The sequence below is a fragment of the Ovis aries genome, chromosome 11 (genome assembly GCF_016772045.2).
Source record: "Ovis aries strain OAR_USU_Benz2616 breed Rambouillet chromosome 11, ARS-UI_Ramb_v3.0, whole genome shotgun sequence".
NCBI classification, from domain to species: Eukaryota; Metazoa; Chordata; class Mammalia; order Artiodactyla; family Bovidae; genus Ovis; species Ovis aries.
Genome location: NC_056064.1, coordinates 14,144,777 through 14,214,408, shown reverse-complemented (window position 1 = coordinate 14,214,408; position 69,632 = coordinate 14,144,777). Strand labels below are relative to the sequence as shown.

At 47.5% G+C, this 69,632-nt stretch overlaps 4 protein-coding genes and 1 long non-coding RNA gene across 6 annotated transcripts; 1 reads left to right on the top strand and 4 right to left on the bottom strand.

Moving 5' to 3' along the window:
- Positions 1-11,868: 11,868 nt before the first annotated feature.
- Positions 11,869-19,640, bottom strand: CCL16 (C-C motif chemokine ligand 16). Its single transcript, XM_004012451.6, has 3 exons — positions 19,482-19,640; positions 16,294-16,414; positions 11,869-15,854 (listed from the first exon to the last, which is right to left on the bottom strand). Exons 1-3 carry the CDS (start codon positions 19,549-19,551, stop codon positions 15,743-15,745), a joined length of 303 nt encoding a protein of 100 aa, XP_004012500.1. The 5' UTR covers positions 19,552-19,640; the 3' UTR covers positions 11,869-15,742.
- Positions 19,641-20,499: 859 nt separating this feature from the next.
- LOC132657328 (uncharacterized) lies at positions 20,500-40,162 on the top strand. The gene is made up of 2 exons (XR_009595317.1): positions 20,500-20,725; positions 26,839-40,162. It is a non-coding gene; the product is annotated as an uncharacterized LOC132657328 (long non-coding RNA).
- LOC101115044 (C-C motif chemokine 14) lies at positions 22,472-27,052 on the bottom strand. Its single transcript, XM_004012450.5, has 3 exons — positions 26,867-27,052; positions 23,551-23,665; positions 22,472-23,081 (listed from the first exon to the last, which is right to left on the bottom strand). The coding sequence occupies exons 1-3, from the start codon at positions 27,039-27,041 to the stop codon at positions 22,997-22,999; spliced, it is 375 nt and encodes a 124-aa protein (XP_004012499.4). The 5' UTR covers positions 27,042-27,052; the 3' UTR covers positions 22,472-22,996.
- On the bottom strand, positions 37,473-42,582 carry LOC101114790 (C-C motif chemokine 23). 2 transcript variants are annotated; one of them, XM_004012449.6, is made up of 4 exons: positions 42,285-42,582; positions 39,485-39,562; positions 38,541-38,652; positions 37,473-38,118 (listed from the first exon to the last, which is right to left on the bottom strand). In XM_004012449.6, the coding sequence occupies exons 1-4, from the start codon at positions 42,340-42,342 to the stop codon at positions 37,926-37,928; spliced, it is 441 nt and encodes a 146-aa protein (XP_004012498.2). In that variant the 5' UTR covers positions 42,343-42,582; the 3' UTR covers positions 37,473-37,925. The 2 variants fall into 2 exon arrangements, with proteins under 2 accessions (XP_004012498.2, XP_012040695.2); XM_012185305.5 differs by having other exon boundaries at positions 39,485-39,559.
- Positions 42,583-61,091: 18,509 nt separating this feature from the next.
- Positions 61,092-66,527, bottom strand: LOC100101238 (regakine 1-like protein). Its single transcript, NM_001099629.1, is given in 3 exon segments — positions 61,092-61,333; positions 61,570-61,684; positions 66,415-66,527. Coding segments are annotated over 3 exon segments (318 nt in total). The 5' UTR covers positions 66,485-66,527; the 3' UTR covers positions 61,092-61,200.
- Positions 66,528-69,632: the final 3,105 nt, after the last annotated feature.

The following is a 69,632-nucleotide window of genomic DNA, read 5'->3' as shown; positions in this document are numbered from 1 at the left end:
GCCTGAAGGTACAGAAGCCATCAAGTCTGTCCTCTCATCACTGTGGAATTATGTTAGAAGCCAATATCAAAAGATGTCTGAAAATATCCCACATGTTTTCAAGAGCAGTGTGATGTTTACCAAGAGAGATCTTTGACTTAGCCTTTGAAAGCCTCAATAAAGGGTCAATAAAGCCTGAAGAAACACAGAGGGTGACTGCAGAGAAGAAAGCGCTTAAAGGAGAAAGTATTATCAAAATGGAAAATTAATATCAAAGCTACTTAAAAAACCCCGTGTATTTTGAAATTAAATGTCCACTTTTAAATGACGGGTGTGTCTAAGAAGACATGACAAGGAAAATTAGAAAATGTCTGTACATCCTGTTGTGGGCTTCATTTCCCCTCAGAGCGTGCTGTTGGGCAGCTTCTACAGCAGGGTATGACCTAATCTTTGTAGAGCCGGGTGGTAAGCGATGCTCTTGTTTATCTGTGTTGACACCTGCTTCCCAGCAGTGGTGCGGGGATGCCCAGGTTGCACCTGCCTCCCTCCAGCCCAAACCAAGACTCTCTCTCTTTTTTTGGCCATGCCGAATGGCTTGCAGGATCTTAGTTCCCTGATGGGGGTCAAATCAGCGGGTGGGGGCGGGGGGCGGTCCTTGTGATGAAAGCCCAGAATCCTAACTAGGGGTCAGCAGAGAATTCCACCCCCACCTTTTTTTTTTTTTTCCTAAATGAGTGTTTCATTATCTTTCTTTTTTTTTTTTAAATTGAAGTGCAGTTGATTTACAAAGTTGTGTTAATTTGTGCTGAACAGCAAAGTGACTCTGTTATACACATGCATACATTTTAAAATACCCTTTTCCTTTAAGGTTTATTCCAGGAGATTGGGTACAGTTCCCAGTGCTATCCAGTGAAAGGGAAGTCGCTCAGTCGTGTCCGACTCTTTGTGACCCCATGGACTGTAGCCTATCAGGCTCCTCCATCCATGGGATTTTCCAGGCAAGAACGCTGGGGTGGATTGCCATTTCCTTCTCCAGGGGATCTTCCCGACCCAGGAATCGAACCCGGGTCTCCCTCATTGCAGGCAGACGCTTTACCGTCTGAGCCTCCAGGGAAGTCAATCCAGTAGGAACTTGTTTATCTATTCTATTCTTTTTGGCTGTGCTGCAGGGCATGTGGGATCTTAGTTCCCTGACAGGGAACTGAACACTCGCCCCCTGCAGTGGAAATCTTAACCACTGGACCACCAGGGAAGTCCCTGTTTATCTATTCTAAAGGTAATAGTTTGCACCTACTAACCCCAGACTCTCAGCAGAACTCTCCTTTTTTTTTTTTGTCCTGGAAGAAATCCACTCTCTTTCATAATTCTGGTGAAGACATGAAGGAAATGCACTTTGAATCTTCTTTTATTCTTTGTGCAGAGGGCATGGGCGTTTAGAGAGCCCCAGTTTTGCTCTCTGCCCTGCATTAACTCTCCCCTGCGAGGGCTGCAGGAGCTGTGTGATGCACGCTAGCTGCTGGACTCAGGGTAGGGAAGAGGGGATAGAAATAGGAAAATATCCCTAAATATCGTAGCAGGGGGCAAACTGTGGCAGTTTGTCTTCCAGCGGTGCTCTCTTCCCCACTGTTCACTCCCAGAGCGAGGTGTCCTGCATTTGCATGTGTGTAGGTTTGGTACCCTGGGTTAGTCCCTAAAAGGGTCATGCCCCTCTGCAGCCAGGAGCATTTCCCCATCTCCTCCCCATTCCCCAGTTTCCCATTGAAAAGTGCCATGTAGATTACAGTATAGCATATGCTGCTGAAGAAGTAGAGTAGAGCCAGACAGTCTGGTGACGTCAGCTCTCTCTGCAATCCCAGCTGCCCTGTGCCTGGTAGATAGACAGTTCCCAAGAGCATAGCACAGAACTGCTATCTCTGCATTACCGTTCCCCCAGCTCCTTATTAAAACAATTATTGAGGCGCTTCCCTGGTGGCTCAGTGGTGGGGAATCTGCCTGCCAATACAGGAGACACAGGTTCGGTCCCTGGTTCGGGAAGATCCCACATGCTGCAGAGCGGCTAAGCCTGTGCACCATAACGCCTGAGCCTGTGCCCCAGAGCCTGGGAACCACAACTACTGAAGGTCTATAGCCTGTGCTTCGAAACAAGAGAGGCCTCTGCAATGAGAAGCCTGTGCACTGCAACTAGCCCTGCTCATCACAGCTAGAGAAAAGTCTGAGCAGTGACGAAGACCCAGCACAGCCAAAAAATAAAATAAAAAAGTTAAAAGGAATTATTGAGGTGAGGCTTGCATAGAGCTAAGTGTGTACATCTTACAGCTTGATGAATTTTCGCGCAGGGATATACGTGTGTAGTCATCACCCAGACCCAGACAAAGAACATTTTCAGCTCCTCCGAAGTTTCTCTCTTGTTCTCTCTCTTTTTTCGCCATGCCACAGGGCTTGTGGAATCTGAATTCCTTGAACAGGAATCGAACCCTGGCCACTGGTAGTGAAAGTGCAGGGTCCTAACCACTGGACCACCAGGGATTTCCCTCCCTCACATTTTTTTTTTTCAGTGAATCCCCTAAAAGTAACCACTATTTGATATCTATGACTGTTTTTTTTTTTTTAAGATTTTTTGGAAATGGATCATTTTTAAAAAGTCCTTATTGAATTTGTTACAGTGTTGCTCCTGTTTTGGTGTTCTGGCCTCAAGACATGTGGGATCTTAGGTCCCCTGCCAGGGATCAGACCTGCTCCCCCTGCATTGGAAGGTGAAGTCTTAACCACTGCATCATTAGGGAAGTCCCGCTATGATTGTTTTGCTTTCAGTGGTTGGCTGGTAGTGTGTCCCGTCGCATGGATGCACCACAGTGGCTGAGGCTGCACACAAGCGTCTCTGAATTCAGGTTTTCCCCAACCTCTGGTCTGAAAGGAGAAGTGTATGACAAACTGCTCTCCACTTGTTGACCCTGAGGTCCCGCCTTCTACTCTTCTGCCACTCTTGGAGCAGAAGGGGCAGCGTTTCCAGGTTCTCCAGCTGTCTCTACTTTATGCCTTCCTCCTTCCAAGGAGGCACTGGCCCTGCCTTCTTTCTTGAGCTGGGAGAGCAACTGGTTTGCCAAGGAGGAGATCCAGTAAGACAATGCCCGCTGCTGAACCCGTGTGGGACTCCCAGTTGGGGAGGGCGGTTGGAGAGGGAGGAAACGGGCCAAAGGAATAGAAGGAAATCTTGGGGGTGGGGTCTGGACTTCCACAAGGCTGTGGCATTCAGGTTGCACCAAGTTTAATCAGGTCTCCTGAGGGCAGAGAACCTCGAACTGGAGTCTTGGTTTCATACAAGGATGCCCAAGATCAGAGATCATCTTGGTTCCTAGCCTCGTGCAAAGCAGGACAAGCTGGATTGATTCAGAAAAGACTTGGAAAGGCTGGCTGGACTGAGCTGGGGAAGTAGGCTGTGGCTGCTGGATGGGAGGACAGACCTTCACCTGGGAGGCCCCTGTCCCCAGGAGGCCTTAGCTAAAGGCTGGGATGGCCTTCTGGGGGCATCAGAGAGCTTCTGAGCAGGCGACTATTTCTGGACCCCACTGAGGAGCAGGGCACATCCCACTGATACCCCACAGGCAACACTGCAGAGGGTGAAGTTTGTCTGCAGAGGTCAAGATGAGAGCTGGACTGTGGAAGATACGGGCCAGAAGGCCCCTTGCAGACTTTCTGTTTCTAGAAACCCTCATTTAAGTGTCCACGTCAAGCCTGGCCTCTCCAGGAAATTCCCCATAATCCATAAAACTCTCACTTCCTCTTTTCCAAAATTTTCCATCTCTCAGGATGGTGGGAATGGACAGCCCCAGCTGGTGTGTTAGTTTCCTAAAGGTGCTAGTGTGTGAAAGCAATATTCCTGGCTCCTAAATTGAGGTACCAATTAGGAGGATGACAGGCACATGACAAGTGGACATGACCCTGGTGAAGGGCAAGGCTCCTCATCATGACTGCAAGCTCCTTGCCACCGTCTCCTCTTCTCCCAGGCAATCCCACTGCATCTCAGATTATACCATTACACTGTAATCTAGCTACACTGTAATCTATGCCAGAGCAATGCCTCAGCCTTGCCAATTCCTAGACAACCTTTTCCCTTTCTAAGTTAACCCTCCAGGATTAGTTTTGGAGAAAGTGGCTTTTCCCACCTCTGCTTCTGTGTCACCTCCAAGTACAGCCACATCTTTGTCCTTTCAGCAATACGAGGGACCACATTCACTCTGCAGCTGGTCTGGTCTAATTTTTGGAGGTACTAATTTTTGGCTTAAGTGGCAGAAATCTAGCTTAAATGAGCTTACTCAAAAAGGAAAAATCATGGTTCATGGAACTGGAAAGTGCAAGCAGCTTCCGGCTTCAGGTCTGGCTTGATCCAGAGGCTCAAACAATGTCATAGGGAGTTTCTTGCCCCCTACTTTTCACTTCTGCTTTTTCTGCAGATATATAATAGTCGGGATAGTCAGAAATTATGCAGAAATGCCTGGACACAGCTCCCTCTCTTTGAGAGAACCAAGACTTAACTTCAGTCATTAGCTGTGGACATGTTGTGATGGATTAAAGCAAGGGACACGGCACACAATCTCAAGTGCCCATTGAGTCCAGGCGGTAATCTAAAAGAGTGAAATAGGCCAGCTGGAGAATGCAAGCCTCATGCAAAGAGGGGCAATCACTATGTGGGGTGTTGACCCATGGCTACCAGATCTGTTCATTTTCTTGAGTAGACATAGTGTTAAACTTTGTTTCTGTATTTTATTGTCTTGGATCAACTAAAATGATATTTTCAAAGTACATACATCAGCAGGAAAAAGTGTATGACCAGCTTTCTCTGTAATAATATATTTTTAATATAAATGTCAAAAATCGTCCTAATGCTGATTTAATCCAAGAGATAGATCTATTTTCTGTATCAACCTGAGAATTAGGGACAAAAGAGGAAAAACTAAAAACAGTAAAACAAAATTTAAAATGGAAGCATTTAAAAATTATTTAAAACATTTTTAATTGGAGGATAATTGCCTTAGAATGTTGTGTTGGTTTCTGCTATACAACAGTGTGAATCAGCCACAAGTATACATATGTCCCTTCTCTCTTGAACCTCCGCACACCCCCACCCCGTCCCAGCCCTCTAGGCTGTCGCAGAGCTCTGTGTTGAGCTCCCTGTTTTATACAGAAACTTCCCATTAGCTCTCTGCTTGACCTACAGTTATGTATACGCTTCAGTGCAACTCTCTCAACTTGTCCCGCTCTCCCCTTCCCTGGCTATGTCCACAAATCTTTTCTCTGTTTGCGTTTTATTCATTCCCTGCAAACAGGTTCATCAGTACCATTTGTCTAGATTCCACAACATATGATATTTGTTTTTCTCTTTCTAGCTTGGGCTTCCCTGGTGGCTTAGCTGGTAAAGAATCTGCCTGCAATGCGGAGACCTGGGTTCAATCCTTGGGTTGGGAAGAGCCCCTGGAGAAGGGAAAGGCTACCCACTCCAGTATTCTGGCCTGGAGACTTTTATGGACTGTATAGTCCATGGGGTTGCAAGGAGTCGGACACGACTGAGCGACGTTCACTCATTCTAACTTACTTCACTTTGTGTAACAGGCCCTAGGCTCATTCGCTTCAGCTCAACTGACTCACATTTGTTCCTCTGTATGGCTGAGTAGTATAAAACAGAAGCATTTTACTGGCCGATGCAAATCATCTTTAAAAAAACAAAAGCGAGGGCTCCCCACTAAATTTAAATCATCTTCCCATCAAAACAAGAACTACTACAATAACAACAAAACCAAACTGTGAGCTTCCTGCCTGCAGAGGATGGTGGCTAGGATCTTAGTTCAGTTCTTGAAGGTTCAGCTATGAGCAGCTTTCAGGTTTCCTCAAGCAAGTTCTGTCCAGGTGTGTGCACACTAAGCCGCTTCCGTCGTGTTAGACTCTTTGCAACCCCATGCAACCCCACCAGGCTCCTTTGTCCATGGGGATTTTCCAGGCAAGAATACTGGAGTGGGTTGCCATGCCCTCAGGGCTAAAAACTGTGGGCTAAGGTTGTGTAAAGAATTTGGGATTCCCTTTCCCTGATTTTTTTCTCTTTCTGGGGTTCTCCTCACTCTCCAGTGGTCACTTTTGTCTCAGGCTCCTTCCTCTGGTTCATCTGACCAGAAAGACCAGAGGCCCTCTCACCAGAGTTTTAGCCAGCCCCGTGGCATCCCCAGTAGCAACTGCAGCTGACCTCAGGTCAAAGTCACAAAAGTTAGGAACTGTGTGCCTGTTGCTTGCTCCCACTTTCAACATCCCTCCAAAATCCACCTTCTTTTATACAATCTCTCATGCTCACAACTGTATTAAAAAAAAAAAAAAAGATTTTCTGAGTTTGTAGCATCTGTTTGCAGATGGATCTGTTTGTTGGGTATGTCAGATACTAGCCCTCCAGGCTGGAAGTAGAAGATTCTCTAGGGAGACAAGTTTATGTTAAACTGTTCTTTTGGGTGGAGGATGGGGGGGTCCTATCGAATAGTACGGCGCTGTCTTCTGCCCCTCTTACCAGGATCTTCACTCTGCTTTATTCTTCTTACAGAACTTATCACCACTTGACGTTGTGTGTATTTGGGTATTGTCTTTTTCCCCACTAAAATGAAAGTTCTCTGAGAGCAGGATCTTTTACCTGTTCTGCCTCGACGTGAACTGGAAGCCTCAGCTCCCTGTAAAAGGGGAGACAGAAATCTGGGAGAGGTGGGCAACATGAGGGGCCTCTGAGCAGCAGGTCTAATGCACAGGTGGGTCTTCCTGGACATAGCCACGTGTGATAGCCCTTTAAGAATACACAGTGGCTTGTCGTAGTTCAGTCGTATCCAACTGAATAGCTAAGTCGTGTCCAACTCTTTGCGATCCCAGGAACGGCAGCACTCTAGGCTTCTCTGTCCTTTACTATCTCCCGGAGTTTGCTCAAACTCATGTACATCAAGTCAGTGATGCCATCCAACCATCTCATCCTCTGCCGCCCCCTTCTCTTGCCCTCAGTCTTTCCCAGCATTAGGGTCTTTTCCAATGAGTTGGCTCTTTGCATCTGGTGACCGAAGTATTGGAGATTCAGCTTCTGCATCAGTTCTTCCAATGAATATTCAGAGTTGATTTCCTCTTGGATTGAGTGATTTGATCTCCTTGCAGTTCAAGGGACTCTCAAGAGTCTTCTCTAGCACCACAATTCAAAAGTATTAGTTCTTCGGCACTCAGCCTTCTTGATGGTCCAACTTTTTATATCCATACATGACTACTGGAAAACCATAGCTTTGGTGATACGGACGTTTGTCGGTAAAGTGATGTCTCTGCCTTTTAATACGCTGAGTTTGTCATGGCTTTTTCCCCAAGGAGCAAGTGTCTTTTATTTCGTGGCTGCAGTCACTCTCCAGAGTGATTTTGGAACCCAAGAAAATACGTCACAGCAGCTACTCACTATGTGGCTTTTAACCACTGGGTGGCGCTGCCCTCCAATTTTCCTAAGATCAAGTCAGCCTGAAAACCCCTTAACCTCTGGGAACCTTGTTTAAAATACCATCTCCGTGGTGACACGTCCTTGCCCTGACCCCCTGACTGGCAGTCAGAAGGGGTCTCTCACGCTGACTTCTGAACACGAGTGGTACTCCCTTCCTTCCCCTTGCCCCGCTCCTTAGTGTGAATTTCATGAATAGGCATTTCACGAAATGACACCTCCAACCCCTCCCCTGGCACAAGAGATGGGTGGGTCGGCGGTGCGAGCAGAGTAAATTAGAAGTGGTGGTCCCTGCCCTCTAGGCAGCCCTTTCAGCTGGGTTCAAAGACCTGCAATGGAGGTAAAGGACCAGCCTCTCTCCTTGGCATCACTCTTGGGAAAGTTGACCAAATAGCCACTGAAGCTGCTCGTGTTCTGTGGTTAACAAGAAACCCCCACTGTAGGGTCTGGAGCGGAAGGCTCCTTTCTGGGAAGAACGCCAGCAGAAGAGGAAGCTCTGAGTGTGTGTTTAGGGCGAGCACAAAGGGGCCCATGCAATTTCTCAGTCCTACTGTTCACAATCTGGTTGCCTTCCACCCACCAGCTTCTCCTCCTCTGTCATAATCGGAATGTAGGAACCGAGGGCTGTCCTCTCGCCCCACCAGGGAGAACCTGCTGGCCTTGTGCCTTCTCGCTCGGGGAGGGGAGCTCACAAGCTCTGAATCCCAGCTGTGAGGCAGGCCTAGCGCTGCGTCCTCTTAACATGTTAACTGGCGTGATTCTCCTAGTAACCTGTGATTTCTGGTTTCAGTCATTTCACAGCAAAGAGAAGCTGCATCTCCGAGAGGTTGAACACGTCGTACATGAACACGTAAACCTGCTTCAAATGCTCACATCTTTAAAAATCCTCCCTTGAACCTTCTGGCCCTTGACCTAAGTTTGGCTTCCCCTCATAGAAGAGTTCTTGCTGGAGCTGCCTCTGTAGTGTTCTGGGCTCCCCTTCCACAGCCTCTGTTCTCCCCCTACCCCTTTGGTTGGACTTCTATCACTATTTTCCACTGAGACTTACTGACTCATGGATGACCTTCAAAAGGAAAAAAGTGGAAGTGTTAGTCGCTCAGTCGTTTCCGACTCTTTGCGACCCCCTGGACTGTAGCCTGCCAGGCTCCTCTGTCCATGGAATCCTCCAGGCAAGAATACTGGAGTGGGTAGCCATCTTCATCTCCAGGGGATCTTCCCCACCCAGGGATCAAACCGAGGTCTCCTGCATTTCGGGCAGGTTCTTTACCCTCTGAGTCATCAGGGAAGCCCATGACCTTCAAAGGTCAACTCCAAAGACCTTTCCTCTATTCTTCTTTTTTAAAAAATATTTACTGGGCTGTGCTGGGTCTCAGTTGCATCTGAGGGATCCAGTTCCCTGACCTGGGATTGAATCCAGGCTGCCTGCGTTGGGAGTGTGGAGTCTTAGCTCCCGGACACCAGGGAAGCCCCTCTCTGCTCTTCCTTTATCTCTCGGCAGCACTGAGCACATTTGATAACTTTCTCTTGTTTAAATGATTATCTTGGCTTATCAGTTACCACGCCCTCTGGGTTTTCCTGCCATCTCCCTAGCTACTGATCCAGTCCATCTATGTGTCACTCCTGCTCTGGTCTCTAAATGTTTGAACGCCCAAGAGCCCATTGCTCATTACCTGTTCCACGCTCTCCCCAGCTGACTCCATCTGGCCCCAGGGTTTTATATACTCCAGCTTGACCATTCCCTGGCCTTCCAGACTCCCATAGCCAACTTCCTTCTCCACACGGCCTCATGGACGCCTAATTAGCACCTCAAAATAAACACGGGCCAAACAGAACTCTTGATCCCCCACCTCAATTTACTATTTCCCAGACGTCCCCGTTTCTATAAATTGCACCAACAACTCAAGCCCATCTTTCTCAGCATGTCTTTCCAGTTCTGTCCCCCGAGATGTCCCTAATCTCCTCAGCCCCCCACTTCCTTCCTGGTCCAAGTCACCGTCCCCTGTAGCCGGGACTGCTGAGGGGGTCTCCCTCACCCCCCAGGAATCCCTGTCTGTGCAGGTGATTCTTCAAAGGTCAATCAGATGCTCTCCCTCTGCTGCTTAAAAATGTCCTGGACGGCTTTCCACCTCCCTTGAAATGAACTGCACACTCCTTGCCGCGGCTTACAAAGCACTCCCTCCCTGCCCTTGACTTTCTCACGGCTCGTGCTGGTCTCCTCCTCACCTCTGTGCTCCAGCTGGACTGTCCCCAGCCTAGGGCTTTGCCCTGGCTGTGCCCTCTGCCTGGAAAGTTTTATCCATTTGTGTTTTTTTAGGTCTTTGTTGCTGCCCATGGGCTTTCTCTTGTTATAGGGAGCCAGGGTACTCTTCATTGCTTTTGAGCACGGCTTAGTTGCCCTGGACTTCCCTGGTGGCTCAGATGGTAAAGCATCTGTCTACAATGCGGAAGACCCGGGTTCGATCCCTGGGTCGGGAAGATCCCCTGGAGAAGGAAATGGCAGTCCATTCCAGTACTATTGCCTGGAGGACACGACTGAGCGACTTCACTCACTAGTTGCCCTGAGGCATGTGGGATCTTCCCAGACCAGGGATCGAACCCGTGTCACCTGCATTGGCAGGCAGATTGTTAACCGCTGGACTACTGCGGAAGTTCTGCTTGCAAAATTTCCTTCCCCCGGGTGGGCGTGGCTGATTCCTGCCGGTCATTTAGCTCTCAGGGGGCACGTCCCCTCCTCAGTAATGCCTTTCCTCACCACCCACCTAAAGTAGACATTGAGTCACCTCCCTGATCTTGAGAGCTGCCTGGAAATCTTTCCACACCTGCAGTTCTCCAGTCCAGGGGCAATCAAAGCTTCCACAAGTCTTCTGTGAGTCCTCGATGACTTCACAGGCTTTGGTCTCTGGTCCAGGGACGCTGGCCCTGTGTGCCACCTCTGGCTTTCAAAGACCAAACAGTCCCTTTTCTTGGCTCACTCAGAGTGACTTCATCCCTCCCCTTGAAATCTTACCCCAGTCTATCCTTGCCTGGAGAACCCCATGGACAGAAGAGCCTGGTGGCCTCCATGGTGTCACGAAGAGTCAGATGTGACTGAGCGGCTCACACACACACACACACACACACGTACGTGGGCACACACACACAGACATGCACACACATCCATGTCCTGGGGGCATTTCTTGCCTTCACTGGGGTTGCAGACACATTTTCTAAACGTGATTTTTTTCTCTCCAGGAGAGGGGTTCTCGTCCTAGCTGATAGCAGAATAGCGACATTTTACCATCACAGCTGAGAGACAGAGTTGGGATCTGAACCTGGATTTGCCTGAGTGTGGAGACAATGCTTTTATTTTCTTTAATTTAGCTTTTCCCAACCCCCTGCATCTGTGGCCTGGGGGATCTAAAATTTCGATCTGCAAACTCTTAGTTGTGGCACGTGGGATCTAGTACCCCCACCAGGGGTCGAACCTAAGCCCTCTGCATTGAATGGAGAATTAGCTACTGGACCAGCTGGAAAATCCCGAGACAACGCTTTTAAACCAGCACATCGACTGTGTCCCGCAGATCCTCATTCAGGCTGCTGACGACTCTCAGTGGTTGCTTGCACACGGGTGCGCGCACCGTGTTCTTCCCTATAGAGGGGAAACGCTTGCCCTTCTGGCTGGCCTCGAGAGGTTGCCTCGAAGGCTGAATAGCATCTCTTACAGGCCAGCCAGAGCTAGCCGCAGGACATCTGGTCATCTGGTCTGAATTCTCATAGCGCACAGGGGGGATGGCGTGCAGAGGGGATGCACGAGAGGGGATGTGCCGGCCAGGCTCCCAGACGCCAGCTAGAATGCTCCTTGTACTGCCCAGGGCTGCTTCCTCCCTTTCTTCCCTTCCTGACCCACCCACTGGTCCCCTTGCTGTGTGTGGCCTTCATCCCTTTCTACTCTTTTCTCTGACAGATGAGTGGAAAGCCCGCTGTTCCAGGCCTTATTGTCCACCTGCTACCAGTCACCTTGGTTCCACAAGGCTGACAGTCACATAAGCTGGCTAGGCATACATTAATGTGGGTGAATCACTTTGATTGATTAGGCTGATCACGGTTGGGAGACACCTATGGATAAGAATGAGGAGGTCTTTCCTGGGAGTGCCTCTGTGTGCATACATGTTATGTTAAAAGCCAGGCATTTATCTACCTTGAAAAGATTAAGACTAGCCCTTTGATGGACACAGAGGGGGAAGGGGAGGGTGGGATGAACTGGGAGTTCAGGTTTGACATAAATACATGACCATGTATGAAATAGATAGCTAGTGGAAACCTGTGTATCACAGGGAGCTCAGCTTGGTGCTCTGTGGTGATTTAGAGGGTAGGATGGGGTTGGGGTGGGAGGGAGTTTAAAGAGGAAGGGGATATACATATCCATACAGCTGATTCACTTCATTGTACAGCAGAAACTAACATAATGTTGTAAAGCAATTATACTCCAATAAAAAACAAATAAAAAACCCCAACAACAACAGCAACAAAACAGCTGATTGCACCTGAGATAAGTTACTTTTGGTTCGAAACCACTGGGAGTTTCTGGCAAGTTTTGTTATTATGTGCTGGGATGAGAATTTGACTTTGTATACAGATATTTCAATTAGATTTTTGGACTGACATCTCAACTCTGAACTCTTTTGCTAGATTAAAAAAAAAAAAAAAAAGATACATGATGACATTTCCATTCCAGCTTGCCAGAATCCTGGCCCCCGCCTGTGCTTCCTGTTTTCAGCCTCAGCTTGTCCTTCAGGCCTTTGAACTCAAGTTCCCTGATTTTGACCCTGGCGCTGGCTAAGGACTTTGAAACCTCCTGCTTGGCTATGCACACCGATCGTGGTCTGGCTCCTGCGTCAGTCGAAGCCCTGCCACCTCTCCACGTTCACTCTGGCTCCGGCAAGCAAAGCTCCAGCCTGGCTATGTTGTATCTGTCGGAGATTCTGTCATCCCTGGGCTGTGAGCTCGTGGAGGATGTTTGATTACAGTTAGCTTTGATTGCAGGAATTGTGGAGAGAAATCCCTGGACCCAGAAGTAGGAGCTCACAGCCTGGGAGGGACGAGAAGGGAGCACCGACCTCTGTCCGGGACAAAGGGGAGGGTCAGAGTCCGAGGCCCTTACCTGCCCCAAGCTCCAGCCTGGCCAGCGTGGTGATTGACAGGTCAGTACAGGAGTTAAGGTGTTTTTGGCACAAACAACAGAAGCTAAGACCTGCTAACTTGAGCTCGTGTAAAGAAAAGGGGGCACCCAGACACCCGTGGACAGATTAATGAATGAGCAAAACAGGGTAGACACAGACAATGAAATATCATTCAGGCCCAGCAAGGGATGAAATCCTGACAACATGCATACACTTTAGAAACATTGTGCTACGTGAAATAAGATGGTTACCAAAGGTCAAATACTATATGATTCCATTTATAAGAGGTGCCTAGAGGAATCGCGTTCATAGTGACGGAAAGTAGAATAGTGGTTCCTAAGGGCCAGTGGTCATGTATGGATGTGAGAGTTGGACTGTGAAGAAGGCAGAGCGCCGAAGAATTGATGCTTTTGAACTGTGGTGTTGGAGAAGACTCTTGAGAGTCCCTTGGACTGCAAGGAGATCCAACCAGTCCATTCTGAAGGAGATCAGCCCTGAGATTTCTTTGGAGGGAATGATGCTGAAGCTGAAACTCCAGTAGTTTGGCCACCTCATGCAAAGAGTTGACTCATTGGAAAAGACTCTGATGCTGGGAGGGATTTGCGGCAGGAGGAGAAGGGGACGACAGAGGATGAGATGGCTGGATGGCATCACTGACTCGATGGAGTTGAGTCTGAGTGAACTCCGGGAGTTGGTGATGGACAGGGAGGCCTGGAGTGCTGCAATTCATGGGGTCGCAAAATGTCAGACACGACTGAGCGACTGAACTGAACTGAACTGAACTGAACTGAACTGAACTGAAGGTCTGGGGGGAGGGAGGAGGGGGAAGTTATTGTCTATGGGGAAGAGACGTTTCAGTCTGGGGTGAGGAAAAAGTAGTGGTGATGGTTGCATGGCAATGTGCCACTGAATTGTACACTTAAATACGGTAAGAATGTTGGGTACGTGTGGACACACACACACCAGAACTGACCCAAACCAACAAAAAGTTATCGCCGAGGTGCTAAGTGCCGCCATGGTCCTTTAGGAATTCAAACAAACAGACAGAACAAACAGGAATAGCGGGGAGCATGCTGGGGCATCTCATGGAACTGAGGTTAGCCAAACCTCCAAGCCTGGAGGAGGGACAGGGCAGCTCCAGGGCCTTCGGCGGACGAGTGCGTAGACCTCTTCCCTTGGGACAATGCTCCAGGGCTGGTTTCTCAGGGCCGAAGTTCATCTAAGAGAGAGTCTGATTGGTCAGCTGGGTTAGCCTCAGTTGGGGTCGGGAAGCAGGGAGGCAGGATGATGTAGTACCACTCGGGGCCACTGGGGGCAGACTTGGGTCAGTTTAGCAGAATCCAAGTCATTGGAAGACCAGTGTTCCCAATGATCACTTCACCAAATTTCGTTTCTCTATATAGCTTTAGCGGAGAAGGCAATGGCACCCCACTCCAGTACTCTTGCCTGGAAAATCCCATGGACGGAGGAGCCTGGTAGGCTGCAGTCCATGGGGTCGCTAAGAGTCGAACACCACTGAGCGACTTCACTTTCACTTTTCACTTTCATGCATTGGAGAAGGCAATGGCAACCCACTCCAGTGTTCTTGCCTGGGGAATCCCAGGGATGGGGGGAGCCTGGTGGGCTGCCATCTATGGGGTCGCACAGAGTCGGACACGACTGAAGCGACTTAGCAGTATATAGCTTTAGTTGCCTGAATTTGCTTTGCCTTCACAACACCATTTTGGGGGAATGTTGGATTTTGTCTGAGTCCACTCCCTATTGTTGAGCTGGGGACAGAGAGGTAGGGAGGAGGGGAAAAAATAATCCATGTCTGGAAAAAAAATAAAGTGAAAGTGTTGGTCACTCAGTCATGTCCTACTCTTAGCGATCCATGGACGGTCACCTACCAGGCTCCTCTGTCTGTGGAATTCTCCAGACAGGAACACTGGCGTCGAATGCCATTACCTTCTCCAGGGGATCTTCCCTAACCCAGGAATCAAAGCCAGGTCTCCTACCTTGCAGGCATATTCTTTACCATCTGAGGCACCAGGGAAGCCCCCCACCTCTGGCCTCGGTGCCATGTGAAAGCTCCAGTTCCCCAAATGGAGAAATTTCCCCAGGGGAATGTGAGGACCCTGAAAAAACTGAGATTAAGTTTCTGCCATCCCAGCAGAAAGGAGGCAGGGAGTTAGAAGCAAAGTTGGCAATAAAGGAAATTGTGTTTACTGAATGGTTGAGTTTTGGACCCGGACTTTTGCCCCCAGCCTAGCCAAATGCCCTTCCCTGTCCTATAAAGCTTGCAGTGGGAGAGACCTAGGGATTGACACCTCCTCCTTTGTTTCAGCACCATCTGCACCCACATCACCCTGGGGAAGACCCCATATTAGGGAATTCAGCAAAGCCTCAGCAACAGGGACAAAAAAAAATTAGCATTTGACTAGTCCCATAAGAAAAGGTTAGGTTTTTTGTTTTTAATTTTTATTTATTTGGCTGCCTTGGGTCTTAGTTGCGGCATGAGGGGATTTTTAGTTGCAACGTGTGGGATCTAGTCCCCTGACCGGGGATTGAACCTGGGCCCGTGCACTGGGAGCATGGGGTCCTAGCCACTGGACCCCCAGGGAAGTCCCAAACAGTTAGGTTTTAAAAGAAAAGCATCATAGAAGAAAAAAGAGATCTAGAAAAAGGATAAGTGTGGATAGGAGATGCCAAGAGTCCTGTGAGTCTCTTAATGAGCGGGAGGCCAGAGAGAGCCAGAGGTGGTTTGGCTGTTGGGAAGCAGGACGTGATCATTCAGGACGGGCTGGTGCATTGGAGGCAGGTGAGGGTCTGAAGCAGAGCAAGGAGGAGGATGTGAAAGTGCTGTGCTGAGCGTTAAGAACGTGTCCCTCCCCTCCCCCTCAACCTTGGCATTTCCTCCGGAGACTGAGAATATATTCGAAATGCTTTACTTTTTTGAATCTCTGGCCTCTTTCTCTGAAGGTGACTCTTGTCATTCAGACCACAAGGTTGCCCGTGTTTTCACAGGGTTACCCCTTCCCCCCTGCCCCGTCGAACTTGGGCTCCATTGGAGGCCTGACCGCCAGGGCGAGTTGTGGATCTGGGGTTGACCTTCCTCCCATCTGGTGATGTTAACCTAAGCCAACCTCCTGGAAGGCAGCAGAGGAAGTCTGGGATCCTTGATGTACTCTTGGACCCAGTCGTTTTCGGGGTTGGTACAGACCTCTCGTTTCCGCTTGGTGATGAAGCTGTGGGGGCAGAGTTAGACCGTCAGGGGGCCTGGAGAAGTTAGGGGTCCAGTCCACACGCCCCCACTTCTAGCTCACCGGGGGCTTGCCTCACGCCCTGTACCACCTCCCTAGGCCTCCCCCTGTCTGGGTTCCCTCAAAAAACTCCCCTCTGGCCTCTAGACCTCATCACCTCTTCTTTCAGCCCTTCCCCATTCAGCCTAGACCCTCAGGCTCGGGTTCCATCATGGCCACCGTTTCTTGGACCACTTGAACCGGCCACGCGCCTCTGTAAGTGGCAAAGTCTAGAACAAAACCCAGGCCTGTCCCGTGAGAGTCAAAGCCCGGGCCCTTAACTGGGGCTCCCCTGTTCTAGCATGGAGTCTTGGTTCTGTGTACCCCGATCCAGCCTTGGGCTCCCCTTCCCGCTCCCCGTAAATGTCTGCAGAACGGTGCTCACATGATTGCCGGCAGGTGACAGTTGAGGGCCTGTCTGTATCCCACCACCAGTTTTTTCGGCAATACTTTCTCATGATACTTCGGGCAGCAGGTGGGTGGGGGGTTCACCGACTCAGGAATTTCTGAGGGAATGACATTGAAAGCTGAGTTAAGAAGGCGGAGAGGGAGCCCATGGCTGCCCACCTTCATCTCCCATCTCTTGCATTTTGTCCGCTCTTGTGATGGCAAAGCCGTCTGTCAGCAGGGATTGATGGTAGCTTGATGGGTAACAGACAAGTGAAAAAGGTGAATCTTCTGTAGATCTTTCAGCCTCTGGACTGAGCTTCATGAAGTACAAAGGACTGGGGGGTTCACATTTGCTGATGAACCTGACTGGGCAAACATGTATTGAGCTCCTATTACAAGCCAGGCTCCATGGGAGTTAGAACACGTGGAAGATACAGTCACTACTCCTGTGTCCCTTACAGACCAGTCTGAGTGAAAAAGCAAAGTGAAAAGATAAACACTACAATCGAATGTGGTCTGGGATAGAGTAGAATTTGACGCAAGGGGCTATGGGAACAGAACGAGGAGCACCTGACCCAGCCTGGGTGGTTGAGGGAGAAGTCCCGCAGCAGGTGGTGTCTGAGCTGATTCCTGAAGGATGAGCAGGACTTAGGCAGACAGAGGGGTCATGGGATCTGGAAGAAAGAAATATATGGAGGCCTGCGGTGGGGGAAGCCCAGCGTGTCTGGGAGGATGGAGCAGTTCCAGGAGCCGCAGTGCAAGGTGGGAAGGAAGAAGTAGGAAGAGGATATTAAAGAGGGCGGGGAGGGCTGCACCCCTTCTGAACTGTGTCGGGGAGCCTGGATTCTGTCCTAAAGGCACCAGAGAAGCTGAGGTCGGTGGGAGGCTGAGATACAGGGATGAGCAGAAGTCAGGGCAAGGGGGAAAGGCTTGTATTTAAGTTTTGGGGCCAGACAGCATGGGTTGGAGTCTTGACTAAATGACTTGAATCACGGGCAAATTTCTTAACCTCTCTGGATGTCTTCACCCTTTAAAAGAAAGTAAAAAAGCTCTGTCCTACACAGTAGGGGAAGGAGAAGGCAGGATGAATTGAGACAGTAGCATTGACATATAGACATATATACACTGCTGCTGCTGCTAAGTCGCTTCAGTCGTGTCCGACTCTGTGCGACCCCATAGACGGCAGCCCACCAGGCTCCCCCGTCCCTGGGATTCTCCAGGCAAGAACACTGGAGTGGGTTGCCATTTCCTTCCCCAATGCGTGAAAGTGAAAAGTGAAAGTGAATTCGCTCTGTCATGTCCGACCCTCAGCAACCCCATGGACTGCAGCCCACCAGGCTCCTCTGCCCATAGGGTTTTCCAGGCAAGAACACTGGAGTGGGTTGCCATTGCTCATGAGTAAAACAGGTAGCTAGTGTGAAGCCACTGTATAACCTAGGGCGCTCAGCTCAGTGCCCTGTGATGACCTAAAGTGGTGGGATGATGGGTGGGAGGGAGGCCCAAGAGGGCAAGGATGTATGCAAACATACAGCTGATTCACACTGTTGTACAGCAGGAACTAATACAACATTGTAAAACAATTATTCTGCAAGTATCAAACTATCCTATGCTACACTATAATGAAACAACATTTTAAAAGAATGCATATATATGTATAACCAAATCACTTTGCTGTATAACAGGAATTAACAACATTGTAAATCAACTATACTTCAATAAAAATAAATCAATAATAAGAAAAAAAAGTTATGTCCTAGGATCGTGGTGAGGATGAGTTGAGAAAATGCTTGTAAAACCCTTAACTCAGAGTCTGGTGTAGAAAGTGTCAGTGCTTGTGATTAAGAGCTGATGGTAGGGAGAGCGGACATGTATACATATGGCTGAGTTCCTTCCCTGTCCGCCTGAAACTGTCACAACATAGTTAATGGCTGTACTCCAATGCAAAATAAAAACTGTTTCTTTTTTTTTTAAAGAGCTAATGGTAGTAATGGCCACTCTACTGGCCTCGAAAGTGCTCTCTCTCCCTCTCTCTGACACTCCCAGGAGGCCAGACTTGGTTGGTTGGTAGTGCTGTGTCTCCCTTGAGCTCCCCTGACTGCTCATCACTCAAGGATATCACCTTCCCCAGCCCCCAGACCTGCAGAGTGCAAATCCCTGACACTTGCGTCCAGTAGGTGGCAAAGCCTGAGACGTCTCCAGGGCACCATTTGGCTGATCCATGCTTTGGCTGGGCCATTTTTCTTCCTGCCTGGCATTCCCGAAGGGCACTGTTGCCCCCTCCCATCCCCAGGCGGCACCTCTACCCACAGTGGCCCTGGTTCTTTAAGGCGATGTTTACAAGGACCAGGGGCGTCCTGAGAGTGCGTGGGCAGATTACACGGTCTGTGTGACCCTCGCCCCCCCGAGGGTTCACAAAGACAGAATCCAGCCAGACTACGTGCCAAGGGCAGCCTTAGGGAGAAAGGAAGGGCTGGGGCCATTGAGGGCGGGTGTGTACTGAGAGATGGCCTGAGTCTCTGGTCCCTGGCCTGCCACCAGCCCTCATAAAGGCTCGTAGAGGCAGAGCCCATGCGTCTGTCTCGTGGCTCCAAAGCCTTTCGATCTCCTTCAACCCCTTTTCTCTTTTCTACAAACTTTCTAGCCCTAGGCTGGGAGATGGAGACAAGGGCCCAGAAATCCTCAAATGGCACATGTGGGCATCCCACTGGGGCGTCTCTCGGTTGCCATGGCAGTCCCAGAAATCTACAACAGACCCTGCCTGCAAGGGGTGTCTAGCTTCAGACTCCCCGTCCTGGGCTTAGCCCCAGACGTCCCTCCGCCAGCCTCCCTGACTCCCTCCACCCTGCCAGAGCAGGCATGTCTTTTCCCACCCTCGCCTTTTGCCTCGCCTTCCTCCTCATCACGTACATCTGTGATTGTCCCCTCTGCTCCTTCCTTGGCTCTTCCTCCCAAATGATCATTCCTGCTGTGTCCTCAGGACTCCTGACGTGACCTCGACCCAGCTTCCTGAAACTGCCCAGCCCCAGCAGCTCTGCTCAGCTCGGCTCTGCTTGCCAGGGGCTGGTGGGCAGAAGCTACGGGTGCAGGCGGGGAGGGGGCCTGGGGCTGATGACGGAGGCCTGAGAGCACTCTTGGCATCACCTCGCGGCCCGCTCCCTGTTCCCCAGGGGCAGGTGGACTCACTTGGCTGACTGTGAACAGCAGAAGTGATGGTGAGGATGAGGAGAAAGAGGGCAGCCACGGAGACCTTCATCCTCTCAGTGGGCAGTCAGGCTCCAGGGGAGGCTTGGCAGACACAGTCTCCTTCCTTGCTGGTCACCCACACGGGGCCCTCAGCTCTCTGGACTCTGACCAGTTCAGAGTGGGCGGAGGAGGAGAGACCACGGTCCTCCCTTCGTGTTTGCTGAAAGGGAGGGCAGTGGAGGCGGGGTCTGGTGCACAGTTGAATTTGCTAATATTTGCAGCTGGATGAAGGAAAAGAGAAAGGGAAGGTGTGGAGAATGTGCTGGGTGTCAGCTCCCTTCAGGCCCTATTTTACTTGAACTTCACAGAAGGGAGTAAAGACTTTATTCCCATTTTGCAGATGAGGCCCCTGAGGCTTAGAGAGGCTAAATTAAACTCACGTGGGTAGGAGGCAGATGCTGTTTAGTCGCTAAGTTGGCTTGACTCTTTGTGGCCCCATGGACTGTAACCCACCAGGCTCCCCTGTCTGTGGGATTCTCCAGGTCAGAATACTGGAGTGGGTTACCATGCCCCCCTCCAGGGGATCTTCTGGACCCAGGGACTGAACCTAAGTCTCCTACATTGACAGGCGGATTCTTTACCAAGGAGCCAGACAGGCAGTCCTGAAAAAACAGAATCTGTGTGGCTTCATCGTGTTCCCTGCCCCCATCTCTACTTTGGGAAAGAAGAGGGAGGGTTGAACCGACCTTTTCCCCAGGTGATCAGTCTTCGGGAGGCCAACAGAAAGCAGGGTTAGAGAGCACAGACTGAGGCAAGGGTAGGGTTTAGTGACCTCGGAAAAGAGTGTTCCCCTCGCCCCCTGTCTGAGGACACACAATGGAACTCACACTTTCTTGTTGCAGATTATGCCACTGACACTCTTCCTCCAGTTCCTAAGCGCCAGATCTTTGTTTGCGGAAACGTTTGTCTCATTTGTCGATGCTCTCGTTTACCTCTTTGGACCTTGGACTGGGAACCCGTTTCAGGTCTAATCGGCTGATCCCTCCTGGGTGCCCTTGTTTGTGCGGGTAAAGTCTCCAGTCATGTCCAACTCTTTGCGACCCCATGGACTGTATCCCGCCAGGCTCCTCTGTCCTTCGGACTCTCCAGGCAAGAATACTGGAGTGGGTTGCCGTATCCTCTTCCAGGGGATCTTCCTAATCCAGGGATCAAACCAGCTTCTCTTGGGTCTCCAGCATTGGCAGGTGAGTTTTTCACCCCTAGCACCACCTGGGAAGCCTGGGTGCCCTCAGTGTGGGTTAATCCAATCTGCCACCGTGGCCAATCATGGCCAGCAGAGGGCCATCCAACACGGTGAACCTGACAACCTGCTTCTGGGTCCTAGAGTTCCAGCTTCTGCCCTTGGCTTTGGCTAAAGCTGGACCTGCCCCCTCGGGCTTCCCTGGCGGCTCAACGATAAAGAATCCGCCTGCAATGCAGGAGTCGCAGGAGACGCAGGTTCAATCCCTGGGTAGGGAAGATACCCTGGAGGAGGGCATGGCAACCCACTCCAGTAGAGGGGCTTGGTGGGCTACAAAATGACTTAGCGTGGGCCCGTGGACCTGTCCCTCAGTATGTTCTCTTTTCAGACTGCCTCAGAACCCTGTTCCAGGCTGAAGGCAGCTTTCAGAGAAGAAATGAAAGAGGGGATTTGCTCTTTGATGGACTGTGACCTCTAGAGGCATGAGGGAGTGTTTCAGGAGATGGGGAGTTGTGGGGGGGCTAGGAGAAGGCGATGGCACTCCACTCCAGTAGTCTTGCCTGGAAAATCCCACGGACAGAGGAGCCTGGTGGGCTGCAGTCCATGTTGTCGTGAAGAGCCGGACACGACTGACGACTTCACTTTCACTTTTCACTTTCATGCATTGGAGAAGGAAATGGCAACCCACTCCAGTGTTCTTGCCTGGAGAATCCCAGGGACGGGGGAGCCTGGTGGGCTGCCGTCTATTGGGTTGCACAGAGTCGGACACAACTGAAGCAACTTAGCAGCAGTAGCAGTGGGGAAACAAAGACGTCAAAAATCCTTGTGGGTCTTGCTGTTTGGCAAGATTGCTTATAAAATAGGGGAAAGCAGGCAATGCAATTAGTCCTGGTGGGTTCAAGGCAGTTAGTGGTGGTAAAGCTGTGGCTTCTTATGAGGGAAGAGGGTAGGTATACGAGATACCCCCTTAACCTCTGTGTGTGGAGGAGAGGAGGTGTGAGGAAGCCTGCTGTGCCTTTGCTGTGCAGGCACCCGCTTGGTCTTTGTGGAGGGCTGGAGGCCAGGGAGGGTGGTCATAGGGTCTACACTGGGTGTGCTCTTCCTCTGCGTATGCAGAGCTCCTTGAACCTGGAAGATGGGTCTGAGAGCCTTTGGGGTCAGCTGGAGCATAAGCTTCCTCTTGGTTCCTTTCTCATTCTGTCTATCCACCTGTCCACCATCCATTCATCCACCCATCTATGCATTCATCCATCCACCCATTCATCCACATCCACTATCCATCCATCCATCCATCCATCCACCCATCTATCCATCCATCCATTTATGCATCCATCCACTCATTCACCCACCATCCATCCATCCATCCACTGATCTATTCATCCATTTATCCACCCATCCATCTATGCACCATCGATTCATTCATCTATGCATTCATCCATCCACCCACTCATCCACCATCCACTATCCATCCATCTGTGCGTGCATGCATCCATCTATCCACCCACCCACCCGTCCACCACCCATCCATCCATCTACCACTTCCATCCACTTCCTGAGCACCTGATGTGGGCCAGACTTTTCGCTATGCCTTGTGGGGTACACAGAACTGAAGAAAACAATATAGTGCAACCTGATGTGTGTATGTGGATGGGGAAGAATTGGATAAAATTTGTCCATCAATCATTCCTGTCTTAGCCAGCAGGGGACAAAGGCCTTGGGACCAGCACAGAAAAAGACTATGGAACGTGACTGTTATAGAGAGGCCTTTAATGAAGATTTAGCTGCAAAATCAAGCTTTCCTTGTGAAGCTTAAATAAATGAACGCACATAGATGGCTTTAGCAGGGTGCTTGGACTATGGAGGTGCTACAAAAATGGTATCTGTTTTTATTGTGGTCATTACTGTCTCCAGGTAGCCTTTGCACAGCGTGTCTTCCTCACTTCCTGCTCAGTTTCTCTCTACCTCCTTGGCAGACCTGACCCTTTCTTCTTTTTTTTTTTTTTTTGCACCAGGCTCTGGCCAAACATGAGGCCGAGGGAGACACCCTGAGCTGCCCGGCCAGAGCATGCATGGCTGGGCTCATCAGGGTCCTCAAGTCCACTGCCAGCGGGGAAATTTAGTAGAAATGAATGAGGGCAGGGAAGGGCCTGACTGGTCTTTAATTCATGTCAGGGCAGCTCCCAGGAGGCGGCTGGGGCTGAGTTGGGAGGAGGGGAGTGGGGTTCAAGCCCTTCTCTTTAAATCCCGAGCTGTGTTCTTCTCTATTACTTCTGGGTCACTCCTCCAGTTCCTTGATATAGTCCCGGACCCAGCCATCACGGGGGTTGGCACAGATGTAATGGCCCTTCTTGGTGATGAAGCTGTGGAACAAGAGGGGAGAGGGATGACCAACTGAGGCTCCAGGAGCCAGGAAGCGAGCGCCAGCCCTTCCTTCTTCACAGATTCCTCATCCCGCCCAGACTGGTTCTCCTTCCTTAGAGGCACTCCAGGGCCAGCGTCTTTTCTGAAATACACCGTCCAGCCCCTCAGGGCCCCTTAGACCCGTCCCGTCTCCATGCCCCACCCAGGAGGTGTCCCTTGCCTCCCCTTCCCCTCTCCCCCCGCCATCCATGGGCCCAGCTTCCTCCTGGCCCCAGCAGGGCCCCCCCGAAAGCCCCGGAGCCCCAAGTCTGCTTCCCCCCACCCCACCCCGTGCTACTTCTCTCTATGGACACAGCTGAGAGCACTCTGGGGAGCACCCATCCTGAGTTCTCCCCCCTGCCCTCCCCCACCATGCTCCCAGCCCTACGGACTCCCCCTCCCCCAGGGTGGTGTGCGGGTGCCGCCTACACGATCCCAGGCTTGGAGCACTGGCTGCTGGTCTCATAATAGCTTGAAATGCGCTGCCGGGGAACTGCCCGGCTCACGTAGGTGAGACAGCACTCGGCAGGGTGGTAAGGTCCTCCTGAGGAGAAAGAGGGGAGCGAAGCTGAGATCAGGGTACTCGTTAAAGCTGTGGGGTGCTGGCTGCCTCTGGAACCCTAGGGGGTGGAGGAGGGAAGGAAGGAGAGCACCCCAGAATTCAGAGAGAAGGATGTAGAAAAAGCTCAGTCCTCTGGCCTCCCTCTCAGTCTAACCCCCAGGCTCCTCTTTCTCTTCTCCTTCATCACCGATCACCCTGCCTCCCTTTCTCTCACCCCCGTGGAGTCCTTCACCAAAGTCGCCCCATGGACTGTAGCCCGCCAGGCTCCCCTGTCCATGGACTCCTGCAGGCCAGAGTACTGGAGTGGGTTTCCCATTCCCTTCTCCAGGGGATCTTCCCTGACCCAGGGATCACACCCAGGTCTCCTGCATTGCAGGCAGATTATTTACCATCTGAGCCACCAGGGAAGCTATATTGTCATGAGTCCCCCTGCTCTAAACCGGCCAGCTCCCTGACCCCACATTAGACAAAAATACCCATCCTATAGCATCCTAACCAACCACCTAACAGCACCCTTCTCGCAGGAAGTTTCTTTGTCTTGAGGCTATAAAAATTGGCTACCAGCCCACGAAAGGCACTGTCTCTGTCTTGAGCCAGCCCACTGGTCTAACAGCATCTCCTGCTCTAGTAAACTCTCTTCTCCTCTCATTCTGCCTCGTGTCTGGAAATTCTCTTCCAACCTGCACATAGACCACGACAATTACCACCCCGCCCCCAAAAGACTGGCTGATGACTTTGAACTCTGGATGGAAGAGCAGCCAAGTCCAGATCTCAGCAGGCACACAGCATCCCTGGGGAGAAGGGTTGTTAGGAGGAAAAATATCCCAGTACGATTGGGAATGCAGATCCTATCCCTCCCAATGCCCCTATCCTGCCTGATGCCCACTGAACCCATGCCCTGCCAAGAGGGCAGAATGCCCACACCAAGCCCCATGGACAATGACCAGGGAGCTAGGACTCCCAGATCTAACCCCACCCAGCCTCTGCTGGCTTTGCACCAGTCACCCTCACATCTTGTCATCTGTGAACAAGGCGGCTGACTGCATTGGCGGCTGACTGCATTGGTGGTTAATTGCATTGGTGGTTGACTGCATTTTACACACAGCTTCCCGGAGGCACAGAGGCACTTGGGAGCTGAGTCACGGTTATAAGACCCCATCTGCCGTTTTTCCCGTTTTACATTTGGGGCTTCCTGTGTAAGATTTTGCTGGAAGAAAAGTTATCTTGATCTAAAACACTTTAAAAATCACTGTATTTTTCAGTTATTTTTTGATTCTGAAATTTCATGGCTCTTGTAGGAGGTGCAAGGGGGTCACAACAAAGTCACACCAAGATTGAATTACGGGGGCAGCAGGGGAGGGGTCTCAGATCAGGGGCCTTGAAGTTAGGGGGTGCAGTGATTGGGGCCGTCATGTTATGTGACCAACCTGGACAGAAATGTGAGTGTGCACAGCAATGGCCTCGGGATCACCGAGGTGCTTGGGTGGCAAGGGAAGGGCTGGTCATCTTATTCAGTGCCATCTCCAGCAGCACTCTCAGCTGCTAAAGAGTGGAATAAGGAACCCCCTGGTCCCTGAGAACCACGTCACTGCGTTCCTCTGAGCTGCCCAGTGACTCCTCAGATAAGCAAAGCAAACTGTCCCCATTCCACCCAGTTTAGTCTAGCTTTATTTCAACAGCCTTCTATCTTTCCCCTCAGTTTCTAAAAGGGAAACGAGGTAAAACTGCAGAGTGAGAAATAGCATGGGTTGCCTGTAAAGGCAGCTCTTCCGAAGAAACAAGCTGAAAAATGTGGCTTAGGGGACTGGTCCTGGGCAATGTGAGGATGAAACCAGTTTAAGAGGACACCAGACACAATGGAATACTACTCAGCCATAAAAAAAATGAAATATTGCCATTTGCAGCCACCTGGTTGGACTTGGAGGGCTAAGTGATTCCCTGATAGTTCGGTTGGTAAAGAATCCGCCTGCAATGCAGGAGACCCCCGTTTGATTCCTGGGCCGGGAAGATCCACTGGAGAAGCAATAGACTACCCACTCCAGTATTCTTGGGCTTCCCTTGCGGCTCAGCTGGTAGAGAATCTGCCTGCAATGCGGGAGAATTGGGTTTGATCCCTTGATTGGGAAGATCCCCTGTAGAAGGGAAAGGCTACCCATTCTGGCCTGGAGAATTCCAAGGACTATATCCTTGGGGTTGCAAAGAGTAGGACACAACTGAGTGACTTTCACAGCAACAGAGCATGCTAAGTGAAATAAGTCAGACAGAGAAAAATAAACACAGTATCATATCCTTACATGCAGAATCTAAAAAACACAGCAAACAAATGAATAGAGCAAAAAAGAAATAGATTCACAGATATAGAGAACAATAGTGCTCACCAGTAGGGAGAAGGAAGGGGGAAGGGGCAAAGCTGGGCTAGGGGATTAAGAGGTACAAACAATTAAGTATAAAATAAGCTACAAGGATACATTATACAACACAGGGAATACAGTCAATATTTTATAACTGTAAATTGAATATGATCTTTAAAAATTATGAATCACTATATTAAACACCCTAAGTAATATAACCTTGTGTGTGCATGCGTGCTAAGTTACTTCAGTCGTGTCTGACTCTTTGTGACCCTATGGACTGTAGCCCACCAGACTCCTCTGTCCATGGGTTTTCCCAGGCAAGAGTACTGGAGTGGGTTGCCGTATCCTCTTCCAGGGGATCTTCCCCACCCAGGGATCCAACCCAAGTTTCTTGCATCTCCTGGCAGTGGGGCTCTTTACCACTGGCGCCACCTGGGAAGTCTATACAACCTTGTATAGCAACTATGCTGTTATTTAGTCACTAAATAGTATCTGACTCTTTGCGACCCCTGGATTGTAACCGGCCACCCCTGGATTGTAACCGGCCAGGTTCCTCTGTCCGTGGGATTCTCCAGGCAAGAACGCTGGAGTGGGTTGCCATGTCTTCCTCTAGGGGATCTCCCTGATCCAGGGATTAAACCCGCATCTCCCGTTTGGCAGGTGGACTCTTTACCGCTGAACCACCTGGGGAGCCCACAGCAACCGTACTTCAGTAATAAAGAAAAGCAGACACTAGACCTCTTTCTGGAGCCCCTTTCTCTTCGCATCCCAGCAACCTGGCTCCTGCTTGCTATCCCACAGGGACCAGGTTGGAAGGTGTTGCACTCACTTGAAGAGAATTCATTCTTGGACCCAAGGGCCACAGAGATGCTGAGGAGGACGAGGAAGGAGACGGCTGCCATGGAGACCTTCATCCTCCCGTGGAGCAGCTGCTGCAGGGGCAGAGGTAGCCTGGTAGGGGCTTCAGAGGCTCCCGGGCTTCGGAAGTTTTGGGAAATGTTCATCGAGACAAATTATTTTCTTTCAGTAAGGGAACTAGGATTTCAAAGGGAAGTAGGAAGCCGTAGATCCCTCAGCGATTTCACGTCCTGCACATGTGTTGAGGGTGGAGTGAAGGAAGCCTGGAGAGCCAAGATTTCAGAGAGGAAATTCACCTCCACCCTAGTGGGAATATGCTTAACCCTGTTCTATTGCCACATTTTAGATATGATTTTTAATTTTTTATCCCACGCTCAGCTGCACAGTCGTATCTGACTCTTTGTGACCCCATGGATTGTAGCCCACCAGGCTCCTCTGTCCATGGGATCCTCCAGGCAAGAATACTGGAGTGGGTTGCCTGGGGATCTTCCTGACCCAGGGATCGAACCCACGTCTCTTGCATCTCCTGCATTGGCAGGCGGATTCTTTACCACTGAGCAACTTGGGAAGCCCTGTTTAACCCTCTGACAGAAGCCTTTCATTAGTCATAGAAAGACCACGAGCCCAGTGGGGAGGGGAGACTGGCTCAGCCTTAGCTCAAGATCTCAAGGCTGGGATATGTCCTGTACTTAGTTCTGGTTCCAGGCCCCAGAACAAGGCTGTATGGGGGCCAGAGGCCAGAGGGGATTTGGGGTAACAGGAAAAGGCCTCCAGTCTTGGAAATCTTCACTTAAGCTCTTCAGCAGAATCTTTGGCTCCCAACCTCATCCTCCCTCCTTCACAGTCCCCTGGGGGTGAAGAAGTGCCACGGTGCTCAGTAGATAATTTATTTAACCAGCTTTATACTTTAATATGGGGGTTCCTAGGTGGTGCTAGTGGTAAAGAACCTGCTTGCCAATACAGGAGACATAAGAGACGTGGGTTTGATGCCTGGATCAGGAACATCCCCTGGAGGAGGGTATGGCAGCCCACTCCAGTATTCTTGCCTGGAGAATCCCATGGACAGATGATACAGTCCATAGGGTTGCAAAGAGTTGGACATGACTGAAGCAACCTTGGGTGCACACACACACACACTTTAACACACACTAGCTGTTGTCCCAAATGCTTCATGAATATGAGGCATTTTAAGCCTTATATTAGCAGTTGAGGAAACTGAGGCACAAAAAGCATCCATAACTTGCCCCAGCTCTGACAGTTGATAAGTGGAATCAGGCTTCAAACTCCGATCGGGTAGTCTGGCTCCCAAGTCTATGTTCTTTTTTTAAAAAAAAATATTTATCTAATCATTTGGCTGTACTGAGTCTTAGTTGCGGCGTGCAGGATCTTCGATCTTCATAGTGGCGCATGAGATGTTTAGCTGTGGCATGAGGAATTTTCAGTTGTGGCATGTGGGACCTAGTTTCCTGACAAAGGGATGGAACCTAGGCCCCCTGCATTAGGAGCATGGAGTCGTAGCCACTGGACCACTAGGGAAGTCTTCCAAGTCTGTGTTCTTAACCACTATGCTATGGAGAAGAACTATGGGAGTCCCAATCCAGCTGTCTCTAAAATCGTCCGGCTTCGTTTGGCTTCTCTAAAAAATCTTTAGTCTGAGACATTTCTGAGTTCAGGGAGTAGATCTCTTTGGGACCTTCTCCCGGTTTCTGACTTCATGACCAAGAAGCTTAATGGGAACCTAGAAGATGCCTTATTTGGGGTTCAGTTCAGTTTAGTTGCTTAGTCGTGTCTGACTCTTTGCAACCCCATGGACTGCAGCAAGCCAGGCTTCCGTGTCCATCACCAAATCCCAGAGCCTGCTCAAACTCATGTCCATCGAGTCAGTGATGCCATCCAACCATCTCATCCTCTGTCACCTCCTTCTCCTGCCTTTAATCTTTCCCAGCATCAAGGTCTTTTCCAATGAGTCAGTTCTTCACTTCAGGTGGCCATAAGTATTGGAGTTTCAGCTTCAGCGTCAGTCCTTCCAATGAATATTCAGGATTGATTTCCTTTAGGATGGACTGGTTGGATCTCCTTGCAGTCCAAGGGACCCTAGCAGGCAGCTAGCAGGTTTCCTGGACTAGCGGTGGCCTGGAGCTCAGTGCTGGAAACTGTTCTGAAGCTGTGTCTGTGGATCATGTGACTGATGTTCTTTCTGTGAAGGGGTAGCTCGGTGCTATGTACTTGCTGTCCTTAGATCTGTCTACATGGGTCATTTACAGAGGAGGAATTGGGACTCAGGAAGGGTAGAGACTCGCTCACATTCATGAAATGATTTGGATACAAGACCAATCCACTCTTCCATCTCTCAGTCCAGTGGCCTTGACCACGCTCTTCCAGGGGGGCCCTTGCCCCATTCTTCCTGCTTTTGTGGTTAGAAGGCTGTTTCCATCTTCTCTCCTCCACTCATCGAGGCAGGGCAGGCCTAGCAGATAGCAAATGATCTGTAAGTATGTGTTTTATTTATTTACTTAAAAAAACATTTATTTGGCTGCATTGGGTCTTAGTTGCAGCAGGCAGAACCGTCCTTGCAGCATATAGACTCTCTCTAGCTGTGGTTCGTGGGCTCAGTTGCTCTGCAGAATCTTAGTTATCCAACCAGGGATCGAACCTGTATCCCCTGCATTGCAGGGTAGATTCTTAACCACTGAACCATCAAGGAAATTCCTGTAAGTATATGTTTCAGAAGAAGGATGAATTGAGCTGGTCTAAGTATGTATATCTCACAGGAAATGGCTGAATTCTCATGCTTGGGTGCCAAGACTGTCATTTATTTGAAATTTTCTGTATTGTTGTCTATAATAACACGGTTTAAATGCCTCTAGTCAAGTGATAGAAATTGACATCAGCAACAATGTAAGGAAACAAGCTGTTTCTGGGAAGAATGTGAGCTGGGACAAAATAATGACATTCTCTTTGTTTTTGTGGAAACTAGCCTACGTGCCAAGTTGTTGCTTGGGTCTTTAGAGGAAAGTCTTTATTTTTCAAGCAGTTATTGAGTTCCTATCTACTATTAGCCTGAATATGCTCACTGCTATAATAAACAACACATAAATCTCAGGGGAGTCATTAAATGAAGGTTTATGTCTTGCTCATGTCATAGTCTGCTGTGAGTCGGCAGTGGGGGTGTGTTTTTGTGTGTGTGTGTGTGTGTGTGCTGGGCAAGGCTTTTTCATGCACCCATTGTTTTATCAATAAAATTTAATTTTAACACTTTTACATGATTTAATAAATGACAGCTATTTTTATTTAATAGTTACAAATCCATTGAACACTCTGGAATGTATGGAATCAGAGAGCAAGGTCAAGAAAAATGGCTGGGATGTGATGGGGAGAGAGGTGGGAGGAGGGTTCGGGATGGGGAACACAGGTGCCCCCATGGCTGATTCAAGTCAATGTAAGGCAAAACCACTACAATAGTGTAAAATAACTAGCCTCCAATTAAAATAAATAAATAAATTTAAAAAAGAGAAATGGCTGAACAGTAAAAATTAGGAGTAAGCAGAGCTTTAATTTGTAATTTACTTAGAAAACACTCATTTTCTTTGCCTTTTAATTTTTGAGAGGTTTTTGGCCTCTTCTTTCTGCAATTCTTTTCCCTCTTGATGATGCTTTTCACATCTTCTATCTTGTGAAGATTTTCAAAAAAAGGAGCCTCCAAGTTTGCTGCCAACGGGGAGGAGCAGAGGGGGACAGGCAGATTTTCATGGCCCTTTTCTGGAAATAGCATAAATTACTTTCACTTACACTCCAGGGCCAAAATGAAGTCGCCTAACTCCAACTTGATGGCAAAGGTAAGGAAAATATAGATCATCTATGTGCCCGGTGGGAAGAGAGAATGGGTTTAGTGACCACATCCCTTCTTTGTCATAATATCATGGACTCAGCCTGGAAGTGACCCTGACCTCATAGCTTGAAGAGGGAACTCAAAAAAGTAAATGAAAATTACAAAACAGTGGGGTGAATGGACTTCGATGGCAACATAATCAGAGGCCTCAAAGGTTCTTCTGTGGCCCACTGGTGAGTATGCAGGAGTGCCTTTTAAAACATGTTAAAAGAATATTTTTCAAATCAACACATTTGCATTGATTTTAAAAACTGAATAATACTGAAAGGGTGGGTGGGACCCTTAATATGTTTACTTCTTTGCTACACCACTTGTATGTGGCAAATATGGACCCCACCATCCATAATCAAGTGGGCCCTCTGCCCCAGCCCGGGTCCATGTCAAGAGAAAAGGGTATGAGCTACATTACTTTAAAAATCTTGTCTACGGTTCTAAAAGTGAAATAGTAAATGTATGGTTTTTTTTATTTTTACAACTTTAAAGCACATATTTTTCTAGTTATTTTGCACTTGTAAGATTTTTATTTTTATTTTCCCCCACACCACATGGTAAGTGGGATCTTAGTTCCCCCTCCAGGGATGGAAACCAAGCCTCCTGCATTGGGAGCATGGAATATTAACCATGGGGACACTAGGATAGTCCCAAGATCTTTACTTTTAAAAATTCAAAAATTGGTTGTCAGACTTACTGAGCCATGTTTAAACTTTTTCCAGGGCTTCCTTGGAAAGAATCTGCCTGCCAATACAAGAGTGTGGGTTCGATCCTTGGGTCCAGGAGATCCTGCAGAGAGGAAAATGGCAACCCACTCCAGGATTCTTGCTTGAAGAATCCCAGGGACAGAGGAGCCTGGTGGACCCCAGTCCATGGGGTCGCAAAGAGGCAGACACGACTGAGCGACTTAGCCCAGCACAGTCACTCAATCACTGTCAGCTTGAGTGATGATAAATACCTGCTTCAGGATTCTAGAGAAAGGGAGAGGGGTGTTCTCACTGGGACAGTGAGGGTGGCGTCTAAATGGATCGAGTTTTGCTGGAGGGTTGAGAGCAGGGGGCATTTCTGGCAGAGTCACCACAGAGAGCAAGATGAAAGAGAACATGCTGTTTTCCAGGAACTGTGAAAAGAGAGGATCGGGTAACTGGCTTTACATAGCACTGCACTGTCTCCTCAAAGAGCTCAGAGAACAGCTGTGATCGACCAGGTGCTCGGTCAGGAAGGAAAGACTCATGTCACCCCTCATTTCTTTTCAGCTGCCATTGCTGTGAACCAAAGCCTTGATCAGGAGGCACTCGGCCTACAGCCCAGGCGGTCTGTGCTCACCGTTTCACTCTACTCAGTTGGCAAGTCAACCAGCCAGAGGACCCAGAGAAACCACACACATTGCCCTTAGGGCTAGCATTGCTTTACTCCAATAGTTCTTTGAGATCTTCAAGCCTCTGAAACAAAATCTCAAGAGTATCATAGAAAAGGGGGGAAGCAGGATCCTCTGGGGCCTTCTCAGGACAGGCTTGTCCCCCATATCCTCTGCTTTAGCTCTTCTCTGAAGTACCTAGATAATAGTATCTGATACACATTTCCTGAGTTGTTTTACAGATGTGAAAACTCTTCATCAGATGGAAGATGTTACCTACTGGATGACCAGGAGCTCATAACCCCAGGCCTCCTGGAGCCTCAATTCAGTCGCTCAGTTGTGTCCTCCTCTTTGTGACCCCATGGACTGCAGCATGCCAGGTCTCCCTGTCCATTACCAACTCCCAGAGCCTACTCAAACTCATGTCCATTGAGTCAGTGATGCCATTTAACCATCTCATCCTCTGTCGTCCCCTTCTCCTCCTGCCTTCAATCTTTCCCAGCATCAGGGTCTTTTCCAACGAGTCAGCTCTTCGCATCAGATGGCCAAAGTATTGGAGTTTCAGCTTCAGCATCAGTCTCTCCAGGGAATATTCAGGGCTGATATCCTTTAGGATGGACTGGTTGGATCTCCTTGCAGTCCAAGGGACTCTCAAGAGTCTTCTCCAACACCACAGTTCAAAAGCCTAAGGACTTTTGAAGCCTAAGTCCTGGTAAAGTTAACCCTTGTGACACCACCCTGTGCTCTCATCATCAGCCAATCAGAGAATTGTGCACAATCTGATCACATACCCTGCAACCCTCCCCACCCTCACCTGACTTTAAAATGCTTTGCCAAAACATTCTGGGGAGCTCGAGGCTTTTTAGGGCATGAATCAGCTTGTCTCTTTGCTTGGCCTTGCAATAAATCTTTCTCTGCTAAAACAACAAAACAAAACAGAAAATAAACAAACAAACAAACAAAAACACAAAAAAACGCTCAATAGAGAAGTCAAAAGCTTCTGTGGACACCCCAACTAATGAGAGCAACAGGAAAAATCATACAGGGGTCAAAATATAGGCCAGAACCCTTAGCATCTGTGTTGCTTCTTTTGCTTCCCCCAACTCCATCGAAATGACAGAATAAGTGGGAAAATAAAAACCACATTAAAAATAAATTCAGCTTTTCACAAAGATGGTGCCAAAGGCGAAGAAGGAAGCCCCTGCCCCTTCCAAAGCCTAAGCCAGAGCAAGGGCTCTGGAGGCCAAGGCAGCAGTGTTGAGAGGCGTCCACAGCCACAAAAACTGTGGCTCACAAAAAAAGGTGGCCCAAAACCTTGCAGCTCAAGAGGCAGCCCGAATACCCTGGGAAGACTGCCCCTGCTGCTGCTGCTGCTGCTGCTGCTGCTGCTGCTGCTGCGTCACTTCAGTCATGTCCGTCTCTGTGCGACCCCATAGATGGCAGCCCACCAGGCTCCCCCGTCCCGGGGATTCTCCAGGCAGGAACACTGGAGTGAGTTGCCATTTCCTTCTCCAGTGCATGAAAGTGAAAAGTGAAAGTGAAGTAGCTCAGTTGTGTCCGACTCTTAGCAACCCCATGCACTGCAGCCCACCAGGCTCCTCTGTCCGTGGGATTTTCCAGGCAAGAGTCCTGGAGGGGGTGCCATTGCCTTCTAGGAGATGTGAATTCGACCACTATGACATCATCAAATTCTCCCTCAATCCAAGTCAGCCAAGAAGAAAATAGAAGACCAAAACACACTGGTATTCACTGTGGCTGTCAAGGCAACAAGCACCAAATTAAACAGGCTGGGAAGAAGCTCGATGACATTGAGGTGGCTAAGGTCAACACCCTGATCAGGCCCGATGGAGAGAAGAAAGCTGGCTTCTGACGAGGATGCTTTGGCTGGTGCCAACAAAATTGGGATCATCTAAACCGAGTCCAGCTGGCTAGTTCGAAATATAAAAGTTTTCACTATTAAAATAAAAACACACACAAAAAACTCATAGTAACAATAAAGGATCAGAAAAGATGACAGAAAGGTAACCGTAGGGTGAGAAATTTCTGTTCTATATAAAGGACCTTTGTCAATTTGATGGCAATGCACAAAGTGGCTGAAAAACTTACATCCTTACGTAGGTGATGGAGAAGATCATCGAGAAAACGTGTTTCCAGTAGGACCCCGGGGAAGCCAGAGATCAGTTGGGAGGTGTTGGGAGAAGAATCTTGGGCCCAAAAAACAAGTAAGGACCTTGCCAGTCCCCACTTTTGGACAGTCAGGGGTTTGACCCAGGATGAAGCTGCAAGTTCTCTAAATAAAGAAGGGAGTTCTCCAGAGGGGACCGTGGGCCAGAGAGAGAATTGGGCATCTGTTACTTCTATTACCTCCTTCCAACTGGCTGGCCCATTCCTCTGAGTCATTTGGCTTACTGTTGATTCCTTCTAGTGTATTTTTTACTTTATTGGTTGTATCTGCCATCTCTTTGGGGGTTTTCTTTTTCACTTCCTAACTCTTTGTTAAAGACTTCTAACTTCTCGCTCTGTGCATCCGTTCTTCTCCCAAGTTCTTTAATCACTGTTATGATCACTAGGCTTCCCAGGTGGTGCTAGCACTAAAAAGAACCTACCAGCTAATGCAGGAGACGCGGGTTTGATCCCTGGGTGGGGGAGATCCCTTGGAGGAGGGCATGGCAACCCACTCCAGCATTCTTGCCTGGAAAATCTGATGGACAGAGGAGCCTGGCGGGCTGCGGCCCGTAGGGTAGCAGAGAGTCAGACACCGCCGAAGCAACTTAGCACGCGTGCATGCGTGATCGCTACCCTGAACTTTTTTCTCAGGTAGATTGCCCATCTTTAGTTCACTTAGTTCTTTTTTCTTTTTTTCACCACTTCAGCTAGTTCTTCTGAGGTTTAATCTTGTTCCTTCCTTTAATCTTGTTCTCATTTTGCCTAAGTTGCTCTTTATGTTTTTATGCATCTGGTATGTGAGTTGTTTTTCTTAACCTTGGAGAAATGGCTTTCTACAGGAGATGTCCTGTGCATCCCAGCAGTGCACACCCCCCTTGTCGTCCAAGCTGCATGCTCTGGGGACTCCCCTCATGAGGGCTGTGTGGTTCCTTTTGTTGTGGCGGGCTATGTGGGCGGTTTGATAGGCTTGGTTGACCCTGGTCTGTTTATTTACCAGGCACTTCCTTGTATGGAGGCTGTTGGCTGCTGGTTAGTGGGGCCTGGTCACAAGGCAGCTGACTGCAGAACCCCAGGGGTCCTGGTGCTAGTGGTGGCTCTCTGGTGGGTGGACTCAAGACTAGAAGACTCTGGGGCTGTGGCCCACCTACTGGTGGTAAAGCCGGTTCCTGGGGTTAGTGCCGGAATACTGGCAGGAAGAGCTGAGTCCTAGAGTCTGGTTGCAGGGCTCAGGGGTCCCAGAGTCGGTGTCTGATCGTTAGTGTTGGTGAGGTGGAATGGTTTCTTACACAGTTGGGTACAAGTTCAGGTTGTCCCAAAGCTTGTGTCAACCTATTAGTACTCAGGACTGAGGCCCAGGTGGTCCCAAAGTAGGATCTGGCTTCTTGGTGGACAGGTTGGTTCTGTAAGCCGTGGGGTTGCCCACTGGTGGGTGGAGCTGGCTTCTGAGCCTTTGGGTGGGTTGGGTCATGTCCAGAGGCAACTGTGTGCTCAACAGGGTCTTAAGGCAGCCTGTCTACTGATGGTGAGGCTGCATTCCTACCCAGTTAGTTGCTTGGCCTGAGACAGTCCAGCACTGGTTCCTACAAGCTGCTGGACCAGGCAGGGCTGGATCCGGGGGCAATAAGATAGAGGAAGGACTCCACAATGGTGCCCACCAGCAAGGTGTCTGTGTGGCAGGAGGAGTTCCCAAGCACAGCTGCTGCCAGTGTCCGTCCCCAGGGTGAGCTACAGCTGACTCCTGCCTCTCGGGGAGACCCTCCAACATCAGCAGGTAGGTTTGATCCCAGGCTCCTATCAAATACTGCTTTTGCTGTGAGTCCTACAGGCTGCAAGACTTTGTGCGTGTTGTCTTTAAGAGTGAAGTTTCTATTTCTCCAGTTCTCTGGGACTGCCAAAATTAAGCCCTGTTGCTGTTGTTATTTAGTCGCTCAGCTGTGTCTCTTTGTGACCCCACGGACTGCAGCACGCCAGGCTTCCTTGGGCTTCCCTATCTCCTGGAGTTTGCTCAAACTCATGTCCATTGAGTCAGTGATGCCATCCAACCATCTCATCCTCTGTCGCCCCCTTCTCCTCCTGCCCTCAATCTTTCCCAGTATAAGCCCTGCTGGCCTTCACAGTCAAATACTCGGGGGGCTTATCTTCCCAGTGCGGGGCCCCTGGGTTGGGGAGCCTGCAGTGAAGCTCAGACCTCTCACTCTTGTGGGAGAGCCTCTGCAATGCAAGCATTCTCCAGTTTGTGGGCCACCCATGGGTGTGGACGTGAGCGTGAACGCCGTGTGCAACTCTTTGCGGCCCCATGGACTGTAGCCTGCCAGACTCCTCTGTCTGTGGAATTCTCCAGGCAAGAATACTGGAGTGGTTTCCCATTTTATCTTCCCGACCCAGGGATTGAGCCTGAGTCTCTTGCTTCTCCTGCATTGGCAGGTAGATTCCTTACCACTAGCGCCATCTGGGAAACCCACCAGGAAATATGGGACTTGACATATCATGAGTCTGCTCCACCCCCACCACCGTATTATTGCGATTCCTCTTTTAACATCTTTAGTTGTAAAATATTTTCTTGTTGGTAGGTTCTGTTTGTTTTTCTTTTTTTCCACTGATAGTTGTTCTCCAAGTATTGGGTTGGCCAAAATATTCATTTTGGTTTTTCCATACCATCTTATGGAAAACCCGAATAAACTTTGTAGCCAAGTTGTGATTTTGGTGTGTTCATGACAGGAGGTAAGTTCAGGGCCTTTCTACTCTGCCAACTTGGCCTGGAAAAAAAATCTTAAACTTTTTTTGAATTTAAAAAAATGTTGTTGTTTAGAATTCAGTCCTTTATTTCTGAATTTTATGTGAGAGTTGATTAAGATTTACTATTTGTAAATAGAAATGTATATGCTTTAATAGATATGAACCTAAAATTGATATTAACTTTAGTTTTAAGTGTTTCCCTAATGTCCTTTAACTTTAGAGAAGATATCTTTTAGGAAATTGTATCTGGTAAGAAAAAAACAAAAACAAAAATGTAGCATTAAGACAAAAGGATGAGTATAGGCCTTTCAATGTCATATTGGAACACTGTCTGAAGGACTCACCCAGGATTCCTTAATCTGTATGAGAAACGTACATTTGATTGATGGTCTATATACTGTTGACCAACACCCAGAATTTATGAAATTGCTTGTTGACTGAGACTGATTTGTAATTTTATTGTTAAGCACAGATCCAAAGGATTGCTGTCTAGTAGAAAAGATAATCCCCAAAGTTGCAGATTTATTGCCCGCTAGGGTTTGAATTTGTTTTTCTCTAACAAACATTTCAGAATGCCATCTTCAGTAACTATATAAACTTCTGTTCCTCGGATGATCTTTGAATCAGTTTAGTGACTAATGGGTTGAATACACATACTAAGTCTGTATTTGAATGTCATGTTTTTAGCTTAAAAAAGTTTACAATATGATGTCTTGTTCAGACCCTTCCCCCCCGCCCCCAAAAGAAGCTCCACAAATCCAAAGTTCAGCAATTCCTACACAATCTTTTCCCTCTAAAAGTTGGAGTGAAGTCAAATTGGATACTCTTGATGAATGTGTTGCTTTTGTAATCAGAACAGAACAGTAACTGTTGCTTTTTTTAAAAAATAATTCAAGCCACCGTCCAATGAGGACGGTGAGGCAAGAGAGACGAAGAAGAGGGGGCCCGGTCCAGGCTCCCCCGCTCAAGCAATAGCGATCTCAGGTCCTCGACGGCTGACCCCAGCCTTAGGTCCGACTTGCATTTCTGAACTCTCTCATTGTTAGGATCAGCACAGACACGCTGCCCCTTCTTGGTGACGAAGCTGGGAAGAAGGTGTGGGGAAAGATTACAAACAGCAGAGGGTTCAACAAATATGGGTGGGGACCCTATCTTCCCTGCGCCTTGGGCCCCCGACAGCCCAGCCAGTTCCTCCCTTTCTCCGCTGCAGGAATTCAGAGCAGCTTCTCTCTGAGACTCCCCCTCAGGCTGAGACGCCCTCAGCGACTCAATGGGTTTCCTCCGGCAACCTCCCTCCGGCTCTCGCCTTCCTTCCTTCCCTAGCTTCCCTTTTCACCCGGAGCATCTCATACCTGGTGCCCTGAAGGATCCTACTGAGGACACACGCTTCTGCTGACCTGGCAGCATGCAGAGGGTGGGACTTTCCCGGACATCCATTCCTCAGGAACCACCCCTTCCCCTCTCCGCTCTGCCCCCAGCGATGGCCAGTGAGCTTGGCACACTTACATGACAGCTGGCCGGGAGCACGCACTGCTCGTCTCTATATAATCTTCCATGAACACACATCGGATGTTTCGTGGGGTGTAAGACATGCAGCAGTCCGTGGGCCGGTGAAAACCTGCAACGAGAGAAAGCGTCACTTAAGGACTGGGAAAACTTGCGGAAGGAAACGGCAAGCCGCTCCTGTATTGCTTGGGAAACCCCATGGGCAGAGGAGCCTGGCTGGCTACAGTCCTTGGGGCTGCAAAAGAGTTGGACCCAGCTTAGCAACCAAACGAACAAAACTGATGAAAACTGCATCCTTTCCCCCTTCCCTCCCACCTACTGGGAAGAGTGAAAAGGTAGAGGGCTTAAAAAAAAAACTTATTTTTGGCTGTGCTAGGTCTGTGTTGCTGCACAGGGACTTTCTCCAGTTACAGCGAGCAGGGGCTACTCTTCCTTGCGGGGAGGCATGTGGAATCTTCCCGGAGCAAGGATGGAACCTGTGTGTCCTGCATTGGCAGGCGGATTCTTAACCACTGGACCATCAGAGAAGTCCTGAAGGTTCAGGACTGGAAAGGGATGTTCTCCTTCTCTTCAGCACTTGATGGTGTCTCCTTGCCAGAGACATTTCGCTCTCCCCAGGGCTGAGCTGTGTGTCTGAGGGCATCCAGGCAGGGCCACGACAGAGCAGAATTTCTCCCAGAAGAAGGAGGGTCTGAGGCCTGCAGGAGGCATCCGAGCACCCTTCCCTTCTCCCCACAGTGAGCCAACTCTTGGGACAGCCAGGTGGAATCGAATCCATCTCTGGAAGAGGCCATCTATGGACACACAGCCCATCCTGAACTTCCTTGGAGATGTTCACCACCCTCAGGACCCCCCTCAGGTCCTGTAAACGAGGTGGATTGAAGTCTTTGAGCCAATCCGTACCTGCTAGCTGTTTTAAAATATATACCATAACAAAACTTTACCTCCGTGAGACAGTGAGTGATGATGAAATTCTTTCGGACTTGAGAGTTCAAACTTCAGGTTTGACATCGTGTTTTCTACTTGAGAGAAATAGTAGAGAAGGGAAGAAAAATTACTGGGAAGCAACATCGTTTCAACATTTCCATCTCTCTCATTCCTCAACCGCATCTCCTGCTAGGGAGGCAAGGATACTGAACCATTGGCCCAGATCTGCCTCCAAGCCCATTTTCTCTATCAAGGCTCTGAGACTTTCCAGGGAACTTTTGAAAAAGTTCAAGACAGGAAACCATTCAATTGACTTTGAATACAAAAGGCTAACTGCACAGCCAACACTAGTAGACGAGTTGAATAGTTCCATAATGCAATCCAGTGCACCGGGCTTTCTACACATTTCTGGGATTCACAGGGCTCTGGAAACAGTAACAATTTTTCTATAACTGATCTGGTGACACCACACCACCCAAAGTGAAGTGAGGCTATTTATAGGCTTTATTTACTCCATTGGTATGAATGTGTTTACTGCAGAAATATAATAGTGTTTGGTTAATGTGTGTTTCTCAGACTCTGCCAGGGATGTTAAGTAATGTCCAGGTATGTGTTACCTTTTTAAAAATACATTCTTTTAGAATGTGATAGAATGTACATAATGCAAAGTTTACAATTAAAAAAATACTAAAATATTTCTTTATTTGAATAAAGTCACTGTTATTTCTTGAATTCCAGCTAGCATCAAATTAACAATCAGGAAAAAAACCCACTTGACAAAATGTTATCCAGCTGATATTAACAATAGATAGAAAACCCTTTCAAACTTTAAAAGAAATATATTAAACAGGCAACATTCAGATCTAAAAAGTTGCAAGTAGTGGTTTTACATTAGATCTTATAAATAAAAAAGTCTCTAATATAATCACTTGTTCGCTATCTCCCTGCGATCAGAACATGAATAGGAAAAGAAAGTCACATCTGAATATTCACAACCGTCATTTACGATCTTTGCAAGGACTGCATGTCTGCAATGCAGTGGGTCAGGCAGTTTTTCAGATAATTTTTGTTTTCCTCAAGGTATCAAAAAGTACAATTGTCTGAGATAAAATGTCACAAAAATCACAATCAGGAAAAGCAAAAGCTCTAGCAGACCGACTTGAAGATGGGGATATTCATGGCTTGACCATGAACTGGAGGTGATTTTGTACATTTAAGAGCTGTCAACCGAAGTACCAAGAGCTATAGGCAGCAATCTGGGTTTAGTCAGTAGTTGCTAATAACCAAGAGTTAGCACATACATAATGTAAATAACATAAACTTTACAATTTTAATCATCTTGAAGTGTGCAGTTCAATAGCATTAAGAACCTTCTCATATTGCGCAACTTACCACAATCCATCCATGGAACTTTTTTCATCTTGAAAGCAAGCTGAAACTCTGTACCCATTACACAATAGCTCCCCATTTCCCCCTTCCCTAAACCCTGGGCCACTGCCATTCTGCTTTCTCTCTGAATCTGACTATTTTAAGTACCTCATAGGAGAGGAATCATACGATTTGTCCTTTTGGGACTGGCTTATCTCATCTATCATCATGTCTTCAATATTTGTCTATGTTGTGGTACATGTCAGAATTCCCTCATTTTTTAAGGCTGAATAGTACTTTCTCTCTCTCTCTCTCTCTCTCTGTCTCTCTCTCTCTCTCTCTCTATATATATATATATATATACACACACCCTGTTTTCCAATCCATTTGTTTGTCAATGGACACTTGGGTTGCTTCCTCCTTTTGGCAATTAAAAATTAAGCTGTTATTAGCAAGGTTGTATAGGTATCTCTTTCATGTATCTACTTTCAGTTCTTTTGGCCATATCAAGAAGAAATGGAATTCCTGGGTCATACTGCATTGCCTTTTTAAAACCTGAAAAATTCTGCATTCCAAAATGCATCTAGCCCCAAAGATTTGGATAAATGGATTGTGGACCTGTACTAGAATAATTAGGCAAGCATAACTAAAATTTAGCTTATTCTTATGTAATTACATATGAATTATATTAAATGAGGCATGTGCATACACTTTTAATATGATATGTGTGGGGCTTGCAAAACTAAGTCTTAGATGGGTGTTGTCTTCCCATTACAGCTTTCTAACTAGCTTGTAACCTAATGCCACCACGTATGGCTGTGTGATCTTGAGCAAGTTATCTAGGGTTTCTATGCCTCGTCTCTTGTTTGTAAGAGAGTAACTAATAATAAGTAAATCCATATAGTTTGCTGATAGTCTACCCTACAGCAATGTCAGGAGGATCCAATATATTAATATCTACAAGACACTTAGAACAGTGCCTGCTTGCACATAGGAAATACTAGATTGTTACATAAATAAATAAGATGATTAAGTACACCTGAATGAGTCACTTGTCTGGCTTGTCCACTTTCCTCTCTGAAGTGAGAGTTTTACACTAGAGGGCATATAATAGTTCTAACATTGTGAAAGTCTATACTTCTTTCTACAGATCTATGATTTTTCTACAGTTCTCTTGATCTAGCCCATAATACTCCTATGTCAACTAAGAGAAAGTGTCAGCTAATTCTGGTCATGAAAGGGAAAGACTTGTTTCCCCAGGTGGGACCAGTCAGCTGTATGCTGCTTTCCCCAGGGACCAACGGCTGCAGGGAGAGGTCTCTCCCTACTGCTGCTGCTTTTAAACGGGAGCTATATCCATGTTGGGACAAAGGCGTCCCTCTGCGTCTCCTCCCTGGTCTGCAAGTTACCACCCACTTGCCCACCTGGGAGAAGGCTCACTGAACTCACCAACTGCAGCCTGGACAGCGAGGATGAGGAAGGGGAGGGCAGCTATGGAGGTCTTCATCTTCCCTGTGCACAGACCAGCCTGAGGACTCCGGGGCTCTCTCCGACTTCCCTGGATCTCTGCTCTGCCCTTGTATTTATAGAAAGAGGAGGAGCGGGAAGTCACAGGGCAGAGATCAGAACGCGTTCCTGGGTTGTATAGTAGATAACACGCTATTTCTAAATAAAGGGAAGGAGGCTGAGAAGGCAACAGGAAGAAGGGGCGAGGATGACATGCAGCTTCTCCAGCTGCCCACTGGACACAGGCGAAGGGGGGAGCCAGTTTATGAAGGATCCTTCCTCGAGGGGGGTCACTGAATCCTCTTATCAGGATGTTTTCCTTGGGAGTTCACCCCATTCAAGGGCACAGGCAGCCTGTTATCAGGGTGCTCTCACATGTGAGCCTGGTCATGTGACTCCTCACATAGAATCTTAACCCTTGACTCTGTTTGTTTCACCTCCACATCCGATCCATTAAAAACACTGAGGTGAGTCTACTTTCAAAAACGTGTCCAGAACCTTATTGTTCCTCACCACATCCTCTCTCTCCACCTGGTCCAAGCCAGTCTTGTCTCTCACCAGGATTCTTGCAAAAACCTCCCAATGTGTCTCCTTCCTCTGCCCTTGCCCCTTCTCAGTTCATTCTCAACACTGCAGCCTGGGTGATCCTTTTAGAATATATATCAGCCAAATCAATCCTATTTAAAACCCACTGGTGGCTTTTTAATCCTCCATCCCAACCCAGTGTAAAGCCCAATCCTTCTCCTAGCTTACAAGCCCCTATGTGATCTGGCCCCTGTTCACGCTCTGTCTTCAGATCCTATTACCCTTCCCCTCGCTCATTTTGCTCTGGTGATGCAGGCTGGCTCAGAGATTACTGTTCCTGCTTCCTCCATTACTCTGCCCTTCAATAACTTTTATGGGAGAAAATCTTACTTTCTCCCTAACCTCCTTCAACTCCTCATTCAAATGTTTTTCTTGTCAATCTTTCTGGGACTCTCTATCTGAAATTATAACCTCCCTCTGCCCAGATTTCTTGTCTTGATTTTTCTCCTGTGTGTTTGACACTATCTAAAATACTACATGGGCTTCCCAGGTGGTTCAGACTTGCCAATGCAGGAGACGTGGCTTTGATCTCTGGGTGGGAAGATCCCTTGGAGAAGGAGATAGCAACCCACTCCAGTATTCTTGCCTGGGAAATCCCCAGGACAGAGGAGCCCGGTGGGCTACAGTCCATGGGGTCACAAAGACTTGACACGACTTAGACAGTACAACAATAACAACACACAACTTGCATTGTATTTTTACTGCACGGCTCTGCTCTAGATGGTTCCTCATCCCTTTGGGTCATTTCTTGCTTTTCGTGTCTTCCCAGGCATGCCCCAGGCATCATGAAGCAGAGACAAGCCATCTGGGCTGTGCCCTGTGTGAATTTCTGACCCGTAGAATTTGTGAGTAGAATACAGCTGTTGTCAATTTATACTAGTAAGCTTCAAGTGGATTGGTACACAGTGTCAGACTGTTGAGAGCAAGACTTCATTGGCCAGGGGTGGATTTCAAATATTCATTTCATTTTATTATTGGTGTATATTTGCTTTATAAAATTCTGTTAGTTTCTGCTGTAATCAGCTATAGGTATACATATATCCCCTCCCTTTGGAGCCCCCTCCCACACCCCACCCTACCCCTCTAGGCCCTCTACCCCTCTAGGTCACAGAGCACCCCGCTGAGCTCTGTGTGTTACGTGGCAGTTTCTCACCAGCTGTCTGTTTGATGCCTGGTAATGTATATATGTCAGTGCCACTCTCCCAATTTGTCCCACCTTCTCCTTCCCTCCTGTGTCCGCCTGATTCTCTATATCTGTGTCTCTATTCATTCCCTGCAGATAGGGAACTGTACCATTTTTCTAGACTCTGTATATACAAGCATTAATTTATTCACATTTCTGGTTTGCTCGTGAGTGTTGTTCTTTCACGTATTCCGTAGCTCAGAATCAGAGACGCCCCGTGGAAAGCTAGAGTTACGAGGTAAGACACCTGCATGAAGCTTACGTTAATGCAAGAAAAGCGGTGACTGAGCAGCGGCTGAGGTAAGGAGTGAGGCTGCAAGGATGTGACGTAATACGTAATACAGTCTGCCCCTTGCTTCCCTCTGAGGTGTCTGTGCCTTTAGTATGTCTAATCCATCACAAAGCTTGCTTCAAGCTGGTTGTATTAGTCTATGGGGTTACAAAGCGTTGGACATGACTGAGTGACTGAGTGTATGCCTGCACGCGCGCGCGCGCGCACACACACACACACACACACACACACACACACACTAGTTCTTTCAGGTTCAGTAGAACCCACCCTGTGCACTCATACTAGCTCATCTCCACCTCTCCCATCTCCCCGGAAATCCAGCAGAGTCTAATGTTTCAGGGATGGGAATCCCAAATAGATGACTGGAAATATGAAGACAGAGCCAACCCCTTGATTCCTGCGTGTTTCAGCCACCGGGGACATGGCATTATCTAACATTCTTTGCTTCCACGCATACACTGCATTCTGGAGAAGTCCCAGCCCTGAAGTTTGTTTTCGCTTCAGCTAAATTATTAACCCCTCACCATTCTCTTAGCTGTTTCAGTATATGGTAACACCAAGTGGATCCCATACACCCGCTGACTCACACCATTTGTAAAATGGATCCCTTGACCCGAGGCCCTCTTGTGCACATTCCATAATGAGTGATCAGACATCCTCTAAGTCCTTGGACCACTGGACTGGCAGTCCTGCTAGGGTTGGCTTACTCTCCCTTGCAGGTTGGCAGACGTCCGAGATAACCAACATGCCGCTGTACGGCTGCATTTTCTCCTTGGAGGCGGTGCCATGGTGAGACTTGATGACTACCTCTGCTGGAAGGTCATGCGTTCCGCAGCAGCCATAGGTAGATGGGCCTTGATGAGAGACAGCCCACACTGTGGGCCCATGCATAACCTCTATCCTTGCCACCACGGCCAAGGGCCTGTTGCACTAGCTCTGTTGTGGCTGAGGGAAGAGGCTGGCTGACTTCCAAGGGACAAGCCATTCTATCCATGTCCTTGCTGACTTTCTCCTTTGCTGTGGATACTCCCCAGTGACTTCCAAGTCTCTGTCATCATGAGTCCTCCAGGCTGCAGCATCTCGGTCCTGAGTACCAAGTGGTTTCCTGTAGGTTCTCTATCTCAGCATCGGAGACTCCCTGATTCAGGAAAGGAATGGCATGCACGATGAGATGCAGGCTATGAAAGGGGAGATGCTGGCAGACTGCCCCTCCATGGAGCTGGGCAAGGCCTGTACAGGACTGGCTGCTGTAGTGGTGGCCAGAGGAAGCGATGGGGCTGATGGGTGGGAGGTAGTGTGAGAAGTGTCTGATGCAGTACCAAATGCACATCTGCTCAGCAAAAGGAAGCAATGAAGACATGTCCGACTTCACAGTATAGTGCTGTTTCTTCTCTCTAATGTATTTATTTTTAATCGAGCGGTTTTGGTGTACTTCCTGAGTCTTTTATGGATTTTCCTTTCCTATGCCACCAAGCATCATTGTTGACATTGGAGAATTGCATCAACTCTATTTGTTACTCAGCTTGGCATGGTTGAGGGAGCAGGCTGTGCTCCTTGTAAGCTGCTCCAACCTCAGGGGTCTTCTGGCGCTGATGATAACAACAGCTGGTGCTTTCTGAGCAGTTACTACACTCCGAAACTGCGTTGTGGGCACTTCCTTTGAGATGAGATGTTTACTACATGAAGCACTTGCTATAAGTATTTCACAATACTGCCTAGCACACACGGCAGCTCCTTCCCCTGCAGAAATACCAACTACCCTGTCGTTTCTGCCTGTAAATGCTGGTCTTGCCACATCCCAGGACCTAGGCTTGCATAACCTGTTTGTGTAGCATAAGCTGAGCTGCCCTGTACTATTACAGTGTGAGCATATTTGAGCTAAGATGGCCCCCCTGCTTTCTCAGACCTGCCCTTGGCCTATGGCAATTGTCTGCCATTGCTCTCAACTCCCCCATTACCCCTTTCTCGTCACTCCGTGTGTTATGTGTCTGTATCCTGGGCAGGTCTTGAAATCTCAGAATGGTGTTCCATGCACAGATGCACTGGCCCCTTTTCAGGAGAGAGGCCTGAAGTGGTTTTTCCCTGCACTGCTTGCTGTTCTTTTCTTGCTGCTGTTTGGTTGCTAAGTCATGTCCAATTCTTTGTGACTGCATGGACTGCAGCATGCCAGGCTTCCCTGTCCTTCACTATCTCCTGGAGTTTGCTCCAACTCATGTCCATTGAGTCAATGATGCTATCCAACCATCCCATCCTCTGTTGCCCCTCTTCTCCTCCTGCCCTCAGCCTTTCCCAGCATCAGGGTCTTTACCAATGAGTTGGCTCTTTGTATCAGGTGGCCAAAGTGTTGGAGCTTCAGTTTCAGCATCAGTCCTTCCAACGAGTATTCGAGGTTGATTTCCTTTAGGATTGACTGGTTTGGTCTCCTTATTGTCCAAGGGATTCTTAAGAGTCTTCTCCAACACCAGAGTACCTTTAGTTTCCAAATGAAATCATCCCAGGTGTCTGGCCTCCTTTGATGGCTGTGTAAGGAAGGTACGGAAGTAAGAAAGTAAGGAAGGTACCTTGAATTCAAGTTAAATACCTTGAGTCCCACGCAAAAGCGAAGTAGTGATCTAGTTCTCCCTCAGGCCAGCTGCACGCTGCTTCGGGAAAGGCATTCTAGTCTATGCAATCTTTCAACCCCTTCAGGGCTGCAGAAGAGAGGCCTTGGAGCTGGAACACTTCTTTCCCAGAGATAAAGTGCTGCACAGCTGTGCTGGGCTTATTGCCTTGTGTGGGATTATCTTACTCTGTTTAGGACTCAGCGTATGCTTCTTTGTTTTGCTTAAGCTTGTAATGACATAGGGCACCAGGTCAACCCCACTACTATCTGTTCCTGGTGGGGAGGGAAAGGGCCCTTCACTTGTAGCCCAAGAGGGACCATGCAGATCATTGCCTTAAGTCAACTGCAAGATGGCACCCACTGGCTGTGTGTTGGGGGCTGACCCTCACTGTTGAAGCTGATCTTGCTCTGTCTCTTCTCTTCTTGAGTAAACTGTTCCATCCAGGGCCTGTGTAAGTCATGTCCTTCGAGGCAACTCTGACACAAAGCCTGCAGTAGGTGGACATATTGGGACAGCAGTTACCACCTGCCTAGCACATCCCAACTTTCAAAGCGCCAGGCCTTTAAGATGCAAACAGTGGGGAACCCTGCTTGGATCCCTTGCTTTGGAGCACTCTTCAGATCATAGTGTGCTGTGCTGTGCTAAGTCACTTCAGTCGTGTACAACTCTTTGTGACCCTATGGACTGTAGCCCACCAGACTCCTCTGTCCATGGGATTCTCCAGGCATGAATACTGGAGTGGGTTGCCATACCCTCCTCTAGGGGATCTTCCCGACCCAGGGATCGAACTCTGCATTTCTTAAGTCTTCTGCACTGGCAGGTGGGTTCTTTACCACTAGGGCCACCTGGGAAGCCCATTTCATACAGTAAGCACACACTAAATAAATTCATCAGAGAACACAGAGAACCTCCGTCTCTTGGTATGTGGTCCTCAGGGCTGGCGTGGCATGATCTGCAACACTAAACACCCATTCTAGCGACTAGCACAGTTCACGCCTCCAGGGAAAGTGCTTTTCACCTCCCCCGCTCTATGTCTTTGCCAGGAAGCACACCTGAGAGCAAAAGCTGCGGAGGCTGATGCGCTACCACTGCCAACACTGGAAGAAGACGCCCCTTTGGACTGCAGGGAAGATTTGAGCTGCAGAAGGCTTTAGATGAGAGAAAAGGCAAGCCAGCCAACTTGTCAAAATCTTTCATCTCAGATGGTGTGAAAACGATACATTCTTGTAAAATCAGGCGTTGTTCCCCTGAAACGCCCGGTGTTCAATTTCTTGCCGCTTTCTTGTGCTCCAGTCTATGGTGATAGACTCCTGGATTAGGGCTATTATGCAATAGTTTCAGGCTTCCTTATGTGGCTCGGTGGTGAAGAATTTGACTGCCAACGCAGGAGACGTGGGTTTGATCCCTAGGTGGGGAAGATGCCCTGGAGAAGGAAACAGCAACCCACTCCAGTATTCTTGCCTGGGAAATCCCGTGGACAGAGGAGTCTGGCGGGCTTCAGTCCACGGGGTTGAAAAGAGTTGGATACGGCCTAGCAACTGAATGGCGACAGCATGCAATGGTTTCAGATGGTTGCAATATTCAGCAGTTCAGTGTACTTTTAAATTTGTTCACCCATTTATGTTTTGAATATTGGCACACCTGACTCCTTATGGATTCTTGCTGTGGGTCGTGTAAATGTTAGAGACCCAGGACCCACGAGGCAGGTGGCCACATCCTGTGTACTCACTGTAAATATCTGTGTTTGGAAATAATCTATATGTGCATTTTTCTTCCATGTGCATGATCTTAATTGCCGGGAGCCAGCGTGAGGAATCCCGCCCGTGGCAAGGTCCTGCGGCAGAGATCTGATGTGCAAGGTCAAGTCAGATCTCAGGTTTTCCCCTTGGTATCTCCTGAGCATGTACCCCCCAAAATAAGAATATGCCTGCCTTATTGTATTGCACTTTTCCACTCTCCCGACACACTCTGGAAAAAGTCATCTCAAGGCTTTAGTCTTCTGCATTTGAAAGGGTGTTTCAATTCAAAAACCCCTCCTATGGCCTTTTAGCCTGCCTGCAGGACTCGTACAGCTGCGCCTGTCATTGTTTGAGGCCTCCTGACTGTGGGAGGCACAGGAAGCTTAAAACATCCTAGGAATGTAGGGGCTTCCGAGGAGTCAAAATCATTAGAATAGGACCGATTAAAGGTTTCATTTGTTGAGCCAATACTTGCTGCCAAATTTTCATATCTTTTATTTTTAGATATAGTTGGTATATAGAAAAACAGGTAGTAGACCTGGTATTAGCAACATTAGATCTTTGAGTTAAGTACTTTCTTTGTTATAACCCACTGCACCTTTGTTCTACAGGAATGTAAATTTATTCAGTAATTTGAGGGTGATGCAGAGTAAAGAAAACACACTTCTAGGGAAAAGGAGTTTTCTGGTTGATAGACAATTATCCAGGAAGAGAGCTATAAAAATGTTAACAAGCCTCTTGGCCAGAAGATAATGTAAACCACCTGAGACCTTTTGCATACCGGAGGGTATGCAAAAAGAAAGCCTTGTTTGTCTCAGTGAGGGTCAGGACTGCTGCCCCTGCATAACTCTGCATATTCCATTGTTTATGTACAACTTGGGGTATATAAGCTGATTTTGAAAAATAGTTTTTGGTGTCTTGCACTGATGCTGGGCTTCCCCATGTCATTCTTTTCTCCCCTTTTTTGGCTGAATTCCCATCTGGGGCGTGGAGGCTCACCATGTATACTTACTTGTCCCAGCTCCTAAGATCTGTAAGAGAGAGAGCCCAAGGCGGGGTGCCCTCCGATATTCAAATGAAGGCCGGTGGCCTAACGTAGATGGTGCAAGCTCCTTGTCTGGAACTTTATTGGCTTTCCACGTATACCAAGTTATTCAGCCTCTTTTCTCCACTTAATTTTCCTACTATACTATTTCTTCCTAATCTAACCTTATATTAATAAATAAATAAGTTTTTTCCTCGCCTATCCATCTCCCCTTCGAATCACCCTGCATCCACTGGAGCTGGACCCCAGCACTTAATCTATGTCACTATTGCACACAGGAAAATCTTTCTTTTTAAATTGTAAGAGAAATAGCAGATCCAACCAATGTGTCTTCTTGTTTTCTTTGATGTCTACAAGATGGGACCCACACCCTCCTTAGAAAAATACAGCAAACCCAAACGGTAATATTCCATTCAAGATTCCATAGCTGAAGTTTGTTCTATAGTGTAGACTTGAAACCATTCTGTGGTCATACATGGACGGGGGTTCCTCAGATACTGCCTGACCATTTCCTATATGCTTTGGTGATATCAAGTCAAATAGAGAGGCTTCCCTTTTGTACCAAGCACTTCTTCTAGCTCTAGCTTGGCTATTAGAGATTAGATCTTGGTTCAGATATTTAACTTCTTCCTCCCTTTGGTAGCTTCTGTACAAAAAGGGTGCAAGAATCCCCCCCATCAAGTATGCATGCACGTGGGAAGTCACGTCCCCTACTGACTCTGGTCTTGGCTATGAGACTTGGGTAAATGAGATAATAGAATGTATCCTGCTAACAGAGACTTGAAAACTGCTGGCCTGTTGAGACTTGTGTTAGTTTTCTGCTAGGAACCTTTATGCCTTTATATGTACCAGCCCACGACAACCTCTCAGAGGTTGAGTGACCATGTGGAGAGCTGTCCCTGGTGAGAGATCATCCTAGACCATTGAACCCCAGCTGAATTGCCTCAGACCAGCAGAACCATTTATCCAACCCATAGATTTGTGAGAAATAATAAATCTTGCACTTAAAATTTTTTTTAATGTTTTCATTAAGACTTTTAAAAGAGCAGTTTTAGATTCGTAGCAAAACTGAAAGGAAGTATAGATGTTTCCTGTATATAATCTACCCCTAAAGGCAGTCTCCCCATTTTCAATAGCCCTCATCAGAGTGGCACATTTGTCACAACTGGTGAACCTACACTGACACGTCATAATCACCCAGAGGCCATAGTATTTTTTTTTTTTTTTTGGAGTATAGCCAATTAACAATACTATGATGGTTTTAGGTGAACAGTGAAGGGACTTAGCCATACATACACATGTGTCCATTCTCCCCCAAATTCCCCTTCCATCTAGGCTGCCACATAACATTGAGCAGAGTTCCATGTACTATACAGGCGGTCCTTTTTGGTTATCCATTTTAAATATAGCAGTGATTACATGTCCATCCCAAACTCCCTAACTATCCCTTTCCGCCATTCTTCCCTACCGGCAATCAGAAGTTCTCTGTGAGTCTCCAAAGACCGTAGTTTACATTGCAGTTCCCTCCTGGTGTTGTATATTCTATAGGTTTGGGCACATGTATAATTACATGTATCTATCATTATGGTACCATACAGAGTATTTCCACTGCCCTAAAAATCCTCTGTGCTCTGCTCGCTCATCTTCCCTCGGACCTATCCATTCACCCCCAAACTGCAACCACAGATCTTTTTACTGTCTCTCCAGAGACAGTCTTGCCTTTTCCAGAATGTCAGGTGGTTGGAATCATGCACTATGTGGCATTTTCCGATTGGCTTCTTGGTAAATGAGATAATAGAATGTGTCACACAGAGACTTGAAAAGTACTAGCTGATTGGGACGGCACTTATAAGATATGTAATATGCTTTTAAAATTCCTCCGTGTCTCTTCATGGCTTGATAGCTCATTTGCTTTAGCTCTGAATGTTCCATTGTCTGGAGGTAACACAGTTTATTTACCCATTTACCTACTGAAGGACATCTTGGTTGCTTCCAAGTTTGGAAATTATGAAGAAAGTTACTATAAACATCTGTGTGCTGGTTTTTTGGGGGGATATAAGTTTTCAGCTCCTTTGGGAAAATACCAAGAAGCATAATTACTGGATTGCATGGTAAGAATATATTTAATTCTGTAAGAAATCTCTAAATTTTCTTCCAAAGTGGCTGTCCCATTTTGCCTTCCCATCAGCTATGGATGGAAATTTCAGCTGTTCCACATCCTTGTCAGCATTTGATACTGGTACTGTTCTGGATTTTCACCATTCTAATAGGTGTGCAGTGGTATCTTGTTAACGCTTGCTTTAATCTACTAAATTTTAGGGTGACTTTTTATGAGTAAAAGCTAACTGATAATTTCCTCTTTGGACAATAAAGATTGCCTCACCTTTACAAGCTTGCTGAAAGCAAAAAATAGTTCCTCATTCAAGAGGAGGCTTATGGCTTGTTGTTGTTATTGAGGTAAAACTCACATAATGCAATATTAATTGGGTTAATCATTTTAAAATGTGAAATTTAGTGCATTTCGTACATTCACAGTTTGTGTAACCATCACCTCTATCTAGTTCCAGACGATTTTCAGCACTCCAAAAGGTGTTACAGGGATTCCCTGGTGGGCCAGTGGTTAGGACTCCACACTTCCCCTGCAGGGGCATGGGTTCAGTTAGTGGTCAGGGAACTAAGATTCTGCAAGCTACATGGCACTGGGTTGCAAAAGAGCTGGACATGACTTAGAAACTTAACAACAACAACAACAACGTGTAGTTGTTTCACATAGTTGCAATATTTAGATTTACTTCAGTTGCTCAGTTGTATCTGACTCTTTGCAACCCCATGCACGCCAGGCCTCCCTGTCCATCACCAACTCCCAGAGCCTACTCAAACTCATGTCCATCGAGTTGGTGATGCCATCCAACCATCTCATCCTCTGTCGTCCCCTTCTCCTCCTACCCTCAATCTTTGCCAGCATCAGGATCTTTTCCAATGAGTCAGCTCTTTGCATCAGGTGGCCAAAATACTGGAGTTTCAGCTTCAGCATCAGTCCTTCCAATGAACACCCAGGACTGATCTCCTTTAGGATGAACTAGTTGGATCTCCTTGCAGTCCAATGGACTCTCAAGAGTCTTCTCCAACACCACAGTTCAAAAACATCAATTCTTCAGTGCTCAGCTTTCTTTGTAGCCCAACTCTCATATCTATACATGACTACTGGAAAAACCATAGCCTTAACTAGACGGACCTTTGTTAACAAAGTAATGTCTGTGCTTTTTAATATGCTGTCTAGGTTTGTCATAACTTTCCTTCCAAGGAGTAAGCTTCTTTTAATTTCATGGCTGCAGTCACCATCTGAAATGATTTTGGAGCCCCCCCAAAATAAAGCCTGTCACTGTTTCCACTGTTTCCCCATCTATTTGCCATGAAGTGATGGGACCAGATGCTATGATCTTCATTTTCTGAATATTAAGCTTTAAACCAACTTTTTCACTCTCTTCTTTCACTTTCATCAAGAGGCTCTTTAGTTCCTCTTCACTTTCTGCCATAAGGGTGGTGTCATCTGCATATCTGAGGCTGTTGATGTTTCTCCCGGCAATCTTGATTTCAGCTTGTGCTTCTTCCAGCCCAGTGTTTCTCATGATATACTCTGCATATAAGTTAAAAAAGCAGGGTGACAATATACTGCCTTGACATACTCCTTTTCCTATTTGGAACCAGTCTGCTGTTCCATGCCCAGTTCTGATTGTTGCTTCCTGGCCTGCATACAGGTTTCTCAAGAGGCAGGTCAGGTGGTCTGGTATTCCCATCTCTTTCAGAATTTTCCACAGTTTATTGTGATCCACACAGTCAAAGGCTTTGGCATAGTCAATAAAGTAGAAATAGATGTTTTCTGGAACTCTCTTGCTTTTTGGATGATCCAGCAGATGTTGGCAATTTGATCTCTGGTTCTTCTGCCTTTTCTAAAACCAGCATGGACATCTGGAATTTCATGGTTCACATATTGCTGAAGTCTGGCTTGGAGAATTTTGAGCATTACTTTGCTAGTGTGTGAGATGAGTGCAATTGTGCGGCAGTTTGAACATTCTTTGGCATTGCCTTTCTTTGGTTGCAATATGCATGACCATAACAAATTAAATTAAAAAGAAAATGATAAAAAATAAAACACACACACATACAAAGGTATTAGAATATTCAGTGACAACCCACTCTCTTTCCCCCTCCCCCAACCCCTGGCAATCACTACTTTGTATTCTGTCTCTGTAGACTTATCTATTCTGGATGTTTCATGTGTAAAGGGAATCATTCCATATGTTGCCTTTTGTGTCTGACTCTTTCCATTTAACATAAAAGTTTTCAAGGTTCTTCCACGCTGTAACATGGATCAGTACTTCATTCCTTTTGATGGCTGAATAATATTCCACTGTATGGCTATATCTCATATTGTATATCCATTCATCACCTGATGGACACTTGGGTTGGTTCATAATCTGTGGGTATTAAGAATAGTGTTGCTATAAACATTATTCATTACAAGTTTTTATGTAAAAATATGTTCAGAGATCAGGGTAACGCTGCCTTCATAGAATGAGTTAGGAAGTAGTTCTTCCTCTTGTCTTTTAGAAGAGTTTGGTGTGTTAATTCTTCTTTAAGTGTTTGGTAGACATCACCAGTGATGCTATTTGGACCAGAGATTTTCTTTGTTAGGAGATTTAGGCTTATTTCTTTTAATTAAACAAATCCTTGTTAAGAAGGATTACTGTAAGTATTAGTAAAGATGCTTTTATTCTAGTTGGGGTAGAGATGAAGAGAACTGAGTAAGTCCCTGCTGTCCAGAGCTGTGGGGCTTCCATGTTCAGTGAGGATTTCAGAGGAAAGCAAGAGAGAACTCCTTAGATTAGAATGCAGAGGAAAATTCATAAAAGGGATGGGATTTGGTCTGTGTCTCAAAAATTAAACTGAGACTGTATTCGATTTTAAAATGCAGAGAAAGACAGAAGAACATTCTACTCAAAGGTAACTGCCAGCAGAGATAATAGTTGTCGTAAGACAGGAAGCACTTAGTATTTAGAAAATATTTACAATTATTTCCTCACTACAGCCCTGCGACATTGATAGAGTGGTCGTCCCCTTTTACAGATGAGGATACAGAGGCACAGAGCTATGATGTAATTTGCTCACACGGCTAAAAAGGGGGCAAAGCTGGGATTCAAACAGAGGTCTTCTGATTCTAGAGCTCACCCTTTCAGACAAAGTTGTGGGAATGACAAAACGTGAGGCGTGTTCTGGGTGTGTCCACATTGTGGATCACAACAAACTGGAAAATTCTTAAGGAGATGGAAATACCAGACCACCTGACCTGCCTCCTAAGAAATCTGTATGTAGGTCAAGAAGCAACAGTTAGAACTGAACATGGAACAATAGACTGGTTCCAAATTGGGAAAGGAGTACATCAAGGCTATATATTGTCACCCTGCTTATTTAACTTATATGCAAAATACATCATGTGAAATGCTGGGCTGTATGAAGCACAAGCTGGAATCAAAATTGCTGGGAAAAATATCAATAACCTCAGATATGCAGATGACACAATCTTTATGGCAGAAAGTGAAGAAGAACTAAAGAGCCTCTTGATGAAAGTGAAAGAAGAGAGTGGGCCCCACAAAGTCTCTGTCACACCTGCCAAGCTCTTCTTTGTAGATCAAAAGCAGTCAAAGGCCACATGAAAACAAATGAGCATGACTGTGTTTCAATAAAACTTTATTTACAAACAGGCAGCAGCTGGATTTAACTCCAAGACCATAGGTTGGAGACCCCCTAACCCGAAAGTCTGATAGAAACCTACTGATCCAGCCCATTAAAAAATTGTACTTTATTTTTTATTTTTGGCTTCACCACATGGCTTGTGCAGTCTTAGTTCCCCAACCAGGGACTGAACCCCAAGCCCTTGGTAGCGAGAGTGCAGAGTCCTTACTACTGAACCACCAGGGAATTTCCAGTCCATGTTTACAGCAAAGTCAGAGCTGGGGAGATGCTGTCTGGGCCATCGGCAAAGAGTTTGCCTCTCCTAATTCACCTACTCAATGCTACTTGGCCTCACGGAACTGACTTGTGAGGGAGAAAGCCATTGACGAAATAGTGTCGTATAATAAAGACAGAGTTACAAGTTGCGATGAGAGCTGTAATGGGTTATCTCTAGGATTTTTATGAAACTGTGTCACCGGAGACCAACTTATACTAGAGGTTAACACAAGGCTGCTCTGGGAAGAGTCTTTAACAGAGACCTAAAGGATGAATGAGAGTTGGCTGGCTGAGAGCGGGTGGGATGGGAGGGGACTAGCATATGCAAAGGCCCGGAGGCAGAAAATGAGGTTTGTGTGCTTGAGGTGACGAAAGAAGGTCTGTGTGGCTGGAGCATCAAGATGAGGGAGCGGGCCGAGCCTCAGGAGACAGGCAGGGTCCCAGTTATGGGGCATTCGGCAGGACATGCTTATAAAGATTTTGGATTTGATTCTGCTTATAAAGGGAAGATATGGTGGCTAAATGGCATGACTTTCAGGTGGCTATTGTGGAGCATGGAGGGCATGAAGGAAGAATGGAAGTGGAGAGACTGAGTAGAGCGTATTTTGGTCATCAGGGCAAGAGATGAGTATGACTTCGATCGGTGTGAGGTTTTTTTCCATGTCTGCAGGTAAAGTTTTGTGTGTAGGAAGCTATTGCAGTTACTTTGATTTTTAAATGGATATTCAGTAGAGCAACAAATTAAAAATATAGCTTCCTGTGCCTCACCCATCTTATCCTATTTATAAAACTAGCAAAATTTAAGTCCTTGATGAATGCTTAATTAAGTAGAATTAGACAAGCCTTAAACAATCAGCCCTGTTTAAAACTTTGTGGATTAAATTTTTGTAAATAATTTAAGCTGTTTTAATTAATTTAATATACTGGATTTTAGGCTTCCCAGTTGGTGCTAGTGGTAAAGAACCTGCCTGTCAGTGCAGGAGATGTAAGAGACTTGGGTTTGATCCCTGGGTCGGGAAGATCCCCTGGAGGAGGGAATGGCAACCCACTCCGGTATTCTTGCCTGGGAAATCCCATGGACAGAGGAGCCTTGTGGGCTACATGGGGTCACAGAGTCGGACGCAACAGAAGCGACTTCGCACGTTAAATTTTAAAGAGTATTCTCCATGCCCAATCTACCACTCAGAATCTTCCAAAGCACTTCACTCCTATAAAAACAGCAAATTAAACTTAGGACTATAGGAAAATCAAGTTGTGTTAAATACTCCAGTGTTCTTTGTTAACTTAGCCAAATTCTCTTATATTTATCTCTCAGCTCAAAATCACAAGCACAAATAAATTATTTAATTACACATTTAATACTGGAATCACATGAATAATTGGTTATGTACTTTAAGAAATCATTTAAAAATGTATTATAAGTGCTCTAAGTTCCAAATTATATAGATGATTCCAGCGATTACAAACCTGTAACTCATCTTTGCATATGAATATTAATATTCCTGGCCTGATTTACACTATACTATCTATGTTTAATTGTAAGCTTCTGGAGGCTTACCAGTTAACTCTGTAACTCTTAACTTACAGAGTTATTATCTTATGAAATTAAGGTTACTGGGCTAATTATATGTAATTGCCACCAGATCACTATCCCAGCATTGGTGATGGTTTATTCACTAAGTCATGTCCAACGCTTCCAACCCCATGGACTGTAGCTTGCCAGGCTCCCCTGTCCACAGGGATTCTCCAGGCAAGAATACTGGACTGGGCTGCCATTTCCTTCTCCAGGGGATCTTTTCGACCCAGTAATCAAACCCGGGTCTCCTGCACTGCAGGCAGATTCTTTACCAACTGAGCTACAAGGGCAGCTACAAGGTGGCTTCAGGTTTCTCAAAGGGAATGAATCCGATTTCGATGGGCTGGACTGTAGGTCCTTAACTCTGCACACTCTCTTCCCACTTATTACTGGAACACATGCCCATTCTACTTTGCTGCAATCTCCCCCAGTCCCTATTAACCTAGCACTGGGGAGTGCTTATCGGCCAACAGGGACTTGAGAGTCAGGCCTGTGCATTTCAAGTGTGATTATCTCTACACCATGACTGCGTACACGCAGCTCTACCTTCATAGCCAAGACGACAACAGGAGGCTTGGAATTCACGTCTTTTAAAAAGGGCTGGTTTTGGGGACTGCCCTGGCAGTCCAGTAGTTGACTCTGTGCTCCCACTGCAGGCGGCCATATGCTGTGCAGCAATGCTGAAAAAAAAAGAAAGAAAACCACAACACAACAAAAAAAAACAAAACACGGTTGGTGTCATCTAGGTTCTAACTAGACACTCCAGTGACCCTTCTGTGTGACTTGAGTGGACAGAAGCCAGCACCTTCACTGAGGGTGTAGCAAACATTCCTAAAGCTCTATCAGGACATTCATTCCCCTCCCCTCTGGCACTAAGGACAGTTTAAGCCAATCCACTCCCTGATGTTCAAGCTGGTTTTAGAAAAGGCAGAGGAACCAGAGATCAAATTGCCAACATCCGCTGGATCATGGAAAAAGCAAAAGAGTTCCAGAAACACATCTATTTCGGCTTTATTGACTATGCCAAAGCCTTTGACTGTGTGGATCACAATACACTGTGGAAAATTCTGAGAGAGATGGGAATACAGACCACCTGACCTGCCTCTTGAGAGATCTGTATGCAGGTCAGGAAGCAACAGTTAGAGCTGGACATGGAACAACAGACTGGTTCCAAACAGGAAAAGGAGTGTGTCAAGGCTGTATATTGTCACCCTGCTTATTTAACTTATATGCAGAATACATCATGAGAAATGCTGGACTGGAAGAAACACAAGCTGGAATAAAGATTGCTGGCAGAAATATCAATAACCTCAGATATGAAGATGACACCACCCTTGTGACAGAAAGTGAAGAGGAACTAAAAAGCCTCTTGATGAAAGTAAAAGAGGAGAGTGAAAAAGTTGGCTTAAAGCTCAACATTTAGAAAAAGAAGATCATGGCATCTGGTCCCATCACTTCATGGGAAATAGATGGGAAACAGTGGAAACAGTGCCAGACTTTCTTTTTTGGGCTCCAAAATCACTGCAGATGGTGATTGCAGCCATGAAATTAAAAGACGCTTACTCCTTGGAAGAAAAGTTATGACCAACCTAGATAGCATATTCAAAAGCAGAGACATTACTTTGCCGACTAAGGTCCATCTAGTCAAGGCTATGGTTTTTCCTGTGGTCATGTATGGATGTGAGAGTTGGACTGTGAAGAAAGCTGAGTGCCGAAGAATTGATGCGTTTGAACTGTGGTGCTGGAGAAGACTCTTGAGAGTCCCTTGGACTGCAAGGAGATCCAACCAGTCCATTCTGAAGGAGATCAGCCCTGGGATTTCTTTTGGAAGGAATGATGCTAAAGCTGAAACTCCAGTACTTTGGCCACCTCATGCGAAGAGCTGACTCATTGGAAAAAACTCTGATGCTGGGAGGGATTGGGGGCAGGAGGAGAAGGGGATGACAGAGGATGAGATGGCTGGACGGCATCACTGACTCGATGGACGTGAGTCTGACTGAACTCCAGGAGTCGGCGATGGACAGGGAGGCCTGGTGTGCTGCGATTCATGGGGTCGCAAAGAGTCGGACACGACTGACTGAGCAACTGAACTGAACTGAACTGAACTTGAGAGAGTTGAGAGGATTTGTTGATAGACAGGATTTGTTGATGGATTGGATGGATGGATCAGGGAGAGGGGTTTCAATCTTGAGCAGCTTGGAGGATGGAGGTTCCATTCCTGAGAAGGGGGGCTCGGAGAAGAAGCGCAGCCGCGGTAGTTATAGCTCCCCATTCAGGGGGTGCTCGGTATCCACCCAGCTCCCCGAAGGCCCGAGCACCCCAGTAACTCAGGAGGAGAGCCGACCTGCCTGGCAGCGGGGGTGAACGGCCACGGTTTGCCACTTGCGGAGCCTGTTCTGCAGAGGTCGTCAGTGGCCCCTGCTGTGCCCACCTTCTCCCTGCCCTTCGCCCCTGCACTCCCAGTGCCCATCCTTCCCAGAGCCCCCAGGCCTCCTCACCTCCTCACTCACTCTAGTCTCTTTGGCTTTGAGATTTGAGCTTCCATCCCATCTTAGTGTGGATGGAGGTGCAGAGAACTGGTTTCCGATGGGATTTGTGTGCATTCAAGAGCACAGGGGTGCTCAGGACTGGAGTTTGGAAGAGGAGGGGGCTGTCCAGTGAGGAGATGGCCTTGGCCAGGGCAGCTGTGGTCTCCGAGGACAGACTGTGCTCATTTCCTGACTTTGCCCCGACAGTAGGTGGTCGTTCGCTCCCCACCACTAAACTCACGGATGGACAGAGACCTCTGACCTCTGGGGTCAAATAGCATCCTTCCTCCATGGGAGTCTCCCCAAGGACTGAGGTGGAGGGCGTGCGCTGGGCCACACTGGTGTCCCTGAGGCCCTTCTGCAGTCTGTGTCCAGTGACACACGGCCAGACTGGCATCAGCCTCCGCCTCCTGCCTGCCTCCCTTTCCTCCTCACGCCCACAGAGCACTGCCCTGTACCTGCCTCTGTCTTTAGCTGAGGAGGTGGTGGGGAGGATGGCCACATTTCCAGGGTCACTTTTACCCCAGGTGTCAAGGATAAGGGTCAGGCAGCATCTAAAGAGACTGTAGGACTTCAGTGTTGGGGTGCATGGATTGGGGATGGAGCACGGATTTTGGGGGAGAACACAGATTTGATGGGAGAGCACAAGGGGACGCTATTTACAGGCGGTCGATGCAGGCACAGAGAAGTAAATGTTTTGAGTGGCAGAGACCTGGGGAAGAGCTTTCTAAGAAGGATGAGCTGCTCTGCCCACTTGGACGAGGGAGTGACGAGGTGTGTTTGCTGTGCACCTCAGCTCTGCACGTGCAAACAGAGGGTCTCCCCACGGTCGTCTGTATTCACACTGTTCGCCTTGTCTAAGGACACTGAACTGGGGTCACTGTTCGACCTCCTCCTGATCCTAACTAGGCCTCCATCATTTCACTATTTACATCTACTCCTATTGAAATGTTTACAAGGCCCCAGATACGCAGTAAATACATAGAAGTGTCTGTAAAATCAAAGAAATGACCAGGCTGTCTGTGAGAGAACCAATTCAAGCCACCAGTCCCTTTCTGCAGCACGGATTTATTTCAAGACCTGGGCGCCTGCAAGGGGACGACAGATGCGGTCCGGGGGCCACAGTCTCCTCTGGCCCCAGAAGGCGGGGCTTCATGGCGAAGCTTCAGGAGAGCGCAGACCATCAGAGCAGGAGCACAGAAATGCAAGCGTGGGCTTTCATTCGGGCCAGGACTCGCCCAGGGCGCATCTGGGGTGAGGGAGCTGGTTGGGGAGGGGAGGTGGCTCTGTGGCTTCTTCTCATTTTCCCTCATCTGTGAAGGTCCCACTGTTCCCAGCTCCCTTGGACTTTTGGTCCAGGTATTTGATGTACTTCTGCACCCAGGCCTGGCCTGGGTTAGCACAGATCAATCGCCCATTTCTGGTCTGGAAGCTGAGGAGCAAGAAGGAGAAGATGAGAAATGGAGAGTCGGCAGGCAAAGAAGAGTCCGTCCCACCGCCCCAGCCTCTCCCCCGACCCCCACCAGCAGCTGCCTCCTGTGTCACCCCCGCCCCACCCCACTCTTGTCGCTGTTCCTAGAGACCCCCGCCCCTACCCCCACTTCCCTCTCCCAGCCCTACTGGTTCTTGAGATTGCACCCTTTCCACTGTTGGGCAGGCTGTACTTACATGATCGCTGGCTGGGTGCACTGGTCACTGGTCCTTTGATAATTTTTCACGAAAGAGAGTGGGATTGCCCTTGTTACCGAGGAGAAACAGCAGGCATGCAGGTCATCAGCTGGTTCTGCAAGATAGAGGAGTGTAAGATGCTGGAAGCTTCCCCATGAGAAAGCTTAGACCTCTATCTGCATTCCTCACAATCCCTGAGGAGGGGAGGGACACAGGAGATAGGAACACCTGGCAGGAAACGGCCTGGTCTTCCTCCTCCCTCCACCTTTTAAAAAATCTTTTGGCTAAGCTACACTGCATGTGGGATCCGGGTTCCTTGACCAGGGATGGAACCAGTGGCCCCTGCATTGGCAGCACAGAGTCTTAACTACTGGACGATGAGGGAGGCTCCCTTGTGGGCCCCCCATCCCCACCCCCAGCCACCCCCTATCCCCACTTAAACTGTCCTCTAAGTCCTTTCCTCCCTCTGTCTGCCTCTCCAGCCCCTTACAGCCTCTTCTCCCAGACCCTCCCCAGGGCTGGGATGGGACTCTGTGGTCCTAGTGTTTCAAATTTCTGGTTGTCCTCAGGATTCGGGGATAAAAAAATCAGAATTCCTGGAAATTCTCAGATCATGAATTATTCTATATTCATCTTTTAAAAAAATGAGATATAAATCATTTTAGGTTGTACTACATATTAATTTTTTTCATTTTTAAGGTTTTATTTTATTTTGAAGTATAGTTGATTTACAGTGTTGTGTTAGGTGATTTTTTTAATATATAACACTTTATTCTCATGTTTTAAAAATAATGTGACTACGCAGTAAACAGTGAATCGTTTTTCTATGAAGGTTTTTTTTTTTTTTTCCAAAAAAAGATTTTCCATAAAAATAAATTCAGAGTAACAATAAAGGATGTTTCTATGTATGGTGACAAGATTATAAACTCAGTAACACATTTAATGTTCTCTAGCAGCTAAAGACAGTTGATAATAAAAAGCATGAAAAGATGGGAACATTAACACAAAATAAAGGGCCAATGAAAATCATTTAAAAACCAAAAAAAGTGCAACAACTATTTAAAATATTTAAATTTCTCATTCAAAAATAAAAATTTTAAACACAGGCAGCATCAATTGCAAATTGCTTGTAGCCTTTACCTTTGTTTTGTAGCAAGTAATTCCACAGAACATTTTTTCCATACTGGATTGGCCCAATTGTTGAAAGTATGTCTAAATGCATTTTCAATTGGAGTTTGAGTACTAAATGCTTCCTTCATGTGAGCTAATTTCCTATTTTCATGATGGACATGCCTGATCTGCTTCTCCTGAATTTGTTTTTCTCCTTCAAATTCATATTGCATTCTGGCCACACAACACGTGGAATCTTAGTTCCTGGACCAGGGATCAAACCTGTGTCCTTTCATTGAAAGTGTGCAGTCTTAACCACTGGACCACCAGGGAAGTCCCCTGCTTTAGCTAATTTAGATTTTATATAAATGCTAGCAAATGTTTCTGGTTTCATATCCTAGTATTCTGTGACATTTATGCATTTTCTCTTTGCATTTCCTCTTATGTGATTGGGCTTCCTTGGTGGCTCAGATGGTAAAGAATTCGCCTGCAATGCAGGAGACCTGTGTTCAGTCCCTGGGTTGGGACTATCCCGTGGAGGAGGGCATCATAACCCACCCCACTATTCTTGACTGGAGAATCCCCAAGGACAGAGGAGCCTGTGGGCTACAGTCCATGGGGTCGCAAAGAGTCAGACATAGCTGAGCGATTGTGAAGGTGTATGAATTTTACAAACTTACTAGCATTTCTAAGCAGCAGACAGAACTGTGAGCTGCCATGTGCAACAGGGCAATGGTCTCAAGAAGCTGGATGAAGACCACTCCTCCCGTTTGTGCTCCAGTCCGCATCCCCCCACATGCTGATCTTAACCTTAACTCCATGCGCCAATGTTTCCTGCTTTCATGCCTGATGTCAGCAAATTCCTTTAAGTCAGTGACATCTCTCTGTTGAATGTTAAGCTTTATTCCATCAAAAGAATTAGAATACTTTTGCCCGTTTTCCCCAATTGCTCAACTGAGTTTTCTTGGGACGTGGAATTTAGGAAAAACATATAATTTCCTGAGAAATGCTGAGAAGAATTCCCACATGAAAATGCTAGTAGATGTCCAGGGTGGGCCACAGCAGGGCGGGACTGTTCCCTGCATCTGAGAGGACCCTCCCTCACAGGTCTGGGTAGGGGTAGGGGTGCTGCTAGAAGCGGGATGTTTGCTCAGAGGAGCAGGGCCTTGGCTAGGAGGCAGGAAAGTTCAACTTGTCCTTATTTTTTTTTTTTCCTGAAAGCTGTGTGACTCCAGGCAGGATAGCCACCCTTTCCAAACCTTTGTCCTTGAAATGGCAATTAATAGCCTTGTGGCAATTATTGTGCAAATTGATTTTTATACCGATGATTGTTTTGTGCAATAAAGGCCTTATTACCCCCATGAAACAGACGAGGAAGCTGTGGGTCAGGAAAACTAAACAAGACACAGAAGGTCACAGGCTGGTCAGAGCAGAGCTTCCAGACCCAGGCTCCTGGAGGGAGAGAGGATCTGCTTCTGCCCTCAGTGCTTTCCAGCGTGTTGCCCGAGCGAGTGGCACAGAGTCGGCTTTTTATGTACACACGGGATAGATCCTCTCTTGAGATGCTGTGCAGAGCAGCTGCAACTCTGGGTCAGGCATGGGATCATTGGGGTCAATACTGACGCACTTACCACTAGTCTGGACCCAGACAACCATGCTGTGGGTCATTTTCAGTACAGTGTTCAAAAACATTACCTGTGTTAGACAGCATTCCATCATAAAATAGGCCTGCGTTGGATGATGTTTCCCGACTGTCGGCTAAGGAGAGTTCTGATGGGCGAGGCTAAGCTATGGTGTCTGGGAGGTTAGGTGCACTATATGCATTTTCGGCTTCCTGTATTTTCCATTTCCGGTGCGTTTATCGGGAGGTAACCCCCTCGTGAGTCGAGGAAGATGTGCCCTGAGACTCTACTACAGGCCTGGTGCCGGGCTTAGTTCCTGATGCGGCTCATTTCCCTTCCTCACAACCACCCTTTGAGAAGTTATCACTGATCCCGTTTGCAGATGAGAGGTCATATGACAATAACTGAAATTATTGGAAAGCAGTGAAAAGCTCTTTCACAGTCAAAATTGGAAACCAGCCATCATCCACTGAACTAGCAGGATGTCAGACAACAGTCCTAGTGTGGAGTATTGTTTGGTCTCTGATTTCAGTTGAAATTCAGCTCAGGAGAGCTGTTTACAATAGCCAAAACTTAAGTGTCTATTGACAGAGGAATGGGTAAAGAAGAGATGGTACATATATACAGTGGAATATCACTAAGCCTTTAAAAATAATGAAATGAAACCATTTGCAGCAACGTGTATGGATTTAGAGATTGCAATACTGGGTGAACTTGGGAAAACTCTGCGAGATGGTGAGGGACAGGGAGGCCTGGCGTGCTGCAGTCCATGTGGTCGCAAAGAGTTGGACATGACTGGGCGAATGAACAGCAACATCAGCAACATACTAAGTGAAGTAAGTCACACAGAGGAGAAATCCCCTATGACATCCCTTATACTCAGAGTCTAAAAATAAACAATACAAATGAACTTACAAAACAGAGACTCACAGACTCAGAGAATGAACTTATGGTTGCCAGGAGGGACGCATAGGGGAAGGGATAGTTAGAGAGTTTGAGATGGACATGTACACACTGCTATATTTTACATGGATAACCAATAATGACTTACTGTAGAGCACAAGGAACTCTGCTCAATGTTACGTGGATGAGAGAAGAGTTTGGGGGAGAATGGATGCGTGTATATGTATGGTTGAGTCCCTTCCCTGTTCACCTGAAACTGTGACGACATTGTTAGTCATCTATACCCCAATACAAAAATAAAAGTTAAAAAAAAAAAAGAAAAGAAATTCAGCTCAGGAGAGTTGTTTCCTGGGAAGCCTCCTCCCAGGTCCCTCTGTGCTGCCTTCGCCCCTGGCTCCAGGCCCCTGCAGAGAGGCAGGCAGGCCTGTTGAGGGCAGTGAGCTGGGGGTCAGGACACTGGGGTTTAGCCCTGCCTCTTTCACAGTCACCTGCGGCCTCGTCTTCCTGTAGCACAAGTATTTACTGAAAGCTCAGTACACGACTTTGTGCTGTATAAACACTGGACAGGTCTTGCAGGGAACGGAAGGAAGCTGACCCGGGTGTCTCAGGCTCAAATTCCCCCGAGACCACATGGACCGCAGCTGGGTGTCGTAGGCAGTGGGGACCCTGAGGCCTGGGCAGCGCCCCCTGCCTAAGGGGACAGCACCTCCACCTCAGGCCCAGTTGGAGGTGAGCTTGTGGAAACTCGGGCTCATGTCTGCTTGGACTTCCGTATTTGTGAAAGAAATGGGCAATAGGGATTTTTAAGGTTTCCAGTTTTTCAATGCTGGCAACCATCCAAAGGTGGTCAAACCCCATCTAAGCCGTGAAGAAAGCATGATCCTTTGTGGGTTCCTGTTGCCCAGATTCTGCTCCTGCCTGGAGGCAGCTGAGCAGACACCTAGAGGGCTCTGGGTCAGCTTCTCGAGGCTAGGGACCAAAGGCCAGGAAGGCTGTTTTCAGAGGCAGGTTTTCCCCACCCCAGGGGAGGCAGAAGTGAGCCCTGACCGGATATGGGGAGACACCCTCAGGAAAGACACTGTCTGTTTTGCAGGAACCCCAGACGACGTTTTCCAGACCACCCACAGCCCCTCACTGCAGCCCCGCCCCCACCTTCAGTCTCCAGCCCCTGTGTTCTCTTTGTTCAGAGCAGGGAGAGTAGCGGGCTCACCTTCATTGGCCTCCGAGTGCAGGATGGCAAGAGTGAGGAGGAAGGCCAGGGCGGCCAGGCTGACCCTCATGGTTCTGGGTGCTGACCAGCAACAGGAACAGGGCTGGGCTGAGGACTCCTGGGTTCTCTGGCTCCTTGAAATCTGGGCTCTGAGCCTCCTTTATAAAAAGTTGCTGCTCAGAAGTCACAAGATCCAAAAATTTAAGCTTGTGTGGCTGTTTCGATTCTTTGGAATCGTAACCAATGACATACGTAAAATATGAGAACTCAGTCAATTTAGATGAAGAAAAGAGGAAGGCAGAGAGTGGCCCTGGCTTTCACATTTGGCTGATGTCTTGAGGGTGGTGGTGGGGGAGGCCCAGAGACCAGGAGCTGTGTCAGAAACAGCCCCCCTCTCCTGGTCTCCCCTCGGAGCCTGCTTAAGCCTCCTTGGTGAGTCTGACCTCAGGGGTGGTCCGTGAGCTCAGAGGCCAGGTGGCTGTCTCAGGATCAGCAGCTCTGGCTGGACGCCAGAGAGGGATGTAGGGGTGAGTACAAGTTCACCCTGAGCACAAGTCCCAGGCCTGATGGGGGCTCGGTGTGGGGGGCGGAGAGCAGGGTCCAGGGGGGTCCTGGGATGGCTGGGCCTCACCAGCAAGGATGGACTGGAAACCTTCGCCTACGTGGAACAGAAGGGCCCTGCCCCCTGCCCAGCCCAGGGAGCTTCATCAGACCCTTAGCTACCCAGGCAGGGGCCCGGGCTCTCTGCTCAGGCCGGCCAGCCTCCAGGACAAGACTGAGGGACAGTTTCTTCTGGACTGAGCTGGGGGAGCCAGAGGCAGGGCAGTGCTGTCCACAGAATACAGTTGTGTCTTGCCACCCTAAGTATGTGCTGCAGGGGCCGTGCTCAGGATGCCAGGATGGTTTAGTGACTGAGATGGAAGGTCCAAACCACCCTGGTTTGCCTGGGTAAGAGGGTTCCAGCAAATTTGGAAAACTCAGCAGTGGCCACAGGACTGGAAAAGGTCAGTTTTCATTCCAGTCCCTAAGAAAGGCAATGCAAAAGAAGGCTCAGACTACTGTGCATTGCACTCATCTCACACGCTAGTAAAGTACTGCTCAAAATTCTCCAAGCCAGGCTCCAACAATATGTGAACTGTGAATTTTCAGGTGTTCAAGCTGGTTTTAGAAAAGGCAGAGGAACCAGAGATCAAATTGCCAACATCCGCTGGATCATCAAAAAAGCAAGAGCGTTCCAGGAAAACATCTACTTCTGCTTTATTGACTATGCCAAAGCCTTTGACTGTGTGGATCACAATAAACTGTGGGAAGTTCTGAAAGAGATGGGAATACAGACCACCTGACCTGCCTCTTGAGAAATCTGTATGCAGGTCAGGAAGCAACAGTTAAAACTGGACATGGAACAGACTGGTTCCAAACCGGGAAAGGAGTATGTCAAGGCTGTATATTGTCTCCCAGTTTATTTAACTTATATGCAGAGTACATCATGTGAAATGCCAGGCTGGATGAAGCACAAGCTAGAATCAAGATTGCTGGGAGAAATATCAATAACTTCAGATATGCAGATGACACCACTGTCATGGCAGAAAGAGAAGAACTAAAGAGCCTCTTGATGAAAGTGAAAGAGGAGAGTGAAAAAAATTGGCTTAAAGCTCAACATTCAGAAAACTAAGATCATGGCATCTGGTCCCATCACTTCATGGCAAATAGATGGAGAAACAGTGGAAACAGTGGGAGACTGTATGTTTTGGGGCTCCAAAATCACTGCAGATGGTGACTGCAGCCATGAAATTAAAAGATGCTTACTCCTTGGAAGAAAAGTTATGACTAACCTAGACAGCATATTAAAAAGCATAGACATTACTTTGCCAACTAAGGTCCATCTAGTCAAGGTTATGGTTTTTCCAGTAGTCATGAATGGATGTGAGAGTTGGACTATAAAGAAAGCTGAGTGCCTAAAAATTGATGCCTTTGAACTGTGGTGTTGGAGAAGACTCTTGAGAGTCCCTTGGACTGCAAGGAGATCCAACCAGTACATCCTACAGGAAATCAGTCTTGGATGTTCATTGGAAGGACTGATGCTGAAACTGAAACTCCAACCCTTGGCCACCTTATGCGAAGAGCTGACTCATTGGAAAAGACCCTGATGCTGGGAAAGATTGAAGGCGAGAGGAGAAGGGACAACAGAGGATGAGATGGGTATGGCATTACCGATTCAATGGATATGAGTTTGAGTGAACTCCAGGAGCTGGTGATGGACAGGGAGGCCTGGGGTGCTGTAGTCCATGGGGTCTCAAAGAGTTGGACACAACTGAGTGACTGAACTGAACTGAACTAAAGAAGGTTCCTGGGATTTGGGACTGTTATTTCCTGTATCATTGAGAGTAGCCAACTAATGATGTGGGGTGATAGTTCGTGATATTAAGTACCTGTGTTTTATCAGTTGTACATAGTAGGATTCCAGGTTCACTCATTCAGTAGATTTTAAAAATTTAACCTTATTTTTTATTTTAATTTTTAAAATTATTTTTTAATTTAATTTTTAATCTGTGTTTACTGATTAAAGATAAACAGATAAATGGTTAACATTGATTGACCACTCACCTGATAGTCAACACCAAAATCACATTGATTATATTCTTTGCAGCCATAGATGGAGAAGCTGTATACAGTCAGCAAAAACAAGACTGGGAGCTGACTGTGGCTCAGATCATGAACTCCTTATTGCCAAATTCAGACTTAAATTGAAGAAAGTAGGGAAAACCACTAGACTATTCAAGTATGAGCTAAATCATGTCCCTCATGATTATACAGTGGAAGTGAGAAACAGATTGAAGGGATTAGATCTGATAGATAGAGTGCCTGAAGAACTATGGATGGAGATTCATGACCCTGTACAGAAGGCAGTGATCAAGACCACCCTCAAGAAAAAGAAATGCAAAAAGGCAAAATGATTGTCCGAGTGGGCCTTACAAATAGCTGAGAAAAGAAAACATGTGAAAGGCGAAGGAGAAAAGGAAAGATATAAGCATCTGAATGCAGGTTCAAAGAATAGCAAGGAGAGATAAGAAAGCCTTCCTCAGTGATCAGTGCAAAGAAATAGAGGAAAACAATAGAATGGGAAAGACTAGAGATCTCTTCAAGAAAATTAGATATACCAAGGGAACATCTCATGCAAAGATGAGCACAATAAAGGACAGAATTGGTATGGACCTAAC

What these genes read in the sequence shown, in the direction of transcription:
- LOC101114790 (XM_004012449.6), bottom strand. Translation starts at nt 42,342, where the DNA reads ATGAAGACCTCCATAGCTGCCCTCCCCTTCCTCATCCTCGCTGTCCAG. An exon ending in TCACTCACTGTCTCACGGAG is followed by an intron (nt 38,653 to 39,484) that starts GTAAAGTTTTGT and finishes CTCTCGTTGCAG; the next exon opens with GTTTTCACCGGCCCACGGAC. An exon ending in TGCTCCCGGCCAGCTGTCAT is followed by an intron (nt 38,119 to 38,540) that starts GTAAGTGTGCCA and finishes CCTTCTTCCCAG; the next exon opens with CTTCGTCACCAAGAAGGGGC.
- LOC101115044 (XM_004012450.5), bottom strand. Translation starts at nt 27,041, where the DNA reads ATGAACATTTCCCAAAACTTCCGAAGCCCGGGAGCCTCTGAAGCCCCT. An exon ending in CAAGAATGAATTCTCTTCAA is followed by an intron (nt 23,666 to 26,866) that starts GTGAGTGCAACA and finishes CTTTCTCCTCAG; the next exon opens with GAGGACCTTACCACCCTGCC. An exon ending in TGCTCCAAGCCTGGGATCGT is followed by an intron (nt 23,082 to 23,550) that starts GTAGGCGGCACC and finishes CTTGTTCCACAG; the next exon opens with CTTCATCACCAAGAAGGGCC.
- CCL16 (XM_004012451.6), bottom strand. Translation starts at nt 19,551, where the DNA reads ATGAAGGTCTCCGTGGCTGCCCTCTTTCTCCTCATCCTCACCATCACT. An exon ending in TGCTGTTCACAGTCAGCCAA is followed by an intron (nt 16,415 to 19,481) that starts GTGAGTCCACCT and finishes TCATTCCCTCAG; the next exon opens with AAATTCCTGAGTCGGTGAAC. An exon ending in TGTCACCTGCCGGCAATCAT is followed by an intron (nt 15,855 to 16,293) that starts GTGAGCACCGTT and finishes CTGCCCCCACAG; the next exon opens with CTTCATCACCAAGCGGAAAC.